Raw genomic sequence first — 72,089 nt, 5'->3', positions numbered from 1 at the left:
GTACACTACTACTGTACACTAAATCTTGCAAGTTCTCTGATAGCAGGGCTCAAAGTATTCTGTGCATACCTACATTACATTTTGAAAGCACCTACAGTATCTCACAAAAGTGAGTACACCCCTCACATTTTTGTAAATATTTTATTATATCTTTTCATGTGACAACACTGAAGAAATGACACTTTGCTACAATGTAAAGTAGTGAGTGTACAGCTTGTATAACAGTGTAAATTTGCTGTCCCCCCAAAATAACTCAACACATAAACCGCTGGCAACAAAAGTGAGTACACCCCTAAGTGAAAATGTCCAAATTGGGCCCAAAGTGTCAATAATTTGTGTGGCCACCATTATTTTCCAGCACTGCCCTAACCCTCTTGGGCATGGAGTTCCCCAGAGCTTCACAGGTTGCCACTGGAGTCCTTTTCTACTCCTCCATGATGACATCACAGAGCTGGTGGATGTTAGAGACCTTGCGCTCCTCCACCTTCCATTTGAGGATGCCCCACAGATGCTCAATAGGGTTTAGATCTGGAGACATGCTTGGCCATTCCATCACCTTTACCCTCAGCTTCTTTAGCAAGGCAGTGGTCGTCTTGGAGATGTGTTTGGGGTCGTCATCATGTTGGAATACTGCCCTGTGGCCCAGTCTCCAAAGGGAGGGGATCATGCTCTGCTTCAGTATGTCACAGTACATGTTGGCATTCATGGTTCCCTCAATGAACTGTAGCTCCCCAGTGCTGGCAGCACTCATGCAGCCCAAGACCATGACCCTCCCACCACCATGCTTGACTGTAGGCAAGACACACTTGTCTTTGTACTCCTCACCTGGTTGCCGACACACACTCTTGACACCATCTGAACCAAATAAGTTTATCTTGGTCTCATGAGACCACAGGACATGGTTCCAGTAATCCATGTCCTTAGTCTGTTTGTCTTCGGCAAACTGTTTGCGGGCTTTTTTGTGCATCATCTTTAGAAGAGGCTTCCTTCTGGGACAACAGCCACGATATCACTCTTCTATCTCTGTAATTCATGTGATACACTACCTGCAGCCTGAACTTTAGAGAGGCAAGCTCTTTGAATTGTCAGATTCAGGCGGTGTGTCACAGTACTCAGCTCCTGCTATAAGTCAAGATTCACACATAACGCACCCCAAGACCCTCAGTGAAGTGTCCCTAAAGCACACAGAAGTGTTAGAGATAAACCACAAGCATTTTCATACACCTTACTAGGGTAGAGCATTAGTAACATCTTGCTTCGCTAGCCTCCATGAACCCAAACCTGATCAAAAGATGATTGAACAATTTGTTTTGATTGCTTGCTCAAAATGATTGCTTATTGCTCTTTAGTAAAAAGTCCAGAATTTATTTTTCGCCCTCACTGTTTAGTATATATTATGATATATATATAGTAGTAAGGTCAAATGCCATCTCAGTTTTGAAGCACATCAAAGCCGCAAGCCTTTAACTATGGGAGTTTAAGCCGTGACTTTAGATGACAAGTTGGTAAGAAAACCAAACATACTAAAACACAGTAAAATGCTGACAGGAGAAGTGTGAAGTAGCATCCATCAAAAGCCTGAAGATATGTGACACTCACTGCATGGCAACAGTCTCCAAAACACAACAAGAGTTCTCAACAGAGACCTACCAACCACAGCATGGCACCATCCACTGTTATAAGGTAAATACTGTACATCCAAAACCTTCTGCCATCCAGAGAATGGCACCATCCGTTGATATAGGGTAAGTATGTCAAATACCCTCTACCACCACAGCATGCCACCATCTATTGATACAAGAAAAATACTCTCTGCCAACCAGGATTTAGCACTGTCCACTGGTATTTGGTAAATACGTCAAATCCTCTCTGCCAATCACAGCGTGGCTTCATCCATTAATATAGGGAAAATATGTCAACTACGCACTGCCAACGACAGCATGGCACCATCCACTGATATATGGTAAATATGTCAGATACTTTTTGCCAATCACAGCATGGCACCATCCACTGACATTGGTTAATATGACTCTGCCAACTGATATAGGGCTAATATGCCAAAAACCATCTATTAACCTCAGTATGGCACCATTTAATCAATGACATAGGGCAAAAATGTCAAAAACTATCTGCCAACCTAGCATGGCATCACCCACTGGCATAGGGTAAATACATCAAAGAGACTCTACCAGCCACAGCATGGCACCTTCTACTGTACTGATATAGGGTAAATACCTCATATACCCTCTTCCAACCACAGTATGACACCATAGAGTGATGTAGGGGCAAATATATAAAAAACACTCTGCTAACCACAGCATGGCACCATCCACTGGCATGTGGTAAATACATCAAAAACCCTCTTCCAACCACAGCATGGTCCCATCCATTGATATAGGGCAAATAGATCAACACCCCTCTTCCAACCACAGCATGGTCCCTTCCATTGATATAGGGCAAATAGATCAACACCCGTCTTCAAACCACAGCATGGTTCCATCCATTGATATAGGGCAAATAGGTCAAAACCCCTCTTTCAACCACAGCATGGTACATTCATTGACAGAGCACAAATACATCAAAACCCCCCTGCCAACCACAGCATAGCAGCATCCACTGCCGTTGGGTAAATACAGTGCCTTGAAAAAGTATTCATATCCCTTGAAATTTTTCACATTTTGTCATGTTACAACCAAAAGCGTAAATTTATTTTATTGGGATTTTATGTGATAGACCAACACAAAGTGGCACATAATTGTAAAGTGAAAGGAAAATGATAAATGGTTTTTAACATTTCTTTACAAATAAATATGTGAAAAGTGTGGTGTGCATTTGTTTTCAGCCCCCCTGAGTCAATATTTTGTAGAACCACCTTTCGGTGCAATTACAGCTGCAAGTCTTTTTTGCAGATGTCTGTACCAGCTTTGCACATATAGAGAGTGACATTTTTGCCCATTCTTTTTTGCATAATAGCTCAAGCTTTGTCAGATTGGATAGAGAGCGTCTGTGAACAGCAATTTTCAAGTCTTGCCACAGATTCTCAATATAGGTTTGAACTTTGACTGGGCCATTTTAACACATGAATATACTTTCATCTAAACCATTCCATTGTAACTCTGGCTGTATGTTTAGGGTCGTTGTCCTGCTGGAAGGTGAACTTCCAGACCAGTCTCAAGTCTTTTGCAAACACTAATGCCGCGTACACACGAGCGGAAATTCCGCCAGCAAAAGTCCAATGAGAGCTTTTGGTCCGAAAATGTGACCATGTGTATGCTCCATCGGACTTTTGCTGGCGGAATTCCAGCCAGCAAAAGATTGAGAACATGTTCTCAATTTTTCGGTCGGAAAAAGTTCCGATCTGAAATTCCGATCGTCTGTACCATTTCCGACGCGCAAAGCTCCTAAGCATGCTCGGAAACAATTCGACGCTTGCTCGGAAGCATTGAACTTCATTTTCTCAGGTCCTCGTAGTGTTGTACGTCACCGCGTTCTTGACAGTCGAAAGTTCAGCGAAATTTTGTGTGACCGCGTGTATGCAAGCCAAGCTTGAGCGGAATTCCGTCGGAAAAACCATCCAAGATTTTTTCGACGGAAACTCCGCTTGTGTGTACACGGCATAACAGGTTTTCTTATAAGATTGCCCTGTATTTGGCTCCATCCATCTTCCCAATAACTGACCAGCTTCCCTATCCCTGCTGAAGAAAAGCATTCCCACAACATAATGCTGCCACCACCATGTTTCACAGTGGGGATGTGTGTTCAGGGTGATGTGCAGTATTAGTTTTCCACCACACATAGCATTTTGCTTTTAGGCCAAAAAGTTAAACTTTGGTCTCATCTGACCAGAGCACCTTCTTCCACATGTTTGCTGTGTCCCCCACATGGCTTCTCGCAAACTGCAAATGGGACTTCTTACGACTTTTTTTCAACAATGGCTTTCTTCTTGTCACTCTTCCATAAAGTCCAGATTTGTGGAGTACACGACTAATAGTTGTCCTGTGGACAGATTCTCCCACCTGAGCTGTGGATCTCTGCAGCTCCACCAGACTTATCATGGACCTCTTGGCTACTTCTCTGATTAATGCTCTCCTTGCCCGGCCTGTCAGTTTAGGTGGACGGCCATGTCTTGGTAGGTTTGCAGTTGTGCCATACTCTTTCCATTTTCGGATGATGGATTGAACAGTGCTCCGTGAGATGTTTAAAGCTTGGGATATTTTTTTTATAACCTAACCCTGCTTTAAACTTCTCCACAACTTTATCCCTAAACCTGCCTGGTGTGTTTCTTGGCCTTCATGATGTTGTTTGTTCACTAAGGTTCTCTAACAACACTCTGAGGGCTTCACAGAACTGAGGTATTTATACTGAGATTAAATTACACACAAGTAGACTCTATTTACTAATTAGTTGACTTCTGAAAACAATTGGTTCCACTAGATTTTAGTTAGGAGTATCAGAGTAAAGGGGGCTGAATACAAATGCACGCCACACTTTTCACATATGTATCTGTAAAAAATGTTGAAAACCATTTATCATTTTCCTTCCACTTCACAATTATGTGTCACTTTGTGTCGGTCACATAAAATCACAATAAAATACATTTACATTTTTGGTTGTAACATGACGAAATGTGGAAAATTTCAATGGGTATGAATACTTTTTCAAGGCACTGTACATCAAATACTTGTTGCTAGACAAAACATGTCAGTAGTCACAAATGGCTATTGTCAACCACAACATCTTTTGGTATACAGAGTTTACTTCCAATGACCACTGCCACCCACAGGTATGGTAAAATTCATTAAACAAACTGCAGAGTACTACTGTCAAACACAACATGGAACCATCATTTAATATATGGCGTCAATCTCAAGCAATTCCTATCAGCAAAAATTCATGTGTTGATACAGGGTATATACTTCAACCAACTAATATTCTCCACAACCTGTTAGTATCAGTATACATATTAGGTCAGTGTTCATCACTGTGCCTTCACAGCCCCGGCAGATACGAATATATGGACTGCAGTAAACATGGTCAATGCCAACCACAGCATGGTACTATCTGCATGGAGTTTGTACTCTCTCCCCTTATCTAAGTGGGTTTCCACCAGGTAATCCAGAGCCTGACCCTTTCTAATTCTTCCCATGGTGAAACAACTGGTTAACTATTGGTAGTTTAGAGCCAATCACAATGAACACCACAGCCAGCCACAATGTTCTTCAATATACTGTATGGATCTATCTGGAGTTTCACTGTTGAAAAAAATATCCATTTTTATATGATGACAAATGAACTACAGCCCACCACAGCAATGGAACCTGTCCATGAATAATATTCATTTTAGCTTTGCAAACTCAATTACTTCCAAACACGGCATGGGTACAATTAGAAGCTTATCAGGGGAGCTCACAGTGCCAGCATGGTATTAATAACTCTGATGAGAGCTTTTGTTTCTTCTTCATTATTCATTGTTGACTTTGTGTAAAAAGCCGTTTCCAGTCTTTTCAAATCTGTAGCTTATATTTTAAAAAAGTGATCCTTGTTCAGTAGTGGCGGCTGGTACTCAAAATTTTTTTTGGGGGGGGGGGCGCAAACAAACTGAAAAAAAAACAAAACATCAATTGCAGCCACTGTGCCCATCAAACACAGCCACTGTGCCCATCAAACGCAGCCACTGTGCCCATCAAACGCAGCCACTGTGCCCATCAAATGCCGCCACTGTGCCCATCAAACACAGCCACTGTGCCCATCAAACGCAGCCACTGTGCCCATCAAACGCAGCCACTGTGCCCATCAAATGCCGCCACTGTGCCCATCAAACACAGCCACTGTGCCCATCAAACGCAGCCACTGTGCCCATCAAACGCAGCCACTGTGCCCATCAAACGCAGCCACTGTGCCCATCAAATGCCGCCACTGTGCCCATCAAACACAGCCACTGTGCCCATCAAATGCAGCCACTGTGCCCATCAAATGCAGCCACTGTGCCCATCAAATGCAGCCACTGTGCCCATCAAATGCAGCTACTGTGCCCATCAAGCGCAGCCACTGTGCCAACAAATGCAGCCACTGTGCCAACAAATGCAGCCACTGTGCCCATCAAGCACAGCCACTGTGCCAACAAATGCAGCCACTGTGCCCATCAAATGCAGCCACTGTGCCCATCAAACGCAGCCACTGTGCCCATCAAATGCAGCCACTGTGCCCATCAAGTGCAACCACTGTGCCCATCAAGCGCAGCCACTGTGCCAACAAATGCAGCCACTGTGCCAACAAATGCAGCCACTGTGCCCATCAAGCGCAGCCGCTGTGCCATCAAACGCAGCCACTTTACCCATCAATTGCTGCCACTGTGCCCATCAATTGCTGCCAGTGTGCCCATCAATTGCCGCTACTGTGCCCCATCAATTGCTGCCAGTGTGCCCATCAATTGCTGCCAATGTGCCCCCATCAATTGCCAATACTGTGTCCCATAAATTGCTGCCAGTGTTCCCATCAATGGCCGCTACTGTGCCCCATCAAATGCTGCCAGTGCGCATCACCCAGGAGTCGGGACTTACCTGTCTCGCAGCGGGTCACGGTGGGGTCCTCCACGTCCACGCTCCTCGATGTCTCGGGTCCTCTCTATCAGGCATCCAATCACTGTTGTTTTAGCCAGACCCGAGCACCTGATTGGGTCAGTGTTAGGAAAGCGATTTATTCGATTTCCTGACACAACACTGAGTAAGCAGCAAACACACATCATTGCGCCCGCTGTTTACCATTTTGGAAGCCTATTAGAGCCTACGGCTCTAATCAGGATGCCTATTAGATCCCACGGCTCTAATCAGGTGCTTCCAAAAAACCTCCCGCTGCTGTAATTCAGGTGCCTGGCGCCCGACAAGGGGTCGGACACCTGAATAGGGGGCGGCAGCGGCGACCATAGATAGATTCATGCAATGCACAAATCTATCTATGGTGAGAGAGAGGTGGCAGGAGAGAGGGGGAGGCGCTCTTGCGCCCTTTATGGACGCACCGCCACTGTTGTTCTGGCACTTTTTGTTAACAGGTGACAACCCTCTGTTTCTGTCAGCGGCTACAAGTGGCCGTTTCAGTACACATTACACAGGCATGGGCCATTGTTGTCACTGTCAGGAAAGACGACCTGAGAAATGCCATACAGTCATCAATGGAGTGCATGTTGGCCTGAAGTGGCTGCAAAGAGGCTGCTGGAGATCAGCAGCGCTGAGATGTAACAAAGGATGAAAAACTACTATTGTATAAAAATAAAACATGTTGATTGTGATATATGGTGATTTTGTAAACTGTGGTTGACCAGTTTTGAAATAACTTTATTGAGTGGAGCAATTGCAAAGTGTAAAACTAAAAACTAGAAGAAGCCATAAAAGAGGTGCAGATTATACATCTGAACTGGGATTGTGAATCGTATCCTGATAGAAAGTCTCGAAATGCTCAAAGCTGAACTCCAGGCAGGCTGCTAAATATACAGATACAAGACATATATGAGAGCTGCTTTACATGCCAAAGATTTGTCTTTCAGGCTGTTAGGCTGGGTTCACACTTGTGCAATCACAGACATCGCATTTGTTTCGCACCGCATTGCTGTGCAGATCACATGCGATGTCTGCGCGATGCAAATCAGTGTGGCTGAAATCGCATCACATTCGCACCAAAATGGTGCAGGACCCTTTTTTTTGGTCCACGCTGGAATCGTAACGCATGGGTGTTCACACCTATGCGATCCGCTTCCTGCACCATTTCACAGTTCAGACTGCAATCTGCGAACCGATCAGGGGGTGTCATTAACTTTACATCGACACCTGCAGCGTTTCGCATAGGGCAGTGTGAACCATCGACAAGCGCATTGGAATTGCGCCGGTTCCCGTATCGCACATGTGTGAACAAGGACTTGTTGCTGAAATGTACACAGCTCCATTGCACAGCACAGCCAGCCTGGAGACATGACTTTTCTCCACTGCAGTTAAGAAATACAGCTAGGTCTTGTCCAAACCCCCAGCCTGTGATTGGACCAGGGCATATCTACCGCAAGGCAAACAAGGTATTTGTCTTGGGTGGCATTTTTCAGGGGACCGGTGCTGTCCCCAGGCAGAAGGGGTTCTTTTTTATTTTTTTTTTTCAAAAAAACAAGTTTATTTGTATGTAAAGCCTATAAGCATGGTACATGTCCTACATTGCAGACAACAAAAGAAGTGGGTTGAAGTACATTTGGATTGCAAATTGAAGTAACTAAATAGTGCAATACACCCAGGTATAACGCATTATCATAGATACCAAAGTATATCTCATAACTCTGAGTATATAATATTCAGAATATGTTTATTGAGTACATAAGATTTGAATTCATAAGGGGAGTTCGGGAGAATCTCCTACGTCCTCACTGGGGATCTTAAGCCAGGACTTATTCATTACAGGTGTCGGAGAGCTCCATTCATCTATCCCAGACCTTGTTATATTTGGCGGGACAACCCCTATGATCATAGGCGGCTCTAGGCTTTGTGAGGCCTTAGGCAAAACTTACACATGAGGCCCCACGGACTGGGACGCTCCATGATGAGGCCGCTATTCCTCAGGCTGCGGGCAGTATCTGATTTGTCCTTCAGCTCCTAAACCACAGAGTCCCAGTGGGGGTAGGCGGAGCCACCGGCATCAACTTCAGTGATTGAGAACAGGCAAATTAGGCGGCCGCGAGGCCCCTGTGAGTGCGAGGCCTTAGGCGACCGCCTAATTTGCCTAATTAGAGAGCCGCCTCTGCCTATGATGGTTATATATTCTTGGGACACTCTGGTGACTTGTACTCCTAAGTATTGGAGTGAGGATACCCTATTTGGTGGGAGGGAAGCTGAGCTGCTCGTTGGTGGATATGAGTCTAGGGGAAGGATTGGTGATCTGCTCCAATTTATACGTAGCCCTGAGTGTGTTCCAAATTCCTGGATGGACTGAAGGCAGCTTGTAATGACGGGTCGGTGTCTTCTAGATACAAGACCATGTCGTCATCGTACAGGCCCACAGTTTCTATGAGAGGGCCTAAACGGAGACCGTAAATATTTGGGTGTGTTCTAAGATGGCTAACGGTTCTGTGGCAAGTGCATAAAGCAGTGGGGACAGTGGGCAACCCTGTTGGGTATCGCGCCCAAGGGGGAAAGGATCGGAAGTCCAACCATTTACTGCTACTCGTGCCAACTGCAGAGAAATACAGAAATTGCACCCACTTAATAAATTTAGGACCACACCCAAAACCTCTCAAGCATTCCCATAGGTATCCCCATTCCACGGAGTCGAACGCCTTAGCAGCATCTAATGCCACCACTACTCTAGCACCAACTACATCATGACATGATTGGATATTCATAGGTGGCGAATGTTCACGGCTTTGTTTTTCCCGGGCATAAATCCCGTTTAGTCAGGATGTATAAGCGAGAGAATTATTTTATTGAGGCGAGTAGCCAGTACTTTTGCTAGGATTTCAATGTCCACTTGCAGTAAAGATATTGGACGGTAAGAATCAGTATTTTGATGGTCTTTGCCCGGTTTGGGAATTACAATAAATACAGCTTCTGGCATGGATTCAGGTAGAGTTTCAGAGTCAAAAATATGATTGTATAGCATCAGAAGCTCAGAGCTCAGAACCTCTGAGTATGCCGCATAGAAGTCTAATGGTAGACCATCATGACCAGGGGCCTTGGCAGGGGCAAGTAAAGCTACGTGGCGATTTTGTCCGCGGAGAGGGGGGCCTCAAGAGCTGCTACCTGAGCCTCCGACAACTGAGGGAAAGCAAATACTCTGCAAAAAAGCTTGGGTTTCTGGCCCAGAGACATTTGTTTGTGAGGAGTACAAAGGGGCATTATAAGAATGGAACTCTGCAGAAACCAGTGAGGGATCTGTAATAAGGGTCCCTTGTCCACTACCGAGGATACTACTACTGGCGGTCTAGTGTCTTGGTGGGCTAAATAGGCCAAGAGGTTTCCCCACCTGCTCTCCTTGAAAAAAAGTTTCTGCTTCGCCTAGATCGACGATATGAGTTTGGGATTTAAGCGCGGATACGTTGGCCCGGTGTGGCGTCCCACGTGAAAGGGTCAGCAAGGGAAGTCAATTTGTCTCATGCTTGTAGAAGGAAAACTTTAGAGGGGTTTTTCAAACGGTTTATACGTCTGGAGAGGGTAGAGCGGACATGTAATTTAAAAGCAGGGGTCGAAACAGGGGGGAATCTGCACCACATGGGGTGTACCCAGGCACACCTGGCACACCCTGTGTGCACGCTAGGGTTACCACCTCATCCCTTTAAAACTGAACACATATTAATTACACATATGTGTTTTCGGTTTTAAAGGGATGAGGTGGCAACCAGTGGTGGCTAGTAGTTTTGCACCCCCTACGGGGTCATCCGGCTCCGCACTTACCCCATCTAGGTTCCAGGCATGCATCGCTTCTATGGGTGACGGGCGGGAGTCTCCTACTCCTCTGCAGCACAGCGGCTTCCACCGCGCGTCTCCTCCTTCTAGGCATCCAATAGGATCGCCTGTCCTTTCAGACAATCGGAACCCGCTTCCTGATTGGCCGGGAGGAGGACCAGTGTGAGAATAGTGTATAGTCAATCTCTATTCTCACACAGCTGGGTGGGCTCGGGGCGCAGTGCTCTGCGCCCCGAGCCCACCCTTTTTTAAAGGTTATTAGAGCTTCTGGCTCTAATCACGTGCTTTAAAAAAAAAACACTCCCCCCCCATTGGAATCCATGCGCCGGCGTCCTGTATGTAGATTAGGGGGCTGGACACATGGATAGGGGGGCGGCACCCTGCGCCCCTAACGGACGAGCTAGTAGTGGCAACCCTAGCGCACGCCTATGGTGTAAGGTTTTTTTTGCCATCTGTGTCCCCTTGGGGAAATTTCACTTCTCTTCCTGTCCTTCCAAAGCAAGGGAATCTCTGGTTGTCACCAGAACTATTGTCCCCATTGGAGGATTTCCCCTCTATGTCATTTACGGTGACTCAAAATTTGGGATTTTATTTCACTTTCGGTGATAATGGTCAATAGGACAAACAGAGAGGGTGAATCTCCCTCCCAGGGATGCAGACAGCAGTAAAAAACTGACAGGGGTTCTAATCCCTCTCTATTCAAAAAGAACAAAAAAAGGTTGTGATTACAATTGCACTTAAAAGGGAGTTGGATAGCAGAACACCTGTATGAGAAGGCTCTGAAGGAAGAGGCCACCCCCCAAGAATCTCAGACTGCATACCCGATCCTGGGTAATATCTTAGTAGCTAGGGTTAGCTGTGAACTAGAATATACAAGCAAGCAAGGGAGTGTCTGCTTCAATCAGAGCCTACTCACACAGGTGATGTGCTTTATGATTTATTAAGGTTTCCTTCCTCTAGCCAGTGTAAACATTACAATGATGCACACACCATGACACTGAGAGAATAAAGCATTCTTGGATCTGCTAGGGACATGGACCTCCATCCCCAGATGTCGGAGGGCCCCCTTTGTTTCACCGAAAGGAATCCAGACCCTCATCTCGATTAAATACCTCTACCTATCCAACTATTGATTTCAATTTTTTCCAGCAGAATTTCCCAAATCCCCGCAATACGCAGGGCCCCTCTCTGCTATGTGGGGATAAAACTGAGCTCCGCTCCATCTGGAAACCACCATAATTCATTCAAACTCCTTATCATCACTTTCTAAACAGACCTCTGAAGTCCTGGAAGGGGCAGATTTCTATGAAACCAAATCGGGGTTATTAAAAGTGTGGGAGCTGCCAATCCATCGTACGTTATTACACTGATTTTTTGCCTTTTGTTATCTAACCGTCGTTTGTCGGTCATACTGTTTTATCTGGTTATTGTCTCTGTTTATTGCTTTTCGCTACCTTAGAGTCATTGTTCTTCAAGCGTAAACCTATTTTATTGCAGTCACTCCTTGGCTGTGAGCAGTGCTCACTCCCTCTAGAAGGTGGCTGTGTGCTTTGGCAGGAGCCGCAGTCTGGATCGCTGCTCTGCAGGATATTACACCTGGCATGAAATTCTACCAGTTCTTGGAACTCACAGTGACTGCAAGGAGAGCTGCTTAGGAAGACCTTCAGCAAGCAGCGAATAATGATATATTGTATGCCGTGAACATCTGATGCTGCAGATAAAGTCCACACATATTGTACAGTGGAATGTCTGCACATATGCTAAGCCTATCTCTGCTCACAAGATCAGGTAAAGGGCTGCAGGAAAGTGCAGTCTATTTTCTCCACTGCAGATGGCGCTCTTCTGCTGTAGCACTGTTGTTGGAGAGGAAGTCAAGAGGAACAGGGTTCCTTTATGGTTTCCTGGGTCATGGGGAAGTTATCTTGTTGGATAGATGGTGCCGCCCCATGTGACCGTAGCAGGCATCTTGGGTTTGGCAGAGCCTATTTAAGCCCTGGCTCCCAAGTTTGGCACACTTTTGCGAGTTGGTAGAGAAGGGATAAGTACCCGCCTGTTAGGGACAGTACTAGCAGTAAGGAAAGTTTCTTGATGAGGAGGGAAAGGCTAGGGTTGCAACTCCAGGTCACACTCTGCTCCTTTTACAGATGCTGTCAGTCCAGCTGTTACCCACTCTCTTTACATTACGGAAAACCGAGAGTGTACCCAGTTGGTCAGCCTTGTTGTGAACTGTTCATGGACTATTTCAATACTAGTTTTCCAGTGCACCCGACTGTGTGAATTATTGCCGCTGCACCCCACTTACAGGGCCACTCCTGGCAAAACCAGAAGATTTTACTGGGTTCAGTCCTAGGGTCTTTACTGGTATCTGGGAACCCAAGGCATGCTTTTCCCTTTAACCTCACTCAAAAAGCTCATGCTTGGCTTTTCAGCTGAGCTACCAGGGTGACAAAGGTTTAATAGGTCAGGCAGCACCAAAATGAGCCAATTAAAGCCCAGCACCAAAATGAGACCTCAGGCTTAGCTTGTTAGCCAAACTACCAGAGTTACCAGAATCAATGGATTGGACACCAAGCACCACACCAAAGCTCATGCTTGGCTTTTCATTTGAACTACCAAAGTAATAAGGCTTAATGGGTGTGGGAATCAGTGCCAAAATGGGAGCTCAGGCTGGCCTTTTAGCCAAGCTACCAAGGTCACCAGATTCAATGGATCTGACACCAAGCACCACTCGAAAACTCATTATTGGATTTTCAGATGATCTACCACAGTCACAAGGCTTAAAAGTTCTAGAACCAAGAACCAAACTGAGAACTCAGACTTGGCTTGTCAGCCAAGCTACAAAAGTCACCAGACCCCAAGGATCTGACACCAAACACCACTCCAAAAGCTTATGCTCTTGGATTTTCAGCTGAACTACCAAAGTCACAAGGTTTAAAAGATCCAGCACCTAAACTCAAAGTTCAGGTATGGCTTGTCAGCTAAGCTACCAAAGTCACCAGACCCAAAAGATCTGACACCAAGCACAACTCCAAAAGCTTATGTTTTTGGCTTTTCAGCTGGGCTACCAAAGTCACAAGGTTTAAAAGATCCGGAACCAGCACCTAAACTGAGAGTTCAGGTATGGCTTGTCAGCCAAGCTACCAAAGTCACAAAGCTTAATAGATCTGGAACCCAGAACCAAACTGAAAGCTCAGGCTTTTCAGCCATGCTACCAAAGTCACCAGACTCAGTGAATCTGACACTCAGTATCACCCCAAAAGCTCATGCTTGGTTTTCCAGCCGAGCTACCAATGTCCTTGAACTCAAAGTGTTCTAACAGTATGGGGAAAACTGTATATTACATGGCTCAGGAAATCCAAATAGCAATAAATATAGTAAAATAAAAGTTAGGAATAAAGTGAACCTGTGCATTTGCCCATGCAAGGAAATACAATAGGGTCCCTGAAGTAAAAAAGATAGGATTAGACCGGACTTCTACTTTAAGTGAAAAAGTGATAGAAATAAGAATCTACCTACAGTGCTGTCATCTCCAAATGTAAATATTTAAATCCTCTATCCCAAATACAATGTGACAAAATATTATAATAAACAACCAAAGCAAAAAAAATAAATCAATAAACTTGTGACAACCACATGGTTAGTGAACACATGTGACACCTAAAGTATAACTAAAGCAATTTTTTTTTCTTAGTTATGGATAGATTGGAGACTGATTGGAACGCCTACCATTTTTTTTTTTTTGCTACCTCTGCCCCCATTAGGGAGATTACCCCTCTCTGTTTGTCCTGTTTACCATTATCATCAAAAATGAAAGTAAAACAAAATCCCAAATTTTGAGTTATCCCCAGAAAAGTAATAGAGGGGACATTTTCCTATGGGGATATTAGTTCAGATGACCTGGGGGTCCCAATGAATTCCCTTAATTTGCAGAGTATTCTTTTAACTTCCTGTTTTGGCTATGGGGCAGGACGTTAAGGTAAATCTTCTCAATGGGACACAGATGGCAAAAAAACAAAAACCTGACAGGGTTATGACCTTCCCTTACTCCAGGGGTAGGCAACCTCGGCACTCCAGCTGTGGTGAAACTATAAATCCCATCATGCTTCTGCCTCTAGGAGTCATGCCTGTGATTGTCAGGGTCTTGCTATGTCTCGTGGGACTTGTAGTTTCACCAAAGCTGAAAGGCCGAGGTTGCCTACCCCTGCCTTACTCTATCCAAAATGGAAAAAAAAGTTTTGCATTTAGTTCTACATTAGTAATACTGTGAAAGGAATAGTCTTTCCAGTGATAAATATTTATAACTTTTCATTCCCATTTTAAAGTGATTCATGAAGTCCATGATGATGAAACATGTCGAGAATGGCTTAGCTGTAACCAGAAGTGATCTGCTGATCCAGGCTGTCTGGGTGAAGTAAACGGAGTGGATGGCTTTTTGCTCTGCACACTAATTTAATGCTTCTAGCTCACTAAGATTGTTGGGATGAAGGGGGTTATGTTACCACTGGAAAAGAGTCCTGTGCATCTTTGGCTCAGTTTCCGGTCCGAATTCAGGCAAAAATTCAGACCTGATTTGTCCCTGAAATGGAGAACAGAGACGCACCAGGCCCTCTGCTGTGCCCCGTGCCCGCAGTTAGTCTGAACCCAGCCTTAAACATATGTTTTTTTTTTAAATGCAGCAGTAATACACATATATTGGGTAATTAATTGTGTTATTTAAAAGCTTACACAGGGCTAAGGACCCTTCCTTTTTACCCATGTGACAGCATTCAAATCTAACAATTGGCTGTTCAGGCATCATGTAAGCATAGGCAAAGCAGAGGATTACCTAAACCTGTCATTGCTATGTTGGTAGCAGGGTAAGGTCTTCCCACCAGGGTCCTGGGCCTGTGAACCATCTGTGCTACCCATGAAAAATTTGTAAGTCAAAAAGTCCACTCATTTCATCTCCAAGTTGTTTATCATATATTTCAGCCAAAGCAGGCTTCTAGAAGAACTGTACTTTCTTGTCACATGATTCTGTGCTGCCTCCCTCTCATACTGCAATATCAGTGGGCAAGGCTCAGGGGTCTCCCCCGTGAGTAGTGCTGAAACCAGGTGACACATTGGCCTAACTGAGATGTAGGACCATTCATTAAGTGAAGATACCAGCAACCATTGAGATTAAGGCAGGCCATAGATGATGCCACTTTCTTTCCTGCAATTCCCCCATTGCTTCTGTGTTGATGGGGGGGAATCCCTCCGGCGGAACTATTGTGTTCTCCCGGCAGGGGGGGGGGGGGGGGCGCAGGAAGCCGACCGTGCCAGGATAATAGAATGATTATTGCTAGGAAGAGGCTCTTAACAGGTAGGCTGTCAATTTCAATGAAATATGACCATAGTTGAACAGAGCACCTTTAAAGAAAACATTCAAAGAGAGAAATCTGTAATCTGACATTTCTGATCTCCTTATGAAATGATATACATCTGGCTTCGGTGAACCATGGTAACAGCAGGAAGGATTTATTTTGGTCATGGTCAAAAATATCAAAAAGTGTTGAAGCCACTGGAATAGAATGAAAGTCAGCAAAGTAGCATTTTCAAAAGAAGCTTTATTCGTACAAAAATCGCAATATAATTCATATATATTTAATAAAAATACTGTTTGGTGCATGAGATCTGTCCCCTCCTGGAAAATGGGCTGCTTCCAGTTAGATGGATTTACAATTCTTGGCTGGTTGGGGTTTTATGGCATTTCCAAAAGGTATCAATTATTTTTGCATAACTCCGCTTGGTATTGTTTGTGTCTAAGATTGCCATGCAACAAAATCACATCACAGTTCCAGAAAAGAAAGAGAAAACTACTAAGAGAAATCTTTTTTATGGCAGGACTATCGAAAGAAATAGTCAATCTCCTATGGTACAATGTGAACGTGGACAACCTTTTCACACTCTGCGTACATGCTGCCTTCTATCCAAACCCACCAATGCTAAAGTTAACACCTAACCTGACTCTAAAATTTAACCTGATCCAAATGCTTTCCGGACCTTAATCCTTACTGCTTCTTTGGATCTTAATCCTTAAATGGACCCTGTCACTTGTCCAAACAAACATCCAATAGCCTCCTGTAACAGAAAAATGCAGAATACCCACCACCCCAGGCAGGTGCGGTTACAGCGTGGCAGAGAGGGAGCCCCGCTGTAACTGCACCACTAGAGAGGGAGCCACGCTGTACCAGCACTACCAGAGAGGACGCCACGCTGTAACCGCACCACCAGAGAGGGAGCCATGCTGTAACCGCACCACCAGAGAGGGAGCCACACTGTAACTGCACCACCAGAGAGGAAGCCACGTTCTACCCGCACCACCAGATAGGGACCCACGTTGTACCCGCACCACCAGAGAGGGAGTCAGGCTGAAACCGCACCACCAGAGAGAAAGCCACATTGTACTCACACCACCAGAGAGAGAGCCACTGCACTGTAACCAAACCGCCAGAGAGGGAGAAAGACCAAGCCACTGCCAGGGTACAGGCATGCTACACTACTGACTAGAGTTACCCTGGGCAACCCAGAGTGAGCAAACGTCCAGCCTGAGGGATCACTGTTGCGGTTTTGCTGGGTCTGGTAAGAGGGCCCGTTGGCCATTATCCATTACTTTTCCCAGGGACTGAGCCATTAGGAAGTGCCTAACCTGCTATCTCCTAGGTCTTATTGACCGCCACAAAGTCTCTCTCTGTCCTCATCCCTTTGTCCCTTTGTGCTGCTCCCCCAGCGTCCCTCTGTCCTCCTCCCTGGTGTCCCTCTGTCCTCTTCCCATGGCATCCTTCTGTCCTCGTCCCTCTGTCCTCTTCCCACTGCGTCCTTCTGTCTTCCTCCCATGAAGATGACAGGGTGAGTCTTAAAAAGGAAGGGGTGTGGCCTTGATGAGAAGGGGTGGGTCATATTTAAATTTGGGGGTGCGCAAGTTTAGTCAGGCCTAGGGCAGCACAAAACCTAAATACACCACTGGGTGCTTGGTCCCAGGGCCGTCTTTAAGGCAGGGCAAAAGGGGCAGCTGCCCTGGGCCCTGTCATTGTTGTGGGGCCCAAAGCAGCTGCCTCATACTTGCCAACTACCCCAGTTTAAATTCCCTTGTCCCTTGAAGTTTTAGTCCTCTGCTGTGTCCCGATATCTCAGTGTGAAGTGCTGCCACTAATGCTGCCCAGCTCTGCCCTATTGTTTACAGGTGACTCACCTGCAGACCCTGTGTTTATATGTAAATAACCGTCATTCATATGTAAATAGCGGCAGCATTTTTATGGAAATAACTGAGGCTGGCGGCATTGATATGTAAATAAAGGTGGCATTCATATGTATATCATGCCCCTCTGCAGTGAGGAGATGATGTGCTGTAACCTCTAGCAACCAATTAGTAAGCAGTATTACTGTACAGTAATCTGTAGCAACCAAACAAGCAGAAATCATGTGCTGTAACCTCTGTGTGCTGTAACCTCTAGCAACCAGTTAGTAAGTGGTGATATGCTGTAACCTCTGGCAACCCATCACAATCGCTGCCTGATCTGATACAGTAAACTGATTTTAAGTCTAGCTGATATTTATTGTATGTCTCAGAGCAGGTGGAGAGCGAAATTGCATTGGGGGGGGGCAGAAATTTTTTGCCCAGGGTCCAATCAATATTAAAGACGGCCCTGGTTGGTCCCTTTGTGGCGACAGCTTCCCTTCTACCTCCGACCACGACAGGTTCTCCGGCCGGCAGAACCGTCACTTTCGGTTGGACTGCAAGCTGTAATCCCAACCCTTCGCTGCCCTATTACTTCTGGATAGGCCTTCACAAAGCCTGGCAGTCAAATGCCCCCGGGATAGACCCAATCTCTGGCCTAGAAGCTCGGGGCAGACGACACAGGTTCACCCAGACGGCAGTCCGGGTGGCACAGAACATAGATCACATGACCTCACCCGAATATATAGGCTCTCCCAGCAGGCCAAGGGATTCAAGAAAACCCCTGCCCATTGGCTGAGATACCCCATATACCCATAACCTGACCTCGAGTTGTCCTTCTCAAACCAATACCTACAAGTGCCCGGCCACCTGGTGGTAGAAGAGAAAAGTACAGCCAGGCCAAACTTAGGGAGAAATCAATAGATCTCTAGCAATTAACTACAGTAGCTACTCCTGACAAGGAATTTGGTGAGGAGCTCCCTGGCTAAACCCCAGGGCGCTACAGGTATGAATATTTTTTCAAGGCACTGCATATGTAGACACACACACACGTATTTTTAAACTTTAGGGTGCACACCCTTATGCAATAGGCTGCGCACACCTATGCTCGCGACCCATCAGAAAGGTACATATTCCCATTTTTCTTTTACAGCGGGGTGCTAGCTGAGATTTTTTAAACAGGCAACAAGGTTGCTAATCTAACACCCTTAAGTTAACCCGATAGCCCATAGTATAAACCCTAACCACTAACAACTACAATAAACATTTAAATTAACCATACACTTTATTGCTCCAAAAGGACTCAATTTTTTTCTAAAAAGCAGTCATTGAGCTCTGGCTGAGTGGTTTTGCCCAGGCTGATATGAAGTCATCAGTCAGCTGCATGTAGAGGGAGAATTTCCCCAGTCTCCTTTCCCCTTAGTGTTCAGACCATATGTTGTAAGTTTCTAGCATGTCACATGGTACGAGGCTGCAGCAGAGACTGAACTGTGCCAGACATTTGTGAACATGGCCAAGAACTGCACACGATTGCGAGTTGACCTCTCAGTCAAGGAAGTAGATGTTGACCCTGAATGATGTGTGAACAAAGATGGAAAAAAGGCAATGTTAGGGGGAATATTGTGATATCTTTAAGAGGTATTAACCACTTGCCGACCAGCCACCGCAGTTTTACTGGGGTAGAATGGCACGGCTGGGAAAAAAGACGTTACCTTACGTTGCTTCGCCTTTTGGTCACTAGAGGCGCATGCGTGCCACCGAAGGTGCTTGTGCCCTAAGCCGATGCGAGTGCCCGGCAGACACGATGACCGCCGGGCTCCCGCAATCATTCGCGACAGAGCGAGAACCGGGATCTGTGTGTGTAAACACACAGATCCCCGTTCTTTCAGGGCAGTAGAGACAGATTTTGTGTTCATACTACGTATGAACACCGATCTCTCTCTCCTCCTAGACAGTTCCATCCCCCCTACAGTTAGAACACACCTAGGGTACACAGTTAGCCCCTTGATCGCCCCCTAGTGTTAACTCCTTCCCTGCCAGTGACATTTATACAGTAATCAGTGCATTTTCATAGCACTGATCGCTGTATAATTGTCAATGGTCCCAAAAATGTGTCAAAAGTGTCCAATTTGTCCCCCGCAATATCGCAGTCCCGATAAAAATCGCAGATCACCGCCATTACTAGTAAAAAAATAAATAATAAAAAAAATGCCATAAATCTATCCCCTATTTTGTAGACGCTATAACTTTTGCGTAAACCAATCAATATACACTTATTGTGATTTTTTTTTTACCAAAAGTATGTAGAAGAATACATATCGGCGTAAACCGAGGAGAAATTTTTTTTTTTGTTTGATAAAAGATGTGGGATATTTATTATAGCAAAAAGTAAAAGATAATGTGTTTTTATTTTCAAAATTGTCGCTCTTCTTTTGTTTATAGCGCAAAAAATAAAAAACGCAGAGGCGATCAAATACCACCATTTTGTAGACGCTATAACTTTTGCGCAAACCGATCAATGTACGCTTATTGCGTTTTTTTTTTTACCAAAAGCATGTAGAAGAATACATATCGGCGTAAACTGAGGAGAAATTTTTTTTTTTTTTGATAAAAGATGTGGGATATTTATTATAAAGTAAAAAGTAAAAGTTAATGTGTTTTTTTCAAAATTGTCACTCTTCTTTTGTTTATAGCGCAAAAACTAAAAACCGCAGAGGCGATCAAATACCACCAAAAGAAAGCTCTATTTGTGGGGAAAAAATTATATCAATTTTGTTTGGATAATGTCGCACGACCACGCAATTGTTAGTTAAAGCGACGCAGCCAAATCTTCCGGGGCTGAAGTGGTTAAATACCTTGAAATATTACATGTATATATGACCTACCTGCATACCTGTAACATAAATGTAACCCCTATCCTAACACTTACCTAATGTCTAAAGTTCACTGAAGCTAAATACTTACCTTATCAGTGATGAATCCTGAGAGTTCCACGTCCAGGTCATATGGGGCCAATATCTTAGCACCAAAATGAGAAGATTCGACCTTATATAACCCAAAATAAGAAAAGACTCTCAAGAAAATCTTGAGCACATTAAGTACTGGCATGCTCTAATCCAATAATTAGATGCACAAAAAAAAAGTTGTTGGCATGATTTTTCACCCTGAGCCCAAATGGGTCCTATATTCTGAGAATCTCCGGCCCTGGACTGCCTAGCACCCGCCCTGTCCCTACAGCCAAAAAATGTTAATTGGACCTATTTAGCCACTCCAGCAATGCCTGGTCTGAAATCTGAATCTGGCTTTTTAATTAGACTGGAGTTCATCAAAAAAAATCTCTCCCCACCTCAGCTTTTCAGTATTTCCATAAAACGCTGCGTAATTGCGGCCAATTTTAGCATAACGGCGTTCCAGGGAAACGGTCAAATATCCAGCAGCGATGGGCCGCCGTTTGGCTTGTCAGATTGCTGAACGCAACTTCTGCTTTTCATTTTGGCCTTTTACAATGCCGGCAGCTAGAAGAGCTCAAGCTACTGTGATTTGTAAGTCTTTGCAGATGTCATTTGTCTGTCTGGACCAGAACACTGCTTGTAAAACCTGGAAAACTGATACCAACAAAAATTCCAGGCAGGCGCTTTTAAAGAAAAAGAATAAAAGCCCAGTTGGTCCACAAATTCACACTTTTGGTTCAAAGTTCACACCTTTGTGTTTTTTAGAAACATGGTTTCCTATGGTACACGTTCGCATCTATGTGAGTTTTCAGTTGCTGTGCTTTTGGAAAGTGTCCGAGACTTTTTTCCCGCAGTAGAATGCGTTTTGCATGTAACCCGCACCAAAAATGTTGTGTTTTTCGATGTGTCTTGCATTTTTTATCTCTTAAACAAACTGTGTATAGCTGGTTGTTAAGGAGCAGGCCGGAAACCCAGCCACTGTGTCCTTAACTAACCGATGAATCATCAGCTGTCAGCGAGCTTTCCCGCTGACAGCCAAATGTAATGTCAAGAATTGCTGGCAATAAAAAAAAATGGCAAAAAAACGGTGTGGGGTCCCCCCAACCCATACCAGGCCCTTCGGGCTTTTTCACCTAAGCACTCCCTTTTGCCTGCATGCCTGAGATAAGGGCAGATCGATTCCAGGAAGTAAACACTACATGAGTCATCTGCCCTTACTCAAGATGGCTGCAACTACAACTGCTAGGGGGTGTTTTTCAAAGTGATTTCTTAACAAAATAAAGCAGAGGCATGGATGGATGGGGGGGTTTGCTTTAGATATTAACATTTAATTAAATAACATTTTCAGTTTGTGGTGCTCAGATACAGTTTACTTCTGCTTTAATTCAGTCACATCCCTCAGGTTTAAGCACCTAGTACCAGGGATATTTTTTTCAGCGGGAATGCAGTTCCGGCACCTCCAGCACTAAATGTATGTAATGGCAAGGGATGCAGGGTCCGGTCTATTGATGCTGGCTGTTAAGGGATCTATTGTTGCTGGAGGGTAATTATTTTTGTGGGGGGTGGGTCTTATGTTTTTGTTGCTGGGGGGGAGGTCAGTTGTTGCTGGGAGGGGACTACTGTTGAGGGAGGGGTCTATTGATGCTGACTGCGGGGAGATCTGTTGTTGCTGCTGGGGGTGGGGTATTTGGTTGTGGGTGGCCCATTGTTGCTGCTGGAATGATGCAGGAGGTGGGTAGGGGCAGAACAAGGAATGGTGCAGGAGGTGGGTAGGGGACAGAACAAGGAATGGTGCAGGAGGTTGGTAGGAGGCAGAACAAGGAATGGTGCAGGAGGTGGGTAGAGGGCGGAACAAGGAATGGTGCAGGAGGTGGGTAGAGGGCGGAACAAGGAATGGTTTAGGAGGTGGGTAGGGGGAAGAACAAGAATTGGTGCAGAAGGTGGGTAGGGGGAAGAACAAGAAATGGTGCAGAAGGTGGGTAGGGGTTGGAACAAGGAATGGTGCAGAAGGTGGGTAGGGGTTGGAACAAGGAATGGTGCAGAAGGTGGGTAGGGGTTGGAACAAGGAATGGTGCAGAAGGTGGGTAGGGGTTGGAACAAGGAATGGTGCAGGAGGTGGGTAGGAGGCAGAACAAGGAATGATGCAGGAGGTGGGTAGGAGGCAGAACAAGGAATGGTGCAGAAGGTGGGTAGGGGACGTGTAGCGCTGGTAGATTTACAATCTACCGCAGATTAGGTAATTTTAGTAAATTGTGTGTTAGGAAGGTTAAAAGTTCGCCCCTGTTCCAGCTTGTTGTGTGTGCTTCCGTGCTGACCGTTGGGTGTCGCTGTTACCACTAGCCAGTGTTGGAAAGGCAACGTGTCGAAGTGTATAGATGCTCCTCTGTCTCGGAGACACGCTCGGTGGAGGTGGTTCTCCGAGTTGCATTCTGGGAAGAGGGTATTTATGGGACAGACGCCATGTTCTAGGGGTTCGTTTTACAGCCACCTGCTGGCCCTCCTGGCTGACAGGTATGCGTTAAGGTGCTACCTCGTGGTCCTCCAATCGGGAGGCCCACGATGCTATGGCGCAGGGGTGGGTCCAGAGGCTTGTCTGGGGCCTACCACAGCGGCCGAGGAATGGTCCTGAGCTGTCGGTCCTGTGTGACGAAGCTGGACAGCCGAGGAGATTCAAGGGGAGGACCCGTCTTGGAGAGGTCACGCGGCGTGGTGGTCTATAGAGGGGCCTGGTGACTCGGTTGAAGGACGTATCCAAAAGAAGTAATCATACAGCATAGTGTCGCCGGTTCGGCTTAAAGGTTCAGGTACTGTAACTGACTTTCACTGCAGAAGATCTGATACATCCTGTGGCAGAGGATCGTACGGATTTATTCCCTCAAATAAGTCTGTGGCAGAGACTTTAGATTCATGCTGCGTACTGGCTGCTAGACCGGTGAGAGAGGCCTATCCAGACGAGCAAAGAGTGCGTCCAATGAGGGGAACGCATTCCACATAATTATCTGAATTCTCCCGGGACATTTGTCACTAAGATTTTGCAAGAAGATATTTGAGTTTCTCCTGAAAGTTTCCTTTTCCGCCTCTTTCCTGCTACTTCCTAAAATTTGACTGTTCAATAAAGCATTGAAAACATACTCCAGTGTTGGTGCGTGTGTCGTCCAGAAGTAAACTCAACGGAACCCCTAGACCCGGTGCCGGTGAAACAGAGGGAAGCAAAGTGAAGGTAACAAGCCCGCTTAAACCAGCAGCTCCACCGTGAGTTAGTGCTACAGACGGAACAAGGAATGGTGCAGGAGGTGGGTAGGGGGCAGAACAAGGAATGGTGCAGGAGGTGGGTAGGGGACAGAACAAGGAATGGTGTAGGAGGTGGGTAGAAGGCAGAACAAGGAATGGTGCAGGAGGTGGGTAGGGGACAGAACAAGGAATGGTGTAGGAGGTGGGTAGGGGGCAGAACAAGGAATGGTGCAGGAGGTGGGCAGGGGACAGAACAAGGAATGGTGTAGGAGGTGGGTAGAGGGCAGAACAATGAATGGTGTAGGAGGTGGGTAGGGGGAAGAACAAGGAATGGTGCAGGAGGTGGGTAGAGGGCAGAACAAGGAATGGTGTAGGAGGTGGGTAGAGGGCAGAACAAGGAATGGTGTAGGAGGTGGGTAGAGGGCAGAACAATGAATGGTGTAGGAGGTGGGTAGGGGGAAGAACAAGGAATGGTGCAGGAGGTGGGTAGAGGGCAGAACAAGGAATGGTGTAGGAGGTGGGTAGAGGGCAGAACAAGGAATGGTGTAGGAGGTGGGTAGAGGGCAGAACAAGGAATGGTGTAGGAGGTGGTTAGAGGTAAAACAAGGAATAGTGCAGGAGGTGGGTAGAAGGCGGAAATAGTAATGGTGCAGGAGGTGGGTAGGGGGCGGATCAAGGACTGGTGCAGGAGGTGGGTAGGGGGAAGAACAAGGAATGGTGCAGGAGGTGGGTAGGGGGAAGAACAAGGAATAGTGCAGGAGGTGGGTAGGGGAAAGAACAAGGAATGGTGCAGGAGGTGGGTAGGGGACAGAACAAGGAATGGTGTAGGAGGTGGGTAGAGGGCAGAACAAGGAATGGTGCAGGAGGTGGGTAGGGGGAAGAACAAGGAATGGTGCAGGAGGTGGGTAGGGGAAAGAACAAGGAATGGTGCAGGAGGTGGGTAGGGGACAGAACAAGGAATGGTGTAGGAGGTGGGTAGAGGGCAGAACAAGGAATGGTGCAGGAGGTGGGTAGGGGGAAGAACAAGGAATGGTGCAGGAGGTGGGTACGGGACAGAACAAGGAATGGTGTAGGAGGTGGGTAAAGGGCAGAAAAAGGAATGGTGTAGGAGGTGGGTAGGGGTAAAACAAGGAATAGTGCAGGAGGTGGGTAGAAGGCGGAAATAGTAATGGTGCAGGAGGTGGGTAGGGAGCGGATCAAGGAATGGTGCAGGAGGTAGGTAGGGGGCACATTCCTGCACCTATTTTCTGAGAAAAAAAAGCCCTGCCAAATATACAATAAAGACCTGGCTACAATAAAACACTTTCTCCTTATTTTCTAGTTTCATACAGTTCAGAACATCTGCCATATTTTCTTGATTTTTCCAAGCTGTAATAAAGACATTTTGCGGGTAGGCCTTTATATCAGCTAGGAAAACAAAACTATAGAACCACTTGGGTCCCCCTTTAATCCCCATAAAAGAAACGTTTTCAATCCGAGCCAAGCCTCAGCTACCTGCCAAGGGTTTTTGTCCAGACGGCACTAACAAATCCTTTCGTTTCCATTTACAGAATATCTAGATACGCCGACTCAAAAAATACGCTTAAAACTATGTAGAGGTCATTTAAGGAGAATTATTTTCGTCATAAGAGAACAAAAAATAAATAAAAACAGTAGAAGAGAGTACAAGCGAGGATTTAGGTTGATTCTGGTGGAATATTCCTGCATTTCAAATGAATTTCTGTCCCTTCCTGTACAAATAGTAGCAGAAGGTTCACAGTGCGTGTGACTGTTTGCTAACAGTGTACAGCCAGGCACTAAATCACCAAACCTTCCCAAACTTTAAGACATTCCCTGAGGTGGGGTGGGGGGGAGTCAAGATGCAGATTCAGTTTCAGATGCCATCAAAGACTTGTAGGATTTGCCCACGTTAAAAATTCTCTCTTCTACTTGTGGATGAACAGGTTGCTGACAAAAGGTCATTCTCTCTCTGTCTGCAGCATCTAACACTGTTCAGCTGTCCCTGACCCGCTGCTTCAGGTATGTGGACTACTGTACGAGCCCAGTACAATCCTCTGCCCAGGCACACTTCTCTCTCTTTTCAGATGCTCCTTGTTTATTCTCCTCTAATTTTTTTATTTTTATTATTTTACTAATTTTAATACATTTTAACATATTTTAGGGGGATTTTTAATTTTTTTTTCAAATATTTTAATGTTTAAACATATAAAATAAGTACAGCACAGCTTTTTTTTTCCCCTATATTTCTATATTTTTTGTTTTTAACTTTTTTAACTGCATTATAGTTTTACATTTTAATTTTAGGTTATGTGTGTATTAACATAAATACAAACAATAGAGCCACAGCAACTCCAATGTATTATGTGTGTTTTAAGCCTGAGCAAAAAAAATAAAATAATAATAATAATATTTATGTGGTTTTAAATACAGATATACATTATGGTAAACAGCCTATATTTATTATATATTTTTATATGTATATACTTTATTAAATTACTTGTGTAAAAAACAAGATGTATATATATATATATATATATATATATATATATATATATATATATATATATATATATATATATATATATATATATATATATATATACATCTTGTTTTTTACACAAGTAATTTAATAAAGTATATACATATAAAAATATATAATAAATATAGGCTGTTTATATATATATATATATATATTTTTTTTTTTTTTTTTTCCTAGTAGTAGTAGTAGTAGTAGTACATAAATATTAAATACTGTACATATAATGTAATAACATATAGAGATCCATTTTAATAACATACATATTTATGTTTATGTTTTAATGTGTAGACTTTAATTGCTTGTGTATAATATATATATATATATATATATATATATATGTATGTGCATATACATATATAAAATTTTGTCGTAGTATATAAATCTAAGTGTATCAAATACTGTATATATGATGTAATAAAATATAGTGATCCTTTTTAATAATATGCATAAGGCATATAATTATGGGATTAGTTAAATATATTATTTTTCTTGCTTAGTTATTCATTTTATTATTATTTTCCTGATTACTTATTCTTTCCTGTATACTTTTAAAATTGTATTTTATATTTATATATATATATATTTATATAGATGGTAATTTGCTATTTTTAAATTTACTGTTATTTTTATTGCATTTATTTTCACCTTTTCATATGTACAGTTCTGAATTATTTTTCATATCTTTTGAAGCTCTAGGATTTAACTTAATGCAAAATGTATAATTTATGGTTCGTATTCACCTATGTGATATGCAATTTTATGCTCTAGACAATGATATGCAACACCATATTGTAGCCAGTAGATGTCATTATTGACAATATTATTCAAAGATAAGAAGATCCATGACATGTACAACAAATGCAGCTACAATTCAAGCACAGCCCACATAAAGGTAGCAGTAACAATTAACCTTAGGAAGAGATGGAAGAGGAATGATGCACATTGATTATAAAATTCAGTTCACACCAATAGCGAACTATTCTTTACAGCTATGGTAGCATCATATTTCATGTTCTGATGTTAGGTGGAGCAGATGGGAAAGCACAGATGAGGCAGTATTTACATACTTGTTCCTAGATTCCTAGGAAAATACCTGCAGACTCAGAAACTGGCAGTCTCAATCTTTAGGTTTTATGGGATACTACCACAGATCCAAGCATTAGGTACCTAGTAAGTGTTGTTGCAAAAACATTGGCTGTTGCTGATTGAGTCCCTTTTTTTTCTTTCATACATTCCTTGCACACATAACTATAACTTAACAATACAGTATTGATTAGGGGTAGGGTAGAGGAGGTAGACACTATACTTAGGACAGTGGTGAAGGTTTTGGAATTGTCAGGTTAAAAAAAAAAAGATGTACTTTCCTAGAGATTTCTTTAAAAAGAACTTGACGCTTGGTAGCAGTTTGACAAAGCTGTCTACTTCTACTTTAACCTTGTTTCCTTGACCATTAGATCTACAATTGTAGCACCCCCAAAATGCTATAAAAATACAGGACTTACATAGGGCAAAGGGAACTCGTGACTGCTCCAGGATGGCAGTAGGCTCTCAGGCACTGTCCTGGAATAGTGGAGAGCTATGTGTGACACCTGCTCTTAGGAAACCAAGTTTTTCTCAAGGCTGATATGGCAGATACGGGAGGCTTGGGTGCAAGGGCCTCTGTTAAAAAGCTTCAAGGCTACTTTAATATGCAGCAGTGATTACAGGAATTCTTTTTTTGCAAACCTAACATCTATGAGTAAAACAATGACTAGGCTTTAGCATCATCTTATGGCCACATGTTTCCTTGGAGAGCTACCACTCTGAGCTGGGCAAGTGCACCTATCTCACAATGTAGATGTGCCATGGTCAATATGGTGGTGTCTAGGTATTTGATGCTGGGTGAGCCAGAGATTAGGGTGAGGGAGCAGTAAGTACCACACCTCTGATGGCCATATTTATTGAGATGTAGGTATATCTGGAACCATACTTTCGTCCCATAAGTCTTCTTGATGTTTGCATGCTACCATTGAAGCACTTAGGGGTTAGGTTGTGTAAGGATTATGACAAGCTCAGGTGTCATTGCTCCCTATCCCTAAATATCTATGTAAGCAACACCAACCTAACCTTCTTAGGTTGTCCATCGACTTATTGCGTGCACACATTTTCCAGCTGCCCTCTGGCCTCCAGATGCACAAACATAACAGTAGGCTCAGCCAAGTATTCTGTTCATCTCTATTTAGAAGAGGATTCTAAGTAAGTGGTTCTAGCAAACTCTATAGCATCTTTTTTTAGAGGTACCAGTAAAGACATGTGTGGCCAGACTTTGGGCTTGTGTTGATGAGATCAGTTTCAGATGCTTCTCAGATCCTTCAGAATAATTTGACAAGTGCCCATGGTTTCCAGTTGATCGCCTTCAACTGGAAGCCATAGGCACCTGTTAATTTATTCAGAGCGCCATTTCAAGTGGCCTTTGCATTGCCATACAAGTTTATGAGTATACAAATCCCACTTGAAGCAAATCAAGTGGGATTTGTATACTCATAGACTTGTAAGGCAAGGCAAAAGCGGCTTGAAATGGCGTGGACCTTGTTGACCAAGGCCCTAACAATCAAAACAGTGTTTCTGACAGCTATTAGACTATTCCCTTTGACATCAGCTGGCCAATAAGTTTAGAGTCTTCCAATAGATATAAGACCATCACATACAAGACGAATAGGGGAGGGATTGCACTTAGCTGGTACTTAAACCACTTCCAATATTATAAGGCTTCCAGAAATACCCAAAACCATAAATTTGTAAAAAAGTTGACTTTATTCTACCACCCCTACCCTAATCATTTGCATATTATTGTTTGTACCTAAGCTGCAAATGCAAATGTTTACAGTAGCATACAATTATTGACCCATTGAATGATGGTTGATTTTTTCTTTCTGTAGCTATAAGCTCTCCTGAAAAATTCAGAGATGACACTGATACACATACATCCATATGTCCCTGGTTTGTTCCTGTGGATTATGAAGCTCTCAAGCTCCTTTGCTTTGGCCAGTGTCACTGAACTACTGCATCCATCCAGCAGCACTGCTACTGATCTCATGTTTGATCTCGGAATCCCAAGAAGCCGAAGGAAGCGATACATTTCCCCCAGAGACATGAATGCTTTGCTGGACTATCACAACCAGGTGCGCTCCAAAGTCTCCCCCCCAGCTGCCAATATGGAATACATGGTAAGTGCAATGTCCTGGGAGAGATAAGATGAATGGATACTTTTAACTCTGTTAAATAGAACCTGTAAAGTTTAGGTGGTGCCCAAAATAGGCAGGCATAGGGCAAAGGACTAGTCACCAGTATTGTCTGTGATCTTCCTTCTGATCTTTTCACCAATACTGACTTAAGATGTGTCTGTGAATGGAGGCGGTCATCAAATGATTTGGACCAGTGCACAAAGCAAGGTCCATAAAGACATGGATGAGTGAGTTTGGGGTGGAAGAACTTGAGTCCTGACCTCAACCTGATAGAACACCTTTAGGATGAATTTGAGTGGAGACTGCGAGCCAAGCCTTCTCATCCAACATTAGTGCCTGACCTCACAAATGCGCACAAAAGAAACATCTTAGGCTAACAACGGTAATATTAGGCAAAAGTTGGTGTTGAATTAGGGGATGCATTAGACATACATATATTGTCAAAAGTATTGAGGCGCCTGCCTTTACACGCACATGGACTTTAATGGCATCCCAGTCATAGTCCGTAGGGTTCAATATTGAGTGGGCCCACCCTTTGCAGCTATAACAGCTTCAACTCTTCTGGGAAGGCTGTCTACAAGGTTTAGGAGTGTGTCTATGGCAATGTTTGACCATTCTTCCAGAAGCGCATTTGTGAGGTTAGGCACTGATGTGAACGAGAAGGCCTGGCTCACAGTCACCTCTCTAATTCATCCCAAAGGTATTCTATCGGGTTGAGGTCAGGACCCTTTGCAGGCCAGCCAAGTTCCTCCACCCTAAACTCGCTCATCCATGTCTTTATAGACCTTGATTTGTGCACTGGTGTGCAGTCATGTTGGAAAAGGAAGGGGCCATCCCCAATCTGTTCCCACAAAGTTGGGAGCATGAAATTGTCAAAAATGTCTTGGTATGCTGACTCCTTAAGAGTTCTCTTCACTGGAACTTGATGTGATTGTAGCCGTATTAGTGCAATTGTGACAGAGAAAATTGAGTACTGTCCGTGATACTTTTTTTATTTGCACTAACATACAATTTTTCAGGACAAGCTTTCGGGGTATGTCCCCTTCTTCAAGGTCCAAGCAGTACTCATTTCACTCACTTCACTGGAACTAAAAGGCCAAGCCCCTGAAAAACAACCCCACACCATAATCCCCCCTCCACCAAATGATTTGGACCAGTGCACAAAGCAAGGTCCATAAAGACATGGATAAGCAAGTTTGGGGTGGAGGAACTTGAGTCCTGACAACAACCCGATAGAACACCTTTTGGATGAATAATGCCACGTACACACGATCGGAAATACCACCAGCAAAACTCCGATGAAAGCTTTTTGTCGGAAAATGCGACCGTGTGTATGCTCCATCGGTCTTTTGCTGGCGGAATTCCAGCCAGCAAAAGATTGGGAGCATGTTCTCTATTTTTCAGTCGGGAAAAGTTCCTATCCAAAAATGCGATTGTCTGTATGCAATTAGGGCGCGCAAAAAACGACGCATGCTCGGAAACAATTCGACGCATGCTCAGAAGCATTGAACTTCATTTCCTTGGCTCGTCGTAGTGTTGTACGTCATGGCGTTCTTGATGGTCGAAAGTTTAGAGAACTTTTGTGTGACCGTGTGTATGCAGGGCAAGCTTGAGCGGAATTCCGTCCGAAAAACCATCCAAGTTTTTTTCTGACGGAAATTCCGCTCGTGTGAATGGGGCATTAGGGTGGAGACTGCGAGCCAAGCCTTCTCATCCAACACCAGTGCCTGACCTCACAAATGCGCTTCTGGAAGAATGGTCAAATATTCCCATAGACACACTCCTAAACCTTGTGGACAGCCTTCCCAGAAGAGTTAAAGCTGTTCTAACTGCAAAGGCTCTCAGTATTGAACCCTAGGGACTAAGACTGGGATCCATTAAAGTTCATGAGTGGGTAAAGGCAGGTGTCCCAATACTTTTGACAATAGAGTGTATATACTGTATACAGAGGGGGAAAGGAGGAATTTAAAAAAAATCTACATAAATTGACTATTTCCCTTCTTTATCAATAGACCCATTTTATATGTTTGGTAGACATTCACAGCTATACGTCATGGAGAAACACCTGCCTCACTTTTTTAACTGAAAAGTACTTTTCTGACACAGCGCAGTCTGATCAAATAGTTCCTATAACCATGTCTGAAAATATTATTTTTCCAAATTTAGCTGTTCTTGAAATCTTGCTGTGAGTATGACATTCTAGGAAGCTGCTCGCTGCATCATAAGAACATGAACTTCCTGATGTTGAACTTTCTCATTTACCCAGGTGTCTATGTTCCTGCACTAGAAATCCTAAACCTGAACTCTGGGCACATATAAAAAAAAAAGACACAAGTGAATGTGGCCATGTATTCATTAAAATACTGAGATGCATTTTTAAATGTAAGGAGTGTAAACATTTAAATTTGACTTTGAGTCAGCCCCTGTATTCCCCTGTACAGCAGTATTTAGTCTGGGAGAGAAGTAGCACCGGGAGCCAATCAAATGTGTTACATACATATGCTGACATGAGGAGAATGTACAGAGATGAATTTATCAGTCTGCAGCTTCTCCTTCACTGTCCAATCATAGGCTGTGGGCGGGGAAATGACCAGGCTGTAATAAATGACAGCAGTAGAGAAAAGTCAGGTCTTGCCGTGCTGCCTTTTAAGGATGAATGGAAATACAAATCCTTTACCTGATAAAACAGCTCCCACGAATGCTACCATTTTATCTGTATAACTAGATGTTTGTCTGGAATATAAAAGGATCTTTAGCTACAAATACTGTAGCTGCTGACTTTTAATAAAAGGACGCTTACCTGTCCAGAGATCCAGTGCCATCCTTACCCAAGCCAGTTCTTTGCTGGTCTTCAGGTCCCCTTGCGGGACTCCTTGCAGCTTCACAGCTGAATTCCCACTGCACATGTGAATGGTCCTGCTGCCTTCTGGGACCTTTGATGTGTCCCAGACGGGGGGGGGGCAACTTCCGCTCAGATCACCTAGGGCAGTGGTTCTCAACCTGGGGGTCGGGACCCCCTCGGGGGTCGAATGATGAATTGGCAGGGGTCACCGAATCCTGGGCTGTTCCTGAAGCCTGCACCTCTCTCCCAGCCTTTTTGCGGCTGCCCAGCAGGGCTATCCCTGGAGCCTGTGGCCACCCAGCTGGGCTGTTCTGGGAGCCCGTGGCTGCCCATCAGCCTCTTCGCAGGTGCCCATTCAGTTCACAGCATGGCTGGGGTGGCAGAGACTAGAGGTCGGCTGAGTGAATGTGAAGTGGGAGGGGCTGGAGGAGACCCTATCTCCTGATTTCGTCAGAGGTGTCACTGCTACGAGACATCACAAATTCGGAGACACAGTGAGTTACACTACCTGTGATTATAGTTGCCATTAAAAGGACTCAGGGAGCGCTAAATGTCCATGGGTTAGGGGCGCAAATGACTTGTCTTGCCTTGGGTGCTGACAACCCATGCTACGAAAATAAATTTTACTGTTAGGGGTCCCCACAACTTGGGAAATTTTATCAAGGGGTCACAGCACTAGGTTGGTTGAGAACTACTATTAAATTACTAGTATTAATACTAGTAATTAGTATTAATTACTATTGACTATTAAAACTAGGTACGTGCTCCCCCCCTCCTTTGGGGTGAATGTTGACAGTTACAAATCTTAATATAATATTAATTATCAAACTTCTAAATTTTTTTTTCTTATATTAAAGCTAAACTCCAAGTAGCTATATTACAATAACAAATTAATATAGTTATGCATTCATTAAAGGGGTAGGGTAAGGGGCAGCACTGGGGGGTATTCAGTGCACATGATCTGGTAAGGAACATTAAAAAGAAAAGGAACAGCAGGGCGCTGAGGTCAGTATTGTCACGGAACATCGCACACTCCGCTTGAGTGCTTCCGTCAGTATACCACTTCCTCCCAGTCTGAATCTAGATAGCAGATATTCCAACCGCTCACAGGCACAAAACAAGACAAGACTTGCTTAGCTGCTAACATGGACTCATTTATTAGAACCAAAATTACAAGTCTTTATATACCGTTAAAGAGGAGGTTCCCCCCTCGTGCTCATATTACTCTAACAATACAACTGTAACCTAATTAACCTAATTAACATGAACTAGTTTACTAAATCATTTACTCAGTCTAGGTGACTCAGAGACATAACCTTTGGGGCAGACTTGTGGTCACCGAGCTTCACACAGTAGTATAAACACAATAGCAGGAGATAATTACAATTAACAATACAAACAGTGATCTCCCCCCCTCCTCAGCCTAGTAGGCAACAAACTATAGTATGAGTAGACTGTCCGACTCCTACCCAGATCTAGAGGCCAATGTGATCAGCTCTCTCAACTAACATGTGGAGTTCAAAATCAAACAAAGAATAGTCTTTACATATATCCTGGGAGATATTGTGGATAAATATTACTGTCCCATTTTAAGCAATCCAAGACATACCCTCCCAGTCACCATTTCCAATAAGGCATACACAGGGTTCCCAGAGTCTGTGTGTTCTGGGGGACAAGGGCCCATAATCGGTGGGCAAGAGGCTGGCATTCAGTCCCCTCCAAAAGCCTCTGTCCCGGGTGAGTCTGTCACAAGTATCAAATAAAAATCACTTTATTAAAATAAAAACAGCACACTTACATTGAAGTTAGCATGAAACAGCATGGATAGGGAACACCTGAGACCAAGCAGCTGTGATCAGTGTGAGGCTGTAGGCATCATTGAGCAGAGACCGAGGATGACAGGAAGCCAGGCTGGCCCTGTCATCCTCGGTCTCTGTTTGCTCAGTGAGGCCTACAGCCTCACACTGATCACAGCTGCTTAGTCTCAGGTGTTCCCTATCCATGCTGTTTCATGCTAACTTCAATGTAAGTGTGCAGTGAGTCTGTCACAAGTATCAAATAAAAATCACTTTATTAAAATAAAAACAGCACACTTACATTGAAGTTAGCATGAAACAGCATGGATAGGGAACACCTGAGACCAAGCAGCTGTGATCAGTGTGAGGCTGTAGGCATCATTGAGCAGAGACCGAGGATGACAGGAAGCCAGGCTGGCCCTGTCATCCTCGGTCTCTGTTTGCTCAGTGAGGCCTACAGCCTCACACTGATCACAGCTGCTTAGTCTCAGGTGTTCCCTATCCATGCTGTTTCATGCTAACTTCAATGTAAGTGTGCAGTTTATTTTAACAAAGTGATTTTTATTTGATGCCAACCTCAGTGTCCTGCTGTTTGTTTTCTTCTACATTGAGGTGATCCTTCCCAGATCTTCTGCAGGAGATTGGTCCCTTTTCCTTCTCAGCCATCCATTCAGTTGCCTCATCCCTTCCTCTACTCTGTTGATGACCTACAGATACAGATGAAAGTTCTAATACACCAAGTGATTCTGCACTTCTCCTAGGAGCGCCGTATGTACTGTGTACTTGTACACTCTTTGGATAAGAAATATTAAGGACTCTTTCAGGTGGGCTTTATGATCTGGTACTGCTGTCCTGTCGAGACCGTCCAGGTCCGGAAACAAAAATGGAAAAGGACTGCTTCTTTTTCCACTTTTCCAGACCTAAGTGTGATGGATCAGAGGTAGCCTGATGTAAACAGACACAAGTCTAATCTATAGAGACATCACAGGTCCACCATAGTCCCCTGTCAAAATGAGAACACAAACTGAATGGGTCCTGAGATCACAATACTGACATCTGTCCCAATCTGCTCATGCATCCCTTGCTGAACAGAGCAGAGCACCGGCGTGTGAAAGGACTGTAACTGGTATATTTAGCTATTTGCCCGAGTTTCAGCTTTACTTAGGTGTCAGTAGACATACAGTAATTTGTCTCCTGAGTGATTCATTTCATTATCTGATGAGAGATTTAATTACTTATTTGAAGTCACCTCATTGAGCTACATAGAAGATTTATATTGGCTCGGTTGTGATTTTTCCCTTGGAGACTAGCAACTGAATGCTACATAGATGGAACAAATGGCTCTCCATGGAATGAGCTGCAAAAGTAGCTTGCACTATGCAAGGGTAATTGCTGCTACATACTTTTTGTGTAGTCCTCTCCATAAGCAGTCATTTATTCCATCAGTCTGGTGATTATTGGTACTCTATCAATTGATTAATAGCGATTTTATTAGCACAATTGAGCTAGTTAAATTTGATGTGTAGCTCTAGTCTAATGATGTGGTTGGCAATGATCCTCCAGTACCAAAAGATTAAAATTGCCCTTGTAGCGCCCACCTAATTTTGATGCAGTTCATGTAAGCTTCATAAGATTGCTTCAGACTATAATTTAAAGCGGAGTTCCACACAAAAATGGAACTTCCGCTTTTCGGAACCCTCCCCCCCCTCCGGTGTCACATTTGGCACCTTTCAGGGGGGAGGGGGGTGCAGATATCTGTCTAAGACAGGTATTTGCACCCACTTCCGGCATAGACTCCCATGGGAGTCTATGCCTCTTCCTGTCCCTTCGCGCTGTCTCCTGGGAAACACACAGCTCCCAGGAGATAGCGGGGACCACTTACGATGCACAGCGCGACTCGCGCATGTGCAGTAGGGAACCAGGAAGTGAAGCCGCAACGCTTCGCTTCCTGATTCCCTCACCTAGGATGGCGGTGGCAGCTGCCGAGAACCGAGCGGGTTCTCGGCGTCGCCTGCCGACATCGCTGGACCCTGGGACAGGTAAGTGGCCATTTATTAAAAGTCAGCAGCTGCAGTATTTGTAGCTGCTGGCTTTTAATATTTTTTTTTTTTTTTTTTTGCGGTTTGGGTGGACTCCCTCTTTAAATATGCAGAGTCATGCTTTTTTTATATTATAGTCTGTTCTGTTGGAAAGGCTAAGCTTGTGTTGTAGTATGCCCTACTGCAGTGGTTGTCATCTTTCGAGGTATAGGGGGTTGAAAATGTGGCCCCTGGTGTTTTCAAATGGCTACCTATAATATGTATTATATTTAATACTACAGCAGACTGTCATAGACAGAATACTTATTATAGGAAATGGTCAGAGACAGTAAGAGACTAGGGACATGTTACATGAAACTGCTAGAGATTACATTTTGTAAAGGAACCTTTACAAATCAGTGCTGCCACTGCTGACATCTGGGGCCTGAGAGCTGCACTTCAAACACCAAAGGGTGGCCAGGTATGTTTTAGCAAGGACATATGTTGGATTCATGCCTTCCTAACTTGGATTAGTATCACTTGTTGGGGATTACCCCCCCCCCCACCCCCAGGCTGCAGCACCAACCTCTACACCTACCTCATGCTTGGCTTCAGAGGTGGAGCACACTTTTGGGATTGCAATGGGTGGCCCTCAGGCTGCAGGTTATGTACCAGGGCCCTATTGTATTCCCTTCTACATTGTATCTGTATGTACATAATTAACAGGTGAACCAATACAGACAAATGTTTATGATTTCCCAAAATTGGACTTCAGAACTGTTCTATGGTTGACAGTCAGAACCTACTAAATTTCAGGAATGCACAGCATCAAACCACCCCACTGACTTCTTCCGATCTCGGATCACTAGATACATAGCTCCCAACTGTCCCTGATTTTGAGGGACTATCTCTGATTTGGAGCAATGCCCCTCTGTCCCTCTCATTTGTCCCTTATTTTGGTCTTATCTATATAGTTGTATATAAAATGCACTTTTTATCTTTCAAAAAGTGTTTCCCAGTGCTAAACCTTTCATCCAAATTCTAAATTGCTGATTTTGTACATTTTAAAAGCCAATATAAAGGAATATCAGTGGTAAAAAAAAAGCAACATATAAGTGTGAGCGCTGGGTTCAACACAATTAAGATCCCCCAACCTTATCGTTCCTAATAAGGAGCAAATGTTCATAGGAATACAACTACAAACGTGGATAAAAAACTAGGACTCATGCCGTGTACACACGGTCGGGCTTTTCGGCTACAAAAGTCCGACAGCCTGTCCGACAGACTTTCGACGGACTTTTGACAGACTTTTGGCGGACTTGCGGTGGACTTTCTAACGAACGGACTTGCCTACACACGATCACACAAAAGTCCGACGGATTCGTACGTGATGACGTACACCGGACTAAAATAAGGAAGTTGATAGCCAGTAGCCAATAGCTGCCCTAGCGTGGGTTTTTGTCCGTCGGACTAGCATACAGACGAGCGGATTTCTGGGTCCGGCGGAGTTACGACGTAAAGATTTGAAGCATGTTCCAAATCTAAAGTCCGTCAGATTTGCAGCTGGAAAAGTCCGCTGAAAGTCCGGGGAAGCCCACACACGATCGAATTGTCCGCCGGATTTGGTCCGTCGCTGTCCGTCGGACTTTTGTAGACGAAAAGTCCGACCGTGTGTACGCGGCATAAGACAATGTAATGGGCAATATTGACAAAAAGACTTTTAACTGCTTAATGTCCATGTTAACTGTAATATAGTCCATTATATGTATGCATATGAAGGCAACTGTAGAAGGCAGCCCCATTTGAGTGGAAGAAGCAGTCCTCTGGGTGCTGGAGAAAAAGAACAGAGGTGCCACATACGTTTGTTAGTCATTTCCATCTCAAAATGTTGGGAGGTATGCTAGATATGCAGATCACATAACCTAGTGCTGATAAAGTGACTTCCTCTTTAGAGGCTAATTCCAGGCTACAAGCTTCCCTGTACTCCCCCCCAGAAGTGACCCTTCTTTCCCCCTTAGTGTGTATGTTCTGCTTATCTTTAATATACTTACCATTTTCCAATGCCTTCTGAACAGTTTAGTGATAAACCAAGCCTGATCTTCCTAATTTCTGAAAGGTCCTTGGAGATAACAAAAAAGCTGCACTAATGTGATGACATCAGCAATATTCAGAGCAGGACTACACAGTGAATGCAGGATGCCCCCTCAGGGGTGGGACTGTGACACACATGCCCATGACATTCACAGTAATGTCCTCAGTCTTCTGGGGTTAAATTGGATTAGGCAACATTTATGACAGAGGACATCTTGTTGTGGAATAGAAGTACGGTGGGCCACAGCTCTGGTTTGAAACATGGACAGATTTTTTGTTAAATATTGCTGGGGGAAAAAATAGTCTAAAAAAAATAGTCTGGAGCCAGGCTTTAAATAGGATGGCGTTTGTGAATCCCACATTTGTAGAAGCTCAATGGGGATGATTTCCCAAATGAGTACATGCTAATTCCCTGAATAAGGTGCAACTGAGTTCACTATGCACATTGATTTGAAATTGGAATAACATTTTTTTTTTTTTTTTATGGATTTTTGCAAGCACTTGCTTGGGTGAACAGCCTCCATTCTTTTAGGAGATCCAACCCAGTGTGTAGGTTTAAGCCCAAGAGATGCTACTACTGCACCCACTCCAAAGACATATGGAGAAGCAGCCCAATACTTTTAATATTGTGGGGACATCTAGTGTTGAATGGGAGCAAAACACATTTCTCCTCTACCACAATGCTGGGGGCTGTAAATGCAACATGCAAACATTTGGCACAATAGCAATGCTCGCTGGATGGCAAAAAAAATGTATTTGTCACTATTTATTTATTTTCATTTTTCTCAGCACAGAAATCCATTAACGCTGATTTTGTATTTCATTAAGGTGTGGGATGAGAGGCTAGCCAAATCTGCTGAATCCTGGGCGAACCAGTGTAAGTGGGACCACGGGCCAAACCAGCTGATGCGTTACATAGGCCAGAATCTCTCCATCCACTCTGGAAGGTAATTCATTCCTTTGTATTTGCTGTATGTATGAATAGTTTCTAAAAAGATAATGGTGCTAGGCAACATGACAGGAAACCATTCTCATCAACCGCCACCTTGTACATCTTTTCTCTGGTTCAGTGTGTATATGACGGATCTGATCTGCAATGTTCTCAGAATAGACCCGAAGATCGATTAATCTAAATGTACCATTGTTATTATCTTTATTTGGGTGAGCGGAGCACCACGTCGAAGTTGGGAATATAGTTATTTATTAAAACAAAGAAAATCTTAAATTTCAATTTGGAGCAACCCATAACAGCCAGTCGGAATTCATCTTTCTCTGATCTAAGTGCAAATAATGCTCTCTAAAGAGCAGAAAAGACTTTTAAATGCCTTTTTTTTTTTTTTTTCATGACAGCTGTTTAGATGAGTGACATGGTCTCTGCTGAACCAGAACACAACCCATGGATAGCAATGCTTTGGCCTAATGGGTTTCATCAACATGGGGCTGGTCAACACGTGTAGCTCTAAGCGAGTGACTTCACTGTGTTACAAACTATACTGTAGATAAGGAAATGTCAGGAGTACCACCTGGGAAATGCAAATAACTCTCTGCAAAAAGAGGAAGGCTCTCTTGGAAATATCATCATTGCCTGTTAGGCTTTTAAAGTCTATGTACTGCCAAATCTTTTTGTTTAATTTTGGATTGAGTGGGGCAGGGTTAAGAGGAAGTAAGACGAGATCTTTTTCTCCTCCTCCTACTATTACTACAACGACTACTACTACTAATGCTACTACTGCTGCTACTACTACTACTGCTAGTGCTACTCCTACTGCTGCTACTGCTAACACTATTACTGCTAATGCTACTACTCAGGGCCGAATTAACATAGGGGCTATTGGAGCTGCAGCTCCAGGTAGGGTTGCCACCTCATCCCTTTAAACCCAAACACATATTAATTACACAGGTTCTGAGGCTAACTGAATGCAGGTAAGGCACTAAGTGAGTTTAAGTACCACCTTAATCAGCCACAGAACCTGTGTGATTAATATGTGTTTGGGTTTAAAGGGATGAGGTGGCAACCCTAGCTCCAGGCCCCTTTCTTCAGATAGGCCCAGCCCCAGTGGTATGAGTGAGTGAATAATTTTGCCCAGCCCTGATCTGTGTGCAGTGTACACATGATTGATATGTAAATCTTGGTCACATTGTTATGTAAATTGTGACTGCAATAATATGTAAATTGTTAGAGCATTCATAGCTATGTCAAACTCCCCGAGCCCTGGTCCATCACCTTTGCTAAATGCTGGCAACATTGGGGATTGTACAACAAGCCCTGCCTCTGCCATAGTCACTGAGCCTGCCATCAGCCTGTACTGCAAAGGTGAGCAGATGGATGGGGAGGGGGGGTATCCAGAGGTAAACAGAGAAGGGATTAGAGTTTGGAGGGCAAACATGACCAAATAGGGGTGTGCAGGGGGGCTGAGGTGCAAAAGATGAGCAGAGGCAAGTGGAGGTAAGCAGAGATAATGGGGTGCAGGGGTGCAGGGGGAGGCTTGGGGTGCAGAGGTTAGCTGGTGGATTTAGAATGCACAGGTGTTTTGAGAGGAGGTGGATAAAAATGCAGAGAACAGGGAAGGGTCTATAATAGTAAATATCCCTGTTACATGGTTGGTAAGGGTAAGGCTCCATTCATATCATGCAGATGTGACAGAGCACGCATGTTCCCATGCATCACGTGTAGGGTAGCCCCTCTCACTCTTACCGCAATGCGACTCTACCCACTGTTCACCGTGGCGCGCTATGCCATATTACTACCTTACTAAAACTACCCAAAGGTACCCACTCTCTCTCACCCTCTCTCTCTCACACACCCCTCTCTCTCTCTCACCCCCTCTCTCTATTTAATTTTTTTTTTTTTTATGTAATCTTTATTTGAAAATGTTTGCATACAACATACAAAAGACATAAAACAAAACACACAAAGAAGAGTAAAAACGTACAAAAAGAATCCTCATTGGTGTCGCATGCAGTACTCAATTTAACTGGTTAGAGAAAAAAGGGGGAGGGGGAGAGAGGGGGCAAAGGAACATCATGCTTCAACTACGTCATATGAACACTAACATCAATGAATCGCCCCTGTCACTCCCCCCTTACATGACGCTAATGATGACTCCCAAACATGGATAAGAAACTGATAGTAACCAAAAAAAAAGAAGTAAAATTGAAAAATACCAAACAGAACAAACTAAACTAAACATATTAAGACGTCATTCCATGCTGGTTTGTTTAGTTTAGAGATCGGGAACCTCACAATTCCAGCCCCATCAACAGGAGGAGATGCCGCATGCGGGCCCCCTGAGAGCCTGGTTTGACTCTACTTGTATAGTGCATCCAAGTGGCCCATATAGTATAAAAATCATAGCGGTCTTTACATTTTGCCATCCATTCCTCCGCAGCCATGATGTTATTCACTAACATAATCCATTCAGTATGTGTAGGGATTTGTGGTCTCTTCCAGTATATCAGAATTAACCTTCTGGCCCCGTTGAGTAAATGAGGCAGTACGGACTTGTGATACTGGCTGAGAGGAATGGTAAGAACATGTAACAAGGATTCCAATGGGGAATCAGGGAGCTCAAGGTCCAGAATGTCCTTAATCTGGGCTCGTATATCTAACCAGAAGGGCCGTATCTTAGGGAACTCCCACCAAATGTGGAGGAATGAGCCACTGAGGCCGGATTCCCTCCAGCAAGTGTCGGATACAGATGGGTATATCCTGGCAAGTTTAGAGGGAGCGCTATACCACCAGGTAAGTACCTATTATAAAACTATTTTCTTTTATTTTCGTGTCCACCAAACTCGTATGTGTGAGACAGTAAAGGTGGTCCAACTGAGTTTCAGTAAAGACATGCTGAAGGTCTCTCTCCCACTCCCTTATGTATCCAGGCTTTACTCCACTCTCCAACAACTGTAGTAACTCATACAGTACAGATATAGTGTGCAGAATAGCAAAGGTAGACATACAGAGCCGTTCAAAGAGAGACGCCGTGGTAGGGGAACGAATATCGTGGGATAATCTACAAACAAAGTATTAGAGCTGTCTGTGGTGCCATTTGTCCATGGGGAAAGATCCATACTGTATTCTCAATGTAGCCAGCAGCAATAAACCCTGGTCTTGGATAAATCTTCCACATCTCGACTCTCCATCGGCCGACCAAGCCATGAAAAAGGAGTGAACCAGGGGAAGCCCCCAAGGGGGCTAGAGGGGAAATCAAAGGAGCTAGCTGTCCCTTCCCATTTAAGGCATCCCAAGTTGCCAGGATATGGGTGACCATGGGAGAGGCAAGTGCGGAAAGTCCCCTGCAGTCCCGGGGGATCCATGGGGCACGTGATAGGAATTTGTCAAGCGGGACCCAAAGTTTAGAAGTTACATTATGGTACCAATCCAAGATGCATTGTAGCGCTATCGCTTCATAGTTTTTGTGAATAACCGGGACACCCATACCTCCCTTGTTTTTAGGGCGTTGATAAGTGCGGGGGGCAAAAACGAGGGCTTTTCCCATTCCAAATATATTGCAAAAACAGGCTTTTTAGGGTTGAAAAGAAAGGTTTGGGCAATGAAACAGGCACCATTTGCAAGTAGAAAAGAATACGAGGCAACTCGTTCATTTTTAAAACACTCCCATCAAGGAGAAGGCATTGCGGTCCCAACTCTTTAGGTCTGCTCTGAAAGTAGAAAGCAATGAGGCATAATTACAGGTATATAACTGGGGGCAGTGTGCCGGTAAGTAAACTCCCAAACATTTTAGCAAAGTCTGGCACCAGGTAAAGCAAAAAGAGGCCTGCAGCTGTGTACGCAAACCCAAGGGCACATTCAGGGACAGGATCTCCGACTTATTATAATTCATTTTAAAATTGGACAGCAGGTTAAAGTCCTTTAGTGCGTCCATGATATTAGGGAGAGAGATCAGGGGGTCTGAGACATAGAACAGGGCATCATCCGCATAAGCGGGACTGTGTCTCCTTTAAATATTGCAGAATACGTTCCACCCTCTGAGGTTCCGTGGAACCAGGTAGCGTGGTAGGGAGGTGGTGTAGCTGGGCAAAGTAATCCCTAAAGGCGTTAACTATTTGGGGACTGTGCCTCCTTTAAATATTGCAGAATACGTTCCACCCTCTGAGGTTCCGTGGAACCAGGTAGCGTGGTAGGGAGGTGGTGTAGCTGGGCAAAGTAATCCCTAAAGGCGTTAACTATTTTTGAGGAATGAACCACAGATGAACCCGCCATAGTGGTGAGCTTATGTACATGAATTTAATTTGTTTAAATATTTAATTTCTTGTAACAAAAAATTGTTTGCAATTTTTAATTTATTTATTTCCATAATGGCCCACCAAAATCCTCTGCACCAGACCCATGATGCTCTTAATCTGGCCCTGCTACTATTGGTACTGCTGCTGCTACTACTACCGCTACTCAAACATTTTGGAACTTGAATCACTTTCTGTAACAGTGGTCACCAGGATAAATAGAGAGGGTGAATCATCTCCTCAGGAACACACACAGCATAAAATCCCAATAGAGTCAAACCCCGTCCCAATCTCCATCCAAAACAAGAAAAATTTGTTCGGAGAATTTTGATTGCATTTTGCCTTCTTTTCCCATTTGAAGAGAAAACACATTCTCCACCGGCTGTGTCATTTGTTGAATTTGTTCTGGAGTCTCAGATCTCTCACCCTATCTTGGTGAAAGATTTGCCTATTCCAGTTCAGTTGGTGAGGGCAGTGTCATTTTGTAAAAAATCTCAGGAACACATTACAGAAAGTTTCCAGCTACGTAGGTGAAAAACATGCAAAAGATAACTGTTGACTTCTCTCATAAACAACATAAAAAAATGTGTAGCTCTTAATATCCCAGCAAATCCTAAAAGAGGAAGTATCCTGACAACCCATCTGTCTACAGGAGAAAGGCAATCCATAATTCCTGGTTATTGTAAGTATCTATGTCGGAGCTGATAACGTTCCCATGAGCCTGCCAACTGACAGCTTTGTGTGCCCAACCTAGCCAGGACAGAGTTGTCATTCATGGGTTCACACTATTGTAACATGTCACATGGACATTCAGCTACACAACGTCACATGCCTCTAAAGCCAGAACATATTTTTATTATAATTTTATTTTTTTTTATTCTTAGTTCACTCTACTGTGTAAGGCATCTCATGGGCATTCAGCTAAACAACTTCACATCTCTATAACCAAATCATATTTTAGGTTTTTAACATTTTTACTTATTTTATTTTTATTATTTTTAGCTCACTTCATTGTAAGGTGTCTCAAGGACATTTATCTAGACAACTTCATATGTCTCTATAGCTAGAACATAGTTTTATTTTATTTTTTATTATTTTATTTTAATTTTTTTAATGTATTTTAAGTTCATGCTGTGGTAACATTCATCTAATCAACTTCTCTATAGCTAGATCATATTTTTCAAGTTTTAGAGTGTTGAAGGGCCATAATCACTCCTCTATTTCTCCTAGTCACCATTGTCACAGGATTGAAAGTGACAGAAAGTCCCAAATTATGTTGCCACCAGAACAGGAATAGTGGGATCATCCAATGCGAACACTTGTCCTGTGACAACTGTATAAAAAGGAATTCCCTTAACTTTGAAGACCTTTCTCTTACTTCCTGTTGTGTCCACAGGCAGGGCCAGGACAAGGGGTGGGCAGGAGTGGTGGCTGAACTGGCCACAATGGTTTATTGCAGGGATGTGGGTGCCCTAACCCTAAGTAAAGGAGGGGGGCATAGTTTGCCTCCTTTGCCCTGGCCACTGGATGGCCTTGTCCCGGCACCATAGACAGGACAGGAAGTAATGGTAAATCTCCCCTGTGAAAGACAGTTGTAAAAAAATTGAGTGGGCTTTACTATTTCATCCAAAATGAAAAAGAAAAAAAACACATTTGAGCTTTAGATATGCTTGAGGAAGTCCTGTCTCACACATCTCCCCACTGATTTATTAATGTAATAGTTTGTATGGGTGAGCTTGAGTTTGGTACAAACTTGGATTGCCAGAAGGGAGCTGTCACTCCCACCCACTACCGCCCAATCAACTGCGGCCTGCAAAGCGGCAGGGATGCTCATGATATTATTGACCTTATATGGCCACATCGCCCAGAAGGGAGCTGTCACTCCCACCCACTACCGCCCAATCAACTGCGGCCTGCAAAGCGGCAGGTATGCTCATGACATTATTGACCTTATATGGCCACATCGCCATGCTGGTCAATGTCACTGACTGCCACATAGCAAAATCCTGTCTGGCAAGAAAAGGTACCTATTTCTCTGCTGCAGTTAAGTCTTAACACTAGGTCTTTTGCCTCCCCCAACCTTTGACTTGACAGAATAAGGAGAAGCAGTAGACTGATAAACTCAGTTCTCTGGCATTCTACTTTCTCCTCCTGCAAGAGACAGATATCAAGTCAATTTCAGAGCATTACACTGCTTGAATTAAAAAAAATGTATTTACAGATGTATTAATGAATACAGAACTGGAATAATTTATGTATTATATCGGCAATAAGGGTTCAGCTCTAAGGGTTGGAACCATAAGCTGCTTTAAAAAACATGCATTGAGTCTGAATAGGAAACTAAAAGCAGAGGTGTTTCTGTTGAATTCCAATGTTTTCATGGTAGGCTTCCAAAGTCAAAGACAGCCCAGCAGTTCTTCCATCATTGATAGCCTTGATTAAAGTTTATAATCAAATGCTGTTGCTTTGAAGTATGTCCGCTGCCAGAACCCTGAGTGCCTCTATACCTGTTTTGGATCACTGATAGCCTCATAGCTTCTCAGGCAGTTCTGTTAACAGGTATGGATTGCTTGTATAGAAACACATTCAGCTGGGGGAGGTGTGCCAACAGCTCTTACATTTTCTAGCCAAAAATGAGAGGAGGTTCCCCTAAAAGAAGCAAAGATAAGGACAGTGTTTCCAGTTTTCCAGCTGTGATCAGCCTGTTCTCTCCACTAGAGTAAATAGACCAGTGCAAACACTGATATCTCCACACTAACAGATGTGAAAGCTATGTCTCTAGCCCTTACAATGGCAGTGATCACTTTTTGGTCACTCAAAGTCTCCCTCTTCAACTTTGCTTACATACTACAGAGAAGCCTTTTGCTGCTTTCAGTGCTTTGGTTGTTCAATATCATATCCACGATTAATTATAAATTACATTTTAGGCGGCTAATGAAAATGAATAAAGTGGTCAGTCTACTAAAATGTGACATTTAAATTAAAGGTATTGTATAGTCAGTTCACATTTTCTTTTTTGTCTTATATATAATCTGATCAGTAATCAAGAAAAGTCAATAGAACCCTACCTGCTGTTGTTGGCCTGTGTATGGATCGAACCCTGTCTTCTCACCCACTTGCTATCTGCTCAAAATGGGCATGATAGACAGCCCAAATGCAAAGCAGCTGCTGTTGGCTACGGATGTGGTCACCACAAAAAAAGCTTGGTGCTCTTACTAATCAAACAAGTGATCCATATTTAGTCTTGTGTTCATTGTTTTAAAATCGTCCCACATCACATTAGGTCCAAGTTGGGTGGGCGGTCTTGGTGGCATTCCAACTTGTATTTTTGGAGTTGTAAAAGTGTGCTGGAGTTGGGTTAAAGCCATGGGTGATGGCACACCAGTGTGTTCCCCCACTCATGAGAGTCTGCATTGACCATGGCAGCCAAGTTGCTAAGGGCTATTGGCTTCTTTAGAGTGGCAAAAGTGGGACGGGCATTTGTAATTGTGCCCTACAATGCATACTGCAGAGGTGGCGGTGTTCACATCCTTTGGTGTCATGAAGCAATCTCAGACTTTGGCCTATGAGAAGAGCACCAATTTCTAGAAACTGCCAATTAAATTAGTATCCATGAGAGCCTGTGTAGAAAGAAGGGGGGAGCAAAATACCAACCCAGTTCCTCTCTTGCAGTGAGCTGTACCTATTCCTACACCTAATTATTGTCCCTGTGAGAACTAGTCTATTTTAAAGGTCGGTAAAAGAAACCAAGTTGTTTGTAGTACATGGAGACATTATGCATACTGATTATCCATCATGCTCACAGAAACTTTGTTTTTGCAGGTATAGGTCAATTGTGGATCTAGTCAAGTCTTGGTACGACGAGAGACAACATTACTCTTTTCCTTACCCTCGGGAGTGTAACCCCAGCTGTCCCAACAAATGTAGCGGCTCCGTGTGCAGCCATTACACACAGGTATGGCCTCAATCCAATCATAGCTCCCCAAGACATGATAAAACATATACAATATCCTCCTGGTCAGGGATGTAAGGCTTATAATTCCTCATCTGTAAACTTGTTCAGATCACTGACTCAGAAATTTATGACATCTTTGCATTAACATAAGAGCCAGCTAACTAGCAATTTTAAACAAATAGTTCAGCAATGGCAGATTATATACTTTGCAAACCAAGATTTGTGTGAGAGCAGCTCAGGCTGTATAGGAATGAATTCCTGTGCCCACCGCTGTGAGTGCTGGCCAGGAAGGGAGCTAGTCTATGATCCAGGCTATAGTAGAGAGTGATAGGTGTCCCGGGAGCCGTATATCAAGTCAAATCCTGCTGTGTAATAGTGAATGGCGGTCTGAGCCTGGACCCCTGCCAGGCCATGCTCCCAAGACATTTCACTGGAGCTTACTCATGGGGGAGAAATTTGTTTAATACCTATGTTGAGTTTACCTTTAAGGTATGTCTATAATCAACCCTTTTTTTTTTATTTTGGATAGTGCACTAAATTGACAATAACTCTGCGCCTATTTTCCATACCTAAGGCTGGATTCACACCTATGCATTTTTAGTGCTTTTTGCATTTTGCAGATTTGCACTACAGAACGTGTTCCATAGGAAACCATGTTAAATAGACTGTAGTTCAAATCTACAAAATGCAAAAAGCACTAAAAATGCATAGGTGTGAATCAAGCCTAAATCATTTTTGTATACGTGTAGCGCATAACCCCAGGGGGGCCGCTGGAAATACACAGGTTCTCCCACTGGTTACACTGGTTCACACCTATGCATTTTTTAGTGCATTTTCAGTTTTGCAGGAAACACACTACAGTCCATTTAACATGGTTTCCTATAGGTCATGTTCACATCTGTGCATTTTATGGAAAGGGCCAGGGACTTTTTTCTGGTTTTTAGTTCCATAGACTTCAATGGTTCCAAAATGTGTATTGTATAAAACGCAAAATGCACCTGGAATATGCAAACTGCAACCTGCATAGATGTGAACCAGGCCGAATAGTACAGAGGCTGCCAGCTGCAGACACCGTTCCATGCACACCGACAATACAGGCTCAGTCTAGGGCTGGGGTTGGCAACCCGTCGATCGCGATCCAACTGAGGCCATGCCCGAAGGGTGGCGAGCAAAGCGAGCCCGCGAGGGGCCCTCTTACAGGCGCCGTGTACAGCTGATTTCTTCTCTATTTCGCTTCGGCTATTTCCGCCGGCTCCTACTGCGCAGGCGCAGGGTCCTTATCCGCCGAGAGGAACTTTCTCGGCAGAACACCGGCTCTCCCCCTCCGATCCATCTAAGGCATATGCAGCTGCGTGTGACGGGTGAGAGGAGGGCCGGTGGGGATCAGAATATGGTGCTCTGCCACGACAGCTTCCCTGCACCACTCTGCATAAGTAAAAAATGTTTGTGCCTTTCTAAGCCCCAATACTACACCCTCCTAACCTGCCTGCACCATGCCCTCTTACCTCTCTGCACCATTTCCTCCTGACCTCCCTGCACCATGCCCTCCTGACCTGCCTGCACCATGTCCTCCTGACCTCCCTGCACCATGTCCTCCTGACTTGCCTGCATCGTGCCCTCTTGACCTACCTGCACCATGCCCTCCTAACCTCTCTGCACCATGCCCTCCTAACCTCTCTGCACCATGTCCTCCTGACCTCCCTGCACCATGCCCTCCTGACCTGCTTGCGCCATGCCCTCCTGACCTGCCTGCACCGTGCCCTCTTGACCTGCCTGCACCATGCCCTCCTGACCTGCCTGCACCATGCCCTCCTGACCTGCCTGCACCATGACCTCTGACCTCCCTGCATCATGCCCTCCTGACCTGCATGCATTGTGCCCTCTTGACCTGCCTGCACCATGCTCTCCTAACCTCCTTGCACCATGTCCTCCTGACCTGCCTGCATCGTGCCCTCTTGACCTACCTGCACCATGCCCTCCTAACCTCTCTGCACCATGTCCTCCTGACCTACCTGCTACATGCCCTCCTAACCTCTCTGCACCATGTCCTCCTGACCTCCCTGCACCATGCCCTCCTGACCTGCTTGCACCATGCCCTCCTGACCTGCCTGCACCATGCCCTCCTAGCCTCTCTGCACCATGTCCTCCTGACCTCCCTGCACCATGCCCTCCTGATCTGCTTGCACCATGCCCTCCTGACCTGCCTGCACCGTGCCCTCTTGACCTGCCTGTAACATGCCCTCCTGACCTGCCTGCACCATGTCCTCTGACCTCCCTGCACCATGCCCTCCTGACCTGCATGCATTGTGCCCTCTTGACCTGCCTGCACCATGCCCTCCTAACCTCCCTGCACCATGCCCTCCTAACCTCCCTGCACCATGCCCTCCTGACCTGCCTGCATCATGCCCTCTTGACCTACCTGCACCATGCCCTCCAGACCTGCATGCATTGTGCCCTCTTGACCTGCCTGCACCATGCCCTCCTAACCTCCCTGCACCATGCCCTCCTAACCTCTCTGCACCATGTCCTCCTGACCTCCCTGCACCATGCCCTCCTGACCTGCTTGCACCATGCCCTCCTGACCTGCCTGCACCATGCCCTCCTAGCCTCTCTGCACCATGCCCTCCTGACCTCCCTGCACCATGCCCTCCTGACCTGCTTGCACCATGCCCTCCTGACCTGCTTGCACCATGCCCTCCTGACCTGCCTGCACTGTGCCCTCTTGACCTGCCTGCACCATGCCCTCCTGACCTGCCTGCACCATGTCCTCTGACCTCCCTGCACCATGCCCTCCTGACCTGCATGCATTGTGCCCTCTTGACCTGCCTGCACCATGTCCTCCTAACCTCCCTGCACCATGCCCTCCTAACCTCCCTGCACCATGCCCTCCTTACCTCTCTGCACCATGCCCTCCTGACCTGCCTGCACCGTGCCCTCCTAACCTGCCTGCACAATGCCCTCCTAACCTGCCTGCACCATGCTCTCCTAACCTCACTGCACCATGCTCTCCTAACCTCACTGCACCATGCCCTCCTGACCTGCCTACACCTTGCCCTCCTGACCTGCATGCACCATGCCCTCCTCACCTCCCTGTATCATGCCCTCCTGACCTGCCTGCACCATGCCCTCCTAACCTCCCTGTACCATGCCCTCCCGACCTGCCTGCACCATGCCCTCCCGACCTCTCTGCACCATGCCCTCCTAACCTCCTTGCACCATGCCCTTCTAACCTCCCTGCCCCATGTCCTCCTGACCTGCCTGCACCATGCCCTTCTGACCCGCCTGCACCATGCCCTGCCGACCCGCCTGCACTATGTTCTCCTAACCTCCTTGCACCATGCCCTCCTAACCCCCCTGCACCGTGCCCTCCTGACCCCTCAGTACTGTACCCTCCTGGCCTTCCTGCACCATGCCCTCCTGACCCCCCTGTTCTCTGCCCTACTGATCCCTATACACTGCTCTTCATACTGCTGACCTCTATACATTTCTCTTTATCTTATTGACCTTTGTACACTGCCCTACCTACTACTGACCTCTGTACACTGCCCTACATACTACAGACATCTATACACTGCCCTACATACTATGGACCTCTGGACACTGCCCTATCTACTATGGACTCCTGGACACTGCCCTATATACTACTGACCTCTGTACACTGGCCTATATATTACTGACCTCTGTACACTGTCCTTCATATTACTGACCTCTGTACTCTGCCCTACATATTACTGACCTCTGTACACTGCCCTACATATTGCTGACTTCTATACACTATTATGGAAAAAAATCCTGCGAGCCACAATTATCCAGTGCCTTAATGGAAATTCAACCAAACAGCTACCCGGCTGCAGGCGCAGATCACGTATTCATGACCGTGCGATAAATGATATATGAAAAAAATGCACCGCGCCTAGGGGTGTAACTGAATAACTGTAAATCTAAGTACAAATCATAGATAATAAAGAGTGCAAATCAAATAGAGCCTAAAGCTCTGATCACTTACTAAGATCACCTGCTGTGTGAATCCTAAAGCTCTGATCACTTACTAAGATCACCTGCTGTGTGAATCCTATGAACAAACACACTAACAAATAACTAGTGCAATAAAACACAAAGTGCAATGTGCATAGAAAAACGTAATAAGATAAATATACAATCCACAGTGATTAAAATATAATCATTCCTAATAAGGTGTATATGCTAAAAAATGTTACACATATGTAGATCCACTGTGATTAAAATGAAAAAGAAAAAAAAAAAATTAAATAAAACAATATATATATATTCGTAAAGCACAAACAGAGTAAATCAATCACATGCATGGGCGAATTGAAACTATAATCGCCCTAATAAAGGTGTTCAAATCACATCCGTGAAAGAATCTTCCAATCCAGTAACATAAAGTGACCAAGTTCAAATAAAAGTCAGTGTAATGGTGATGGTTCAAAGAAAAAGTTCCGGTTTTGAATCAAACGTGCCCAAAGAAAAACATGCTGTGAAGTGCCTTGGTGACCCCCAATGTGATTGCGCTCACCTTGGAGCGTGTGACACAGGTTTTAATTGTGTCAATACACGCTTTTGGAGCCACCCCTGGGCTCAGTATTAGGTACAGCTGATTCCCACACTAGATTCTTTATGGCTCCACTCACATCAGACCATATAAAAGAAAAAGGCTAATATAGTATAATACCGTAGGATACTTTTATTAAAATCACATCCAATCCCCACATGGGGTACTCACATTTATAAGGTGCTCATGTGCACCAAACATAACATAGGAAAAAACGGCTGTGCGGCGTGCTGCGGGGTGTGAGAGCTCCACAACCCAGCTCTGTGCTGATCGCTCCGTCCTGGCCTCTCCCCTACGCGTCTTCGACACAGGGAGTCACGTGTCTTCATCAGGGGGATCACGTGTCTTCATCCCCCTGATGAAGACACGTGACTCCCTGTGTCGAAGACGCGTAGGGGAGAGGCCAGGACGGAGCGATCAGCACAGAGCTGGGTTGTGGAGCTCTCACACCCCGCAGCACGCCGCACAGCCGTTTTTTCCTATGTTATGTTTGGTGCACATGAGCACCTTATAAATGTGAGTACCCCATGTGGGGATTGGATGTGATTTTAATAAAAGTATCCTACGGTATTATACTATATTAGCCTTTTTCTTTTATATGGTCTGATGTGAGTGGAGCCATAAAGAATCTAGTGTGGGAATCAGCTGTACCTAATACTGAGCCCAGGGGTGGCTCCAAAAGCGTGTATTGACACAATTAAAACCTGTGTCACACGCTCCAAGGTAAGCGCAATCACATTGGGGGTCACCAAGGCACTTCACAGCATGTTTTTCTTTGGGCACGTTTGATTCAAAACCGGAACTTTTTCTTTGAACCATCACCATTACACTGACTTTTATTTGAACTTGGTCACTTTATGTTACTGGATTGGAAGATTCTTTCACGGATGTGATTTGAACACCTTTATTAGGGCGATTATAGTTTCAATTCGCCCATGCATGTGATTGATTTACTCTGTTTGTGCTTTACGAATATATATATATTGTTTTATTTAATTTTTTTTTTTTTTTTCTTTTTCATTTTAATCACAGTGGATCTACATATGTGTAACATTTTTTAGCATATACACCTTATTAGGAATGATTATATTTTAATCACTGTGGATTGTATATTTATCTTATTACGTTTTTCTATGCACATTGCACTTTGTGTTTTATTGCACTAGTTATTTGTTAGTGTGTTTGTTCATAGGATTCACACAGCAGGTGATCTTAGTAAGTGATCAGAGCTTTAGGATTCACACAGCAGGTGATCTTAGTAAGTGATCAGAGCTTTAGGCTCTATTTGATTTGCACTCTTTATTATCTATGATTTGTACTTAGATTTACAGTTATTCAGTTACACCCCTAGGCGCGGTGCATTTTTTTCATATATGACTTCTATACACTGCCCTACATATTACTGTCCTCTGTACACTGCCCTACCTATTACTGATCTCTGTACATTGCCGTACCTACTACTGACCTCTCTACACTGCTCTAAATACTACTGACCTCTGTACACTGCCATACATACTACTGACCTCTGTACACTGCCCTACATACTAATGACATCTGTACACTGCCCTACATCCTACTGAACTCTGTACACCGCCCTACATATTACTGACCTCTGTACACTGCCATACATACTACTGACCTCTGTACACTGCCCTACATACTAATGACATCTGTACACTGCCCTACATCCTACTGACCTCTGTACACCGCCCTACATATTACTGACCTCTGTACACTGCCCTACATCCTACTGACCTCTGTACACTGCCCTACATACTATGGACCTCTGTACACTGCCCTAATTACTACTGACCTCTGTACACTGCCCTCTATACTACTGACCTATGTACACTGTTCTACATACTACTGACCTCTATACACTGCCCTACATACTACTGACCTCTGTACACTGCCCTACATACTACTGACCTCTGTACACTGCCCTACATACTACTCACCTCTGTACACTGCCCTACCTACTACTGATCTCTGTACACTGCTCTACATACTACTGACCTCTGTACACTGCTCTACATACTACTGACCTCTGTACACTGCCCTACATACTACTGACCTCTGTACACTGCCCTACATACTACTGATCTCTGTACACTACCCTACATACAACTGATCTCTGTACACTGCCCTCTATACTACTGATCTCTGTACACTGCCCTACATACTACTGACCTCTGTACATCACCCTACATATTACTGACCCCTGTACACTGCCCTACATACTACTGACCTCTGTACACTGCCCTACCTACTACTGACCTCTGAACACCACCCTACATATTACTGACCTCTGTGCACTGCCCTACATCCTACTGACCTCTGTACACTGCCCTACCTACTACTGACCTCTGTACACTGCCCAACATATTACTGACCTCTGTACACTGCCCTACATACAATGGACCTCTGTACACTGCTCTACATACTACTGACCTCTGTACACTGCCATACATACTACTGACCTCTGTACACCGCCCTACATATTATTGACCTCTGTACACTGCCCTACCTACCACTGACCTCTGTACACTGTCCTGCATACTACTGACCTCTGTACACTGCCCAACATACTACTGACCTCTGTACACTGCCCTACTTGCTACTGACCTCTGTACACCGCCCTACTTACTACTGACCTCTGTACACTGCCCTACTTACTACTGACCTCTGTACACTGCCCAACATATTACTGACCTCTGTACACTGCCCTACATATTACTGACCTTTGTACACTGCCCTACATACTACTGACCTCTGTACACTGCCCTACATACTACTGACCTCTGTACACTGCCCAACATATTACTGACCTCTGTACACTGCCCTACATATTACTGACCTTTGTACACTGCCCTACATACTACTGACCTCTGTACACTGCCCAACATATTACTGACCCCTTCACACTGCCCTACATACTACTGATCTCTGTACACTGTCCTACATACTACTGACCTCTGTACACTGCCCTACCTACTACTGACCTCTGTAACCTGCCCTACATAACACTGACCTGTGCACACTGCCCTACATATTACTGACCCCTGCACACTGCCCTACATACTACTGACCTCTGTACACTGCCCTGCATACTACTGACCTCTGTACACTGCCCTGCATACTACTGACCTCTGTACACTGCCCTACATATTACTGACCTCTGTACACTGCCCTACTTACACTGGCCAGGAATCAGAGCAGATAGCCAGTCCTTAAACTAGCTGAAGTCAACCTGCAGTACCAGATGTTCTGCTTTGTGGGGGTAACCAATTACTCCCCAGACATGAAAAAAATTGTGAATGAAAGTGAATGCCGAATTTCTCATTGAAGCTAAATTTTAAGGTAGGCTAAGTCTATATTTCTACAGTGACATTAGTTTTATAAGATTTTTCTAAGTTTTCTTTCTTCCATCTTTACTTTTTATTGGGGGCTTGCTAGTTAATTTCTTTAAAAAAAGGGCGTGGCACCCGGTGATCTTTGATCTCTTCCATGTTGTCCGGGTAGATCTCCACCTCTCAAAGGTTGCCTACCCCTGATCTAAAGGATGTCTTTTTGTGAATTTATTGCAGAAAGCCTGAACAGAAGGGTCTTTAGGGGTTTAGGATAGTCCAAAACGATATCAGAGACTAAAAGGAGGACAAAATTCTAGAACAAATCATTATAGCTGAAGACACTCATGAAGGTCCCACAGTAGGTCCTATAATGTCTCAGGAGATGACTGCCTCCCAGATTTCACACAACAATTTTCAGTGGGGGAATCCTTCTCCAGACCAGGACCCCAGGACAGTGTCCTTCAGCAAGAATCCTTACTTTGAGACACAGATCTGCATGCTTGTTCTAGGTCAGTGCTGCAGAAAGTATCTTCAGAAGGACAAATGGCAGAATCTATGTTTCTCCTAGAAAAGGTTTACTTTAAACTAGCCACAGGCCACAAGGCAGGAGTTTGGCCACCAAAGGACCCCATATTGACATCCTATGTCAGTGATCCTATGATGAATGTTACAGCCTCTGTGGCAGTAATATATTGCCGTCTCTGTGAGATTATTCTTGGAGTTCTGCTTTGTTTATTGCTGCTGAATAAATGTGTGTGCACTGAAGCATTTACAATAGTTTAGAAATCAGACTGAGACTCCTACACCTACACCTTATTCCTGCAAATTCCTGTAACATTTATAGCTGAGTCTTTCTAGTAAGGTCTTGAGAAACCCATTCGCTCACACCCCCTCCTCTGGCAGCTCTTCGTACATCTGCAGGCAGTTAAACATTTTTCCATAAACGGTTCTCCTGCACCTGATCGTACAGCCAGATATTTATTTTTTAAGGAAGAAAGTCTTCCTCTCAAATTTCAGTTTTACCATCAGCAGAAGCGTGCAGGGTGACAGCTGGTTGTTTGTATCCCTTATAAAACATGAAACTCAAGGTCGGTTTTTTAATGGTGGTTGGCCTCGGGTTCCATGGCATCCCCTACTTCTATTAAAGCAGTTTACAGATGGTGGTGGACAGGAGATGGTAAAAACACATTTGGTTCCCTGATGATAAACTTTGGTTCATTTTGTTTCCCGACGTGCAGGACACGTAGGCACTTCAAATGCCATCTAAGGTTCAACTGATTCTTATACATTCTAACATTCTGTGGATCCAGAAGAAGGCTAAATAAGCCCCATGCATCAGCAAATAATAACGCATTATATACAAAGCTTGGTAGTTACCAAGGTTAGAAAAGACAGCTGTGAATATTGTTTAAACCGCGGATCTTCAAACTACGGCCCTCCAGCTGTTGTGGAACTACACATCCCATGAGGCATTGTAAAACTCTGACATTCACAGACATGACTAGGCATGATTGGAATTGTAGTTCCTGAACAACTGGAGGGCCGTAGTTTGAAGATCCCTGGTTTAAACTATTCTTCATCTGGATGATCCAGAAGAAGGGAGTTTGACATGACAAATATAAATACATAAATATTTACATAGATCGCAAGGTTGAAACAAAGACCGCAAGTAATACCTACCTATACACTGTATGTTCTAAGGTTTTGTTGATCCAGACACATAAAAACCAAAAACCGTAGGTTCAAAAAAACCTTCAGAATGAAGTTGCATATATAGTGCAGCCAGAAAAAAGGCACTATGTCCCTTAATTCAAGATACCAACATTTTGTTGATCCAGAAAAAGAAAATTAGAAAAGAAAAAAAGAAAAGAAAAAAACATCAGGAGGCATTTACAGATATATTATCATTTGTCCATTCAGGATAAAGTGATAGTATGTTTCTAAAGGCCCCCCAACCCCTTGCTTAGTTATACTCACAATACCAGTGATCTCCAACTGCTCCTGATTTTGCCGATGCTGGGTAAATAAACAGTGTTTCTGTGTATGGGGGAACATGTCACCACCTTCTATTTACAGTGCTATGATTTAGCAGTGAATCAATACGCCCCAGCACTGTCACTTAATTTAGAGGGTGATGTTACTGCTCCCCCTAGCCTCTGTCAGAGGTGACCCCTTAATGCCAGATGCAGCGGAGGCCACAGCTGCAAGGTGAGGTATGGTGAGTATAACTAGGGCAGGGGACACTTTAAAAAAACATTTGCTCTGCATGGGTAAGGTTGTGGGTGGGTGCAGTATAGTGCAGTGGTAATAATTCACAAACAGTCCAGGTGCAATCAGTAGAACTTGTATTGTAGCAAAGGCAGAATTTGTACTGCAGAAGAGATAGAGCTTGCATTGCAGAAAAGGCAGAACTTGTATTGTAGTCAAGGCAAACAGTTCACAAGAAACCCAGTGGGAGAATATCCAACCGGAAGCACTTACAAATACCAACAGCGTGTAGTGGAGAAGGTATTAGCCAAACTGACAACACCTGTCTGGAGGGGCAGAATGTCACTTGGCTGTCTTGTACCCAAATGGGAAGATGTCCAAGGCAATTGCTAGCCCTCAGCTTTCTTGTCTGGAACCTCTCTCTGCCACTGTCCAATACTGTCCCTGACAGATGGGAAACCTGTCCCTACACTATCCACATGTGAATGCGCACCAAAATCTGGGGAGCAGGGACTTAAAAAGACTCTTGATCCAATATGGCCACCTGGGGTCACCTAGATGCAGCGCACCCAAATGCTACTCTGTATCCAGGAACCAGGAAACCACTTCCTCTTCAAGCTCTGATGCTGCTCTGGTAGGGTACCACCTATAATGGAGGAAGCAAACTGCACCTGTCTACAAGGTGACAGTGTTTCTTTAAAGCCCATTACACATGAGTGGATACCTTTAAAAACCATTAACAACAATCCAATTTGTAATTCCCGATTTACTCCAAAGCACTTTTCCAATGTGGCAAAATTTTGCCAAAGCATTCATATTTTTTTTACATTTCGAAGAAATGAGAACACTCAGTTTTGCTCATCCCTAGTTATCTAAAGGTCATCTTATACCTTTCCATATCCTACTGCCAGAGGCAGATTCTCCAGCGATCATATTATATTACATCATCAATCAACAAGTCCAATTGGTGGTAAGGTATCCAGCTGTTCCAGTAGACCCATCAGTCTTCTCATTTTCAGAGCAGGCTCGTTTTTCAGCAATCATTGCTTCAAGCCTTAAATGGAACATTTACCCTGGCAGCAGAAGATCAATCACTTTTTAGGAAAGAGGGCGGAAAAAAAGGGGGTGAAAAAAGAAAATGTTATGTTTGAGCTGTTTTTCCAACCTTCCCGAGGCAGAGATATTGTAACATTGAAAGGTTTAAAATAAGCGATTACAGCATCGTATTTGGCAAGAGTTGGGAATTTGAACTCAGCAAGTGCCGTCACTGACGCACGCGTCCCGGGCATGAATTCCATCCAGGGCTTTCATATAGACATATCTAATGCCTTGTTTGTGTTGGCCATAGATCTTGATAGAACTGCAGCTTCTGCCGAGGTTTAGACTTTGATTAACGTTACCCTGTTTCCCTCTGTCATTTGACTTGATAGTTATGCATCTGCCATGAAAGAATAAAAAAGTGCAATTAGTCTTTGTGGTCTGTTTAACTTCGGTGAAGCTCAGATTTTGTTTAATTTGGACTTCATGGAGGAAACAAGTCCAAAACCAAATACCACCCCACAAGGCCAAGTCCAAATACCACCCTTAAAAAAACAGAGATACATATCTGCTGACTGCAAGGCTGGGACAAAAGTGAAGCAACACCTTTTCTGTAATATGACTTGTGGTTAAAGTGTATCTACCAATCCTTAGATGTAGGGACTACAATTGTTTTCTTTTTTTTTCTGTTTTATTCTCTTTGAAGAAAGAATATATGTACAAGTCCACTATACATTCTTATACTAATGAGCTGGCTCTTCTCTCTTCCAGATGGTGTGGGCATCATCAAATAAATTAGGGTGTGCCCTCAACACATGTCACAACATCAATGTATGGGGAAGTACATGGAGAAAAGCTGTCCTTTTGGTGTGTAATTATTCTATCAAGTAAGTTAGAAAATATCTGTCGTGTGTCTTTCTTTTACTACAAAACAGACCATAATGTACAAATCTGAATTCTGTTCGTAGCAGGGCTGTTTTCCATTTTCACAGGGTGTCATTTAGGGAATCCGACCAAACAGATATCTGAAATTTTCAGTTCAAGAATATGGAATTTTTATTTATTTTTTGAATCATACTTACCTAGGTGGATGTGGCTCTAGGTGGAAAGAAAGAAAATCGAATCCTTTATTGACTGCCTTAGTTCACTTTTGATTTTCCAAAAACACCCCTATGCAATACACCAGGGGTTTTCAAACTGCAGCCCGAGGGCCAGATGCAGCCCTTTGCTAGCCTTTAGCCAGCCTTTGGGTGACTATTCCTTCCAATGATATTAGGCACTATTCCTCCTACTGACACCAACAATGGGGGACTATTTCTTTCACTGATACCCATGATGGGATACCATTCACTCTACTAATTGGGGCACTACTCCTCCTCCCACTGATCACCAACCCTGAGGCCATATTTATTCTCACAGATGCGGGGGCCAGGACATTTTCTACCCCTGTTGGCCACAATTCAGCCCACCTAAAGTCTGAAGGACAGTAAACTGACCCCATGTTTGAAAAGTTTATAGAGCCCTGTAAAACAGCTTGCTCGCTACATTAATATGCAGACCTCCTTTTTTTTAAAATAATTCTTTCTACTCAAGTTGCTTATTGCATTGACCTCACTGTGTTGGATGTGTGGCCCCAGCAAATCGTGAATGAATATTCTACTTAATTCCCTACCCACGCGTGCACAGTTCACTCTCTTTCACTCTTGCAGAACTTTGAGCTATAATATGGAGGAAAGCAAAGATCCCAGGGTAGGGGGATAGGTTCTAGGTGGCGCCCTTAAAAAAAAAAAAAAATGTTCAAGCTCCCAATAAAAAGACAGAAGTGGTGTTCATTGTTCCAACGCCCCCCGACACCCCAACACAGTGTCCTCTGCCCTTTTCAAATCACCCCCCCCCCCACTTTAGTGTCCTCTTCCCCCCATAGCAGTGGTCTCTGCCCCCCCAAAAACAGTGTCCTCTGCCCCTTCACATCACCCCCCCCCTGTAGTGTCCTCTACACCCCCCCATAACAGTGCCCCCTGTCCCCTGCAAAGTGTCCTCTGCCCCCTGAAAGCAGTGTCCTCTGCCTCCCCATCCCCCGGAGAAGTGTCCTCTGTCTATTTCTCATCACAATGCCTCCTTCCTCACTGTAGTGTTCTCTGTCCCCCCCCCAACAGTGTCCCCTGTGCCCCCTTCACATCATCCCCCCACATACATACAGCACTGTGTAGGTAGCACTTCCTAGGAGACGGCATAGTGCTGGGTGGAAGGTGAGAGCAGGAGCTGCCGGAGTGAACATTTCATAACAAGCTTGTGATTGGTTGCTAGGACCACCTAGCAACCAATCACTGAGGCAGCTCCCTCCATCCAGTACTTTGCTGCCTTCCGCTCTCCACTCTGCAGTGAACAAGAACGGCGGTGGCTGGGGGAAGGTAGAGCCGCGGTCACGATCCACCTGCTGGCTCCCCGTGCTCGACTGGTTGATCACAAGTGACCTCCCCTCTAGAGGTTGCTGGGAGTTCCTTAAACTATTAGCAATTTCTCAGATAGGTTCTCACTGACACCATTGATTTTTTTTAGCTATCTGTAAGGGGGTAATTCTTCCCAATTGTCCACAATTGTGTATGTAAGGAGCATTCTTCCCACTGACCATCACACAAGCGTATCATGAGTTGTAGATATAGTCATTTTTTAGCAGGGGTTACCTGAGACTGAAAAGTTATTTCAAGGGTTCCTCTGTGTTGAAAAGCTTGAGAAAGGCTGACGAGAAGATAAAATAAGTATTAAAGTTGGTGATTTCACTGTCCTGGCTTACTACATCACGTAAGAAAGGAGGAGTGACACTTTAAGGATGTTCTTGTTTGGTGACTAGAGTAAGGAATGTCACAATGTAAACATGGGAAATGTACTATTAAAAGCTGCTAGTTCAGACTGGTCACCAGCAGTCAGAAGCTCGGAGCCTGCAACAGACACTGCCTACTACATCACCGCCTGTGTACATGGCCATCTATCTTCTACAATGTAGTCTAGACTGCATTATATCGCTGGGGCGGGTTTATTGGCCAGTTTATGGAGAGGGTCAGCCAACGGCCAAGGTTACGCCATTCAATAAATATCTCTATGAACTTTCTCTACAGTTTAGCACTTGTGTCTTTCATGATGTATTAGTTTTGGATATTGTGGGGAAGAGTTAACATTTCTGTTAGCTATTTTTGTCTGTGACACCATTGCAAAGATCTTCCCTCAATTGCTGTCCCTGTGACACCTGTGCAAGAATTAGGGGTTGGGTATCACCAGGACAGGAACACACAGGGAGAAAATGGGGACACCTATTCCAGTGACTATTCCATTTCAATTACCAATGTCACCAAGACAGGAAGTGAAGGGAAATTCAAAATTCGATAATTGTCACAAGATATGAGGACAGCTCTCGAAGATGGGATGTCCCCTTATTTTAGAGAGGTTTCCCCTCACTTCCTGTTTTGTCTCCAGGACGGGAGGTAAAGGGAAATTTCTTCAATTTTTTCAAAGGGGACATGGAGTTTAATTCTTCTTGACTTTGTTCAAAACTTAAACAAAGCTTTGCCCTAGATACACCAGATGTTTCTAATATGAAGGTTATTCCTCTTTATGTTACTATCCATATCCTTTTTTTCTAGGGGTAACTGGATAGGAGAATCCCCTTACAAGCTGGGAAGACCATGTTCGGCATGTCCGCCCAGTTACGGAGGTGTCTGCAGCAATAACATGTGTTTCTCCGGTGTGAAAAACAACAAGCTCAGCTGGTTTTAAGTGAATGAACGTCCACTTAAATTTTTTTTTATTTTCCTAAAACCACAACATTGAATGTCTTATATGTGTTTAGTGCAAGGTAGGTAGGTTGGCGTTCCAAGGAGGGCAGCCTACTTACAATTGACATACAGGGGCCGGTAATGCTACCAGAGTGCAATGGAAGATGTCAGAGAGGGCGTGTCTTGTAAAAATCTGCTGCTCAGCCAATCAATGACAAGACTGCTTCATTGTAATTGGCTCAGGAATATGGGCGTACGTAATTCTTGACTCTGTCACAAAACACATTAACTTGGTGGCTCAGCCAATTGTATTTGGGTTGCAGCTTCAATGCCATTGAACAGAACTGTGAAAGAAGGGTGCCAACTGATATATTTAATTACTCGTTCTGTGGCTGAATGAGTTAACCTGCCAGGAAGACACACCATGTTTCAGGGATCTGCTTCTGCTTCCTCAGAGCTAATGGTAAACATCACCTTTATGTTGCTTCCAGCAACCAATCAGTTTGCTTTTTTCATGAAAAGGAGATGTTGATTGGTTACTATGGACTAAGACTTTCTTTTGGGCCTGAGCATTGATAGTCGGGGGTCTTTGGACAAATTCATTGGATAAATGGCACACACACTGATGCAGGCTTCTCAAGATGTCTCTATATTTTCTATATTTTCTATAATAGATGAATTCTTATGATTGTCATCTCCATCTAGTGGCCAAAATGCACTGTACTGTATTTTGACCATTGGATGGCGCGGGAAAATTTGTCCAGCTGGTACGAGTTTGTGTGACATTCATCTAACTCCATGTGTTTTGCGTGATACATTTTGTTGTAAAATGCTAATTTTGTGTGATAGTGACATGTGCAAATGCTTTAAGTATGTCCTGTCCAGTGGTAGAACTGTTGAGGCACAACTCCAGCCAGTTCTTGTTGTTTTGGACAGAGTGAGTAAGGGTTAGGACCTTTGTTGGGTTTTTATTGTTGTTTCTGACAAGAAACGAGTAAAAGTTCTCCAAAGGAGGGTGCAGACATTTATATACTTGGGCAGGATGAGAACCTCTTTTAGGTTGTCTGTGTCATTGGAGTTGTCCCCCCTTGCTGCATGGTCACCAGGATAGGAAGGTGAAATCCCATAAACACGGGCAAAGAAGGCAATATAACTCCTTCTCCAAGGTAACCAAATAAAAAGAAGGTTGGGGTATAATACGAATGGCAAACTTCTTTTTTTTGCTTAGCTAGTTTTGATGTCAAGAGCAGCACAACAAGCCCTAGCGCAGTGCCTATGGTTGAGGCTTAGTAACCCATATTAGGAAAAATCTGCCATGGGTTACTCCCCTTTGCCCAGGACTGTTTAATGCAACCCATATTTCTGACTTTGGGAATAGAGTGCCACTGTAACCCACAGACAGAAGAAGCAACTGCTATATTGGCAGCCATTTGTATACAGATACATACAGTAGATATACAGCGTCACTAGTTCTTCTGAAGAAGCCATGATAGGACTGTTGGCTTTCCATTACGTTTAGCACCTTCCTGATTAAAATGATTCCTTTTCCACCTATTATCTGCTTCTTGTGAAGGAACCCATATGGAAGAACATTGAGAGCCTCCTGCTTCCCGAATCTCCAATACCAGTGTTAGTGATGTACAATACTAACTACTTACATGCCAGCAAGGTAGAAGTCCTCAAACTTAATCATAATTCACTTTATCTGAATGGAACTCTCAAATGTCTTGCTGTCCTAATCACTGTGTAGTTGGTGCTCTGGGCCCCATAACAGCCATATGGTTTGCTTTGGCCTTAGTTACGTCTTGGACCATGATCAGTATAGCTATTGAACAATTTCCAGCACCCTGTGGGGGACAGTTACATTTGACACGACTTAAGTGTATGTTAAGCCAAAAAAATGTATTCAACCAAAACTTTTTTTTTTTAGTTTTAGATGTGGGGAAGAATCAGAATCCCTGTCTATTTTTTTAACTGCTATCTAGGACTCTGTTGAACTTGCAGTCTCTGTTTAACATCTAAAAAAGGGGGATCTTTGGCAGAAAAGTCAGGAATGGCTGCCACGTGGATGTTTTGGAATGGGATATTGCCCTTCTCTCTTGCGTGGAGCAGGGTGGCATGTGGATCTCTGTAATTAAGCATTTTGGCAATGGAGGTACATGGTGGTGCTCCTTGTGGTGGTCAGATTGCTGGCATTCAGTGGGCTCTCTCCACCACAAATGTGGCAGAGAATGATACCTGGCTGTATGTTGTAATTATCAGGTTTTCAAGAGATGATGCAGGATCCGCACCCTCCACACCTTCTAGGAGGCCCACAAAATGGAGATTACAGCAGCGAAGCGGTTTTCCATATCGTCTTGCTTCTGGGCAAGCTGCTGGCGCTGCATCTGTTCAGAGAAGTGTTGTAGTAGTTGTAGCTAGTTTTCCATCCTCCCAATATGTGTTTCAGCCTCTGTCACTCTGTCCCAGAGTTTGTGGAAGTCCTTTCGCATGCAGGAAATGTCCACTTTGACCTCTTCAATCTTAGAAGCGAAGGTTGCCTGGCATGTGGAGATCGCTTTCAACACTCTTGCTGTTTCTGCAGCTGGAGGTTTCCGAGTCTGGTGTTGAAGCGCTGCCATTTTCCCCCATGGCCTCATTGTCCTTGTGCCTAAATTTGTCGAGCTTTGAGCTGGCCTTAGACACCTTGCGTGTAGGTGACATGGAGGGTGAGTGTGGAGTGTCCTCCAAGAGGTAGAATAGTGGACTGCAGTGTAAACTCCAGGATATTGAGAAGGGTAAGCAGCAAACAGAGCTACAGGAATACAAATCTGACAGGGGTTCTATCGTTCCACTTCTCTGCTAACAAAAAAAAAAGAAAATTGTTGAATAAATGCATTAAATTCTTTTTTTTTTTTTTTTTCATTGTGTTTTGCTAATTGTTGCCATTGAGTACCCAATCTGGGTATTGGTTATGTTGGAATTCTTATGGTTCCTCAGTAAGCTGTGAATTTATTTTTTGTTTTTTTTGTTTTCTTTGAAAAGCACTTATGTCTGTAAATAAAATTCCTGCATTTATATTATCATGCAGTGGTTGTATCAAGAGGGAAAAAAACATTGGCTGTAGATAATTTAATCATAATCCATTTTGGAAGTATTTTGGCTCCTGCAGAACAGCCCATATATCTGTTTGCTGTAAATTAATAAGGAGCAATCTGTGGAGATCTATAAAAGTGCATCAGCAAGGGCCTGACCTAATGCTTGTCATGTGTCTTGATGAATTCCCCTCCTTTTTTGGAATACTGAATGACAGCAGGCTCTTGCTGAGATTAGTTTCCAACAAAACTTCCAATATCAATAGGTCATCTACTCAGTGGTAAGGCTGTGAAATACTTGCTAAATTTATGCCAAAGGTTACCTGGAGCTTATCCCTAAGGCTGGCATCACACCTATGTCCTAGGGTAATAGTAGGGTTGCCACCTGTCCAGAATTCACCCGGACAGTCCGGGTTTTGAATCATGTGCCTGGCTTTCAGTCTGCCTGAAACCCGCACACATTATTCAGACCGGGCTGTGGCTCCCCAAGTAATCGAGATAGTCACACACAAATCTGTTGCCATCTGGGAGCTGAGGGTGGCTGTCTGGGGGCAGGTTTGGCATCACTCGGGGGGGCGGAACGATGATGTCAGCAGGAGCAGTTTAGCCACACCCACTATTCGGTGCAGTGCACATAGTTACTACTCTCCTTCGGGCACCCAAAGGTGTCCCAGTTCTTTTATAATCCTATAGTGTATACTAAGGGGAAAAAAATTAGCCCTGTGCCGCTAAAGTGTTCAGGTTTGGTTTGAAGAAAAAAGGGCAACCCTGGGTATGCACTGAAAAATGCATTACTGCTTGCGGTGTTGCCCATTCATTCTAAATAGTAATGTAAATTTAAAAAAAAAAGGCACCACAGCATTTAAAAAGTAGACCTTTTTTAACACAGCTCATCACAGTGCACTAATTGTTCCCATCTGTGCACTGTGGTGCGCTAAAACGCAAGCGCGTAATGCCGCAAAGCATAGGTATGAAGCCAGCCCTAGTGTTTCCATTCTAGAAACATTTTCCTTACAATAAAGTACAAATCCATCTATGGCCAATGTACAGGTTAATATTCTCATCGTGTATATACATATAACAATTGTATGTGAGCATTGTGGAATGCAGTCTATAAGGTGGGGTGTTTTACAAATTCATGTGTTTCTATGACTTAATAAAAAGATGATGAAAAAAAATCACACAGTGTCTGTCTGTAACATTCTTTATTCTGAGGGGGAGGGGTAAACTTATACAATTACGATTGTAGTGCAGGCGGCTCAACCATATTCTTTGCATAAACATCTGCTGCAAGCAAATCACTTACAGGACAAGCTCTGTATGGAGTATGGCATTTCCACTGAAAGGCTATTGTCAGAGGTTTCACACAGATCTGCTGGAAAAAAAAAAACGGAGTACAACACAACCACTGTGCTCTGCTATTGGGCAGCAACCCTAGCCCTTTCACACTGATCTGTAGCAAAATTGTGGTTAAAACGCATATGCTTTTTTTACCACTTTTTTGCTGTGTTTCATATGCGTTTCCCTGCATTTCTGGTGCTTTTTTTGGGTTGCCTGCACCTGTGAAAAACGGACATGTGACTCAAAAACGCACCAGTGCTTTTGCCGCGATTTCCATTCATTTCAATGGGAAGTTGTGTTTTTGGTGCAGTTTTCAACACCGCACCAAAGATGCAGCATGCAGAACTTTTTGAAACGCACCCACAGCGCAGTGGTGTAAAAAGTCCCATAGGATTTAAAGGGAAACTTTTTTTTTTTTTCTTGCAGAGTAAAAAAAAAAGTGTAACTAAATCCAAGAACAAATCATTTTAGGGAAGTAAATGGTACAGTAAAACCTTGGTTTGAGAGTAATTTGGTTTGAGAGTGTTTCGCAAGACAAGCAAAATTTTTAAATAAATTTTGACTTGATATACAAGCGATGTCTTGATATACAAGTAGCGTCATATCACAACTGAGTATAAAAGAGAAGAGAGGAGCCTCTAAAGCGTAGCAATATGGTTACATTTAATGACGGTACCACATTTAGCAACATATTGCTATGCTTACAGGCACCTCTCTTCTTATTAATACTCTGTAGCTCCTGCTGAATTTTGCTTCTAATCCCCTTGTGGAGGCTTCCATTTGTGGATGGACATTTTATGGTTGCACAACCTGGTCACATTGCTATAATCTTTTTATATGGACTATAACCCTTTCATGACTAAGCCTATTTTTGACATTTGGTGTTTACAAGTTAAAATCCGTATTTTTTGCTAGAAAATTACTTAGAGCCCCCAAACATTATATATATATTTTTTAGCAGAGAATCTAGAGAATAAAATGGCGATTGTTGCAATATTTTATATCACGCGGTATTTGTGCAGCTGTGTTTTAAACGCAACTTTTTGGGAAAAGGGACACTTTTGTGAATTTTAAAAAAGCAAACAGTAAAGTTAGCCCAATTTTTTTGTATAATGTGAAAGATGATGTTACGCCGAGTAAATAAATACCAAACATGTCACGCTTTATAATTGCACGTACTCGTGGAATGGCGACAAACTACGGTACCTAAAAATCTCCATAGGCAACGCTTTTAATTTTTTTTACGGTTACCAGGTTATGCCGCGTACACACGGTCGGACTTTTCGTCTACAGAAGTCCGACAGCCTGTCCGACAGACTTTCGACAGACTTTTGTCGGACTTTTGGCGGACTTGCGGCAGACTTTCTTACGAGCGGACTTGCCTACGTACGATCACACAAAAGTCCGACGGATTCGTACGTGATGATGTACACCGGACTAAAATAAGGAAGTTGATAGCTAGTAGCCAATAGCTGCCCTAGCGTGGGTTTTTGCCCTTCGGACTAGCACACAGACGAGTGGATTTCTGGGTCCGGCGTAGTTACGACGTAAAGATTTGAAGCATGTTCAAATCTAAAGTCCGTCAGATTTGCGGCTGGAAAAGTCTGCTGAAAGTCCGGGGAAGCTCACACACGATCGGATTGGCAGCCAGCTTTAGTCCGTCGGCGTCCGTCGGACTTTTGTAGACGAAAAGTCCGACCGTGTGTACGCGGCATAACCCTTTCATGACTAAGCCTATTTTTGACACTTGGTGTTTACAAGTTAAAATCCGTATTTTTTGCTAGAAAATTACTTAGAGCCCCCAAACATTATATATATATATTTTAGCAGAGAATCTAGAGAATAAAATGGTGATTGTTGCAATATTTTATATCACGCGGTATTTGTGCAGCTGTGTTTTAAACGCAACTTTTTGGGAAAAAGGACACTTTCGTGAATTTTAAAAAAACAAACATTAAAGTTAGCCCAATTTTTTTGTATAATGGGAAAGATGATGTTACGCCGAGTAAATAAATACCAAACATGTCACGTTTTATAATTGCACGTACTCGTGGAATGGCAACAAACTACGGTACCTAAAAATCTCCATAGGCAACGCTTTTAATTTTTTTTTACGGTTACCAGGTTAGAGTTATAGAGGAGGTCTAGTGCTAGAATTATTGCTCTCGCTCTGACGATCGTGACGATACCTCACATGTGTGATTTGAACACAGTTTACATATGCGGGCGCGACTTCCATATGCGTTTTCTTTGCTGTGCGAGCTCGTGGGGACGGGGGCGCTTTTAAAAAAAAAATTTTTTTAAATTTATTTTATTTGTTTTTATATTAATAAATTGTGTTTTTTTAAAAAAAAATTTTGATCACTTTTATTGCTGTCACAAGGAATGTAAACATCCCTTGTGACAGTAATAGGTGATGACAGGTACTCTTTATGGAGGGATCGGGGGTCTAAAAGACCCCCGATCCCTCCTTTGCACTTCAAAGTATTCAGATTGCCGTTTTCGGCGATTCTGAATACTGTATATTTTTTTTAAACTGGTGCCATTGGCAGCCGAGTAAATGGGAAGTGACGTTATGACGTCGCTTCCGTGTTTACAATTAGGAGGCTGGAACGAAGTCGCTCACGGCTTCGTTCCAGACTGTCACTAGCCGCCGGAGGCGGCAGATTGGTGATCGGGCCTCCCGATGGAACGGGAGGCCTGGTAAGAGCGGCGGGAGGGGGGCACGTCCCCTCCCGCTGCAACAGTATAACAGCCGAGCGGCTTTTAGCCGCATCGGTTGTTATACCTGGATAGCCGATTGCCGGCTCCAAAAAACAGTACTGATGAGCCTGCAGCTGCGGACATCATCCTGGCATAACCCCAGAAAGCCGAGTACGCACATCTGCGGCGGGAAGGGGATAACCTGAAGGACCTATGAATAAATGGTTGAGGAACGAATCATTTGAGTTTCCATTATTTCTTATGGGGAAATTTGTTTTGATATACAAGTGCTTTGGATTACAAGCATGTTTCTGGAACTAATTATTCTCGCAATCCAAGGTTTTACTGTATTTGAAGAGCCTTTTCTGATAGCATTTGGAAATGTATTATAATGCTTACCCGTAAAAGATTTTTGAAATGGCTTTCACCTTACCCTTTGCATGTTGCTCCAAATTCTGATTACATTACTTAATATCCAGATTTATAGATTCTCCCTCTAGTGGTCATTTGTATATCAGCAAATTAAAGGCCCACTATCAAATTAAAAATGAAAGCTTGAGACACATAAAGGGAGCAGAGACTACCAATAGGCTCCATTTACTCCAGCGGTGTGTATTGTGTGCGATTTGTGTAGGAGCTGTGTGATGCATTGTTGCAATCCATCACACAGGTTTTTCTTTTTTAACTTATTGAAATAAATGTGCTTCAACTAAAACCAAATCGTCAGACCTTGCAATCACCAGAACACAATCATAAAGGAGAAACTATCAAATTTAGTATTTTCTTTTTTTATTTTATGATATTAACAAATACAACAGAATTTTTTTTTTTTATAATTTTAATAAAATGGCATTCCTCGTAATATCAATTTGCACATGTTTGATGATAAACAAATATCAATACTGGACCCTACTCCTCACTTTCTCCACTGACCAAGTATATAGCCACAGTGTTCTGCCCCACTTTCATGTGTTTTTTTTTACATTGAGCTGCATGAGGTTATTATTTTTCTGTAGTATGCATAGTTGCCAACATTCTCAAAAAATGTATAGGGACACTTTTTTGTCTGTAGGCGGAGTCCTATTATAATTAGGGTGTGGGACATTCATTTGTAGGCGTGGTATAGCTGGTGGTGGAAAAATGCGCCGCTTTTTTTGGCTTCAGACCTTTTTTTTCTACAGCCAATAAACTCCCCAGCATGTTATCCTATGTGTCCATGCACACATACAGTTGTATGCAAAAGTTTAGGAACCCCTGACAATTTCCATGATTGTCATTTATAAATATTTGGGTGTTTGGGTCAGCAATTTCATTTTGATCTATCAAATAACTGAAGGACACAGTAATATTTCAGTAGTGAAATGAGGTTTATTGGAGTAACAGAAAATGCGCAATATGCATCAAAATGAAATTAGACAGGTGCATAAATGTGGGCACCCTTGTCATTTTGTTGATTTGAATACCTGTAACTACTTAGCACTGATTAATTGCAACACACAATTGGTTTGGTGAGCTCATTAAGCCTTGAACTTCATAGACAGGTGCATCCAATCATGAGAAAAGGTATTTAAGGTGGCCAATTGCAAGTTGAAATTGCTGATCCAAACACCCAAATATTTATAAATGACAATCATGGAAATTGTCAGGGGTTCCTAAACTTTTGCATGCAACTGTAGGCTGTTACATAGTTACAGAGTAGGTGAGGTTGAAAAAAGACACATGTCCATCAAGTCCAACCTATGTGTGTGATTATAAGTCAGTATTACATTGTATATCCCTGTATGTTGCGGTCGTTCAGGTGCTTATCTAATCGTTTTTTGAAACTATTGATGCTCCCTGCTGAGACCACCGCCTGTGGAAGGGAATTCCACATCCTTGCCGCTCTTACAGTAAAGAACCCTCTACGTAGTTTAAGGTTAAACCTCTTTTCTTCTAATTTTAATGAGTGGCCACGAGTCTTGTTAAACTCCCTTCTGCGAAAAAGTTTTATCCCTATTGTGAGGTCACCAGTATGGTATTTGTATATTGAAATCATATCCCCTCTCAAGTGTCTCTTCTCCAGAGAGAATAAGTTCAGTGCTCTCAACCTATCCTCATAACTAAAGTAGCATTAACTCTCGGTGGAGCTGCTGGTTTAAACGGGCTTGTTACCTTCACTCTCGACACCTGTGTTTCACCGGCACCGGGTCTAGGGTTCCGTTGAGTTTACCTCTGGACGGTATAAGCACCAAACACTTGAGTAGGTTTTTCAATGCTTTAATAAAACTAACATGGAAAGTAGCAGGAAAGAGGTAGTAGGAAAGCTGCAGGGAAGCTCAAATACCTTTCTGTTGTATTTCTTCAGAACATTCTTTGTAATTGAACACTTGTAATTGAATAGTCCCCCTTTAGTAGGATTCAATCTTTGCCCGCCTGGATAGACATTTCTCACTTGCCTAGCAGCCAGCACGTAGCACGAACAAAAGTCTCTGCCACAGACTTATCTGGAATAAAACCCGTACGATCCTCTGCCACAG

General features: G+C 43.8%; 1 protein-coding gene across 1 annotated transcript; it reads left to right on the top strand.

The window, feature by feature from the left end:
* The first annotated feature begins 25,661 nt into the window (after positions 1-25,661).
* On the top strand, positions 25,662-66,889 carry R3HDML (R3H domain containing like). Its single transcript, XM_073607589.1, has 6 exons — positions 25,662-25,829; positions 29,268-29,555; positions 39,149-39,267; positions 47,384-47,516; positions 59,457-59,572; positions 62,324-66,889. Exons 2-6 carry the CDS (start codon positions 29,295-29,297, stop codon positions 62,454-62,456), a joined length of 762 nt encoding a protein of 253 aa, XP_073463690.1. The 5' UTR covers positions 25,662-25,829; positions 29,268-29,294; the 3' UTR covers positions 62,457-66,889.
* Positions 66,890-72,089: the final 5,200 nt, after the last annotated feature.

Source organism: Aquarana catesbeiana, linkage group LG12 (genome assembly GCF_042186555.1).
Source record: "Aquarana catesbeiana isolate 2022-GZ linkage group LG12, ASM4218655v1, whole genome shotgun sequence".
Taxonomy (NCBI): Eukaryota; Metazoa; Chordata; class Amphibia; order Anura; family Ranidae; genus Aquarana; species Aquarana catesbeiana.
The sequence above is the reverse complement of the archived record's forward strand: the minus strand, read 5'-3'. Positions and strand labels throughout refer to the sequence as shown.

Bases quoted from the DNA above. Each gene is read 5' to 3' on its own strand.
- R3HDML (XM_073607589.1), top strand. From the start codon at position 29,295: ATGACACTGATACACATACATCCATATGTCCCTGGTTTGTTCCTGTGG. The intron at 29,556-39,148 runs GTAAGTGCAATG...TATTTCATTAAG, and splicing joins CTGCCAATATGGAATACATG to GTGTGGGATGAGAGGCTAGC. The intron at 39,268-47,383 runs GTAATTCATTCC...TTGTTTTTGCAG, and splicing joins CTCTCCATCCACTCTGGAAG to GTATAGGTCAATTGTGGATC.